General features: G+C 42.4%; 1 protein-coding gene across 3 annotated transcripts; it reads right to left on the bottom strand.

The window, feature by feature from the left end:
• Positions 1–5597: 5597 nt before the first annotated feature.
• On the bottom strand, positions 5598–19478 carry LOC103723094 (obg-like ATPase 1). 3 transcript variants are annotated; one of them, XM_039123101.1, is made up of 13 exons: positions 19073–19279; positions 18062–18229; positions 17362–17485; positions 15607–15698; positions 14223–14321; positions 12956–13069; positions 11719–11783; positions 11241–11357; positions 9189–9264; positions 8696–8788; positions 6354–6404; positions 6104–6217; positions 5598–5892 (listed from the first exon to the last, which is right to left on the bottom strand). In XM_039123101.1, the coding sequence occupies exons 1-12, from the start codon at positions 19157–19159 to the stop codon at positions 6119–6121; spliced, it is 1185 nt and encodes a 394-aa protein (XP_038979029.1). In that variant the 5' UTR covers positions 19160–19279; the 3' UTR covers positions 5598–5892; positions 6104–6118. The 3 variants fall into 3 exon arrangements, with proteins under 3 accessions (XP_038979029.1, XP_038979030.1, XP_038979028.1); XM_039123102.1 differs by lacking the exon at positions 19073–19279 and adding an exon at positions 19311–19478 and having other exon boundaries at positions 5767–6010; XM_039123100.1 differs by having other exon boundaries at positions 5767–6010.
• Between the last annotated feature and the right edge of the window lie 31116 nt (positions 19479–50594).

The raw sequence follows: 50594 nt of genomic DNA, 5'->3' as shown, positions 1-50594 counted from the left end.
CCTCATTATAGTAAGGTAATTTCTAAATTCTACAGATATTTGGTAAACCAGCAATCTCTTCTTCACATTGACTGTATGGTAACCAAAGATGTTTTATAGAAATATGTTGAAAATCTAATTTCCAAGTAGAGCTTTGCCAAATAACAAGCTATATTTTCAGTCTTCAATCTTTTAGAACAAAAGAAGCAAATAGATCTTTGCCAAATAACAGGGTATATTTTCAGTCTTCAATCTTTTAGAACAAAACAAACTCACTCAAAATTTTACGTTTGACAGAAAAACGGTGAAAGAAGAGAATCCCTCAAAAGAAATTACAATCCAAAAAAAATCTCCCTCCAAAACCATCTCCAATTTGAAATCCAAAAATCTCTTCTTGCTCCACAACTTTGACTCTTTCCACACAAACAATCAAATAACCACCTTGCCTTCATATATTCAAGGTAGAAGAGAAACCTTTCCTTTTAAAATAATATAATCTTAATGCTACCACAAAAGATCTTATAAAATACCTACCAAAAGGAAAACATTTATCCCTAAATCAAGGAATAAGCTATTCTCACTCAAACAGAAAGTACTGATCTCCATCATAATTATCAAAGGCATAATGAATATGCATTTTCCAAGCTCTAAATAAAGAGGATTTGCACTCTAAATGATTGTAACCCTTTCCTAAATCCTAACTTCACTAAAAGTATTGGAAACGAGGAACATGAAATTGAGTCCTATAACTACTGGGAATATAAGTCTTCAGCCAATGTTTTACCAGAATGGGTGGCTAAAATTTGAAAGTACACTACAAATGCTTTCATGCAAGAGTCAATAAACAATCTCAAAATCTATTCAAATTCTAGTGAATTCAGTTTATTGAATCTAATGTGCTAGAGCAGGCTAATCTTGGTTGCTCAAGTGGGAGCTCAAAATGAAAAATGATGGCTGTCTTGCTGCCTGCTTAGATCAAATGGGCATTCCCTCACTACAGCCCCTGGTTGGCTCAGCCTTACATGCAGCAAATCTCTCAATCTGAACACACCACAACTAGTTTACATGGACCAAGCAGCAGCAATGATAGGAAGCTCTACTCTCTATGCTGTTTGATGCTGCAAGCCTCCTAACCATTACCTGATAATTTCTTGACCTTGGATATTTGCCCTGGTGGTCACACCAAGACACACCAACCATTAACCCCTTCTTTTTTTTTTTTTGATAACACAGATACCTTCGTACCATTCTTGTATAAGCCGTTACTGCTAACCAGGTCTGTTTTGGATAACTGATTCCCTCGCTTAGCCTGATTACTTCATGATGGGGTTCGAAAGAGTATGGCAAGCCAGGATTAGAAAACGCAGTCCCCTTGATAAAAGATTTCATTTCATGTTCCAGAGTAAATATCATCTCTCTTTCAACTATTAAGGGTGTGCTGAATGGAAAAAAGTAGCAATCTTCTAACAGAAGCAGGATGACTGATGGTAGCTCACCTCCATTGATGCTCGTCCAACCTCAAGTTTTAAACTTTGGAAATGAAATGCCAAACTTTCGAAAGCAGGCATTTGTTTGTGATTTTCCAATCTGATGTGGTATTAGCATGCACTCTAATAAGAGCACCAACCCGATAGAATCTTCTCCGACTCCTGATGAATAGCATCATCCCCTTAAATCAAACTTTAGCTCAGATGGTACAACCTTTTATCTCTTTGATGAGATGTTCATTTCCCGAACACCATTCCCGCATTTCAACCTCCATGAACTCTGTGCTCTCTCATACTGCAAGCACCGAGCTTGGTCTGCATGGAGGTCTAGGCATCGTGCGGTTCTGCAAGGATGGATATAGGGTAGCAGATGGGGTTAAAACCCCTGCGAGTCTTGGAAAAATTAAAAAAAGCATAATCTCCTAATGCCACATGTTTTGGGGAGGATACTAACAAGCTTGAGCTGCGTAAAACTACTCATTATTTACATGTTACATGTCAATAGCCAATATATGGTACGCAAATGAATAGGAAAGAGTTTAACAAACTGAAAATAAACATGTTCAAGAATACATTATGAAATCTTTTATCTCATTTACTCCCTGAAATCTTTTGTTTTTATTTATTTATTTATTTATTCTACGGCGGGCACAGCATGTAAAAAGGTTCATAAATAAATGCCTCTTTTTTTTAATAGCAGGATATAGGGAAATCATCAATTGGTGCAAACACACATAGGAACCCTGCTCCCCACAAATTTCTCAAAATTCGGATGTAAATGTCATTGATAAATAAAAATCTCCAACCTCTCTTCCTCTTATTTTTCTCCTCACCTTTGGGTAAAGATAATGTTTGCAACACCAATAGCAGGATCCAGCCATAGAGAAAATGCCCCGTGTTAGCAGCACAGTCACTCCTCCCACCGCATCATCCCCATCTGTGCATTTTGAAAAGCTCAGGGAGGAGAACAGGAGAGACCGAAGAGTCAAGTGAAGTTTAAGAAACTCCGAATGGCAACCTTTGCGATGTCCTTGGTAATGAAGCCTTCTCCATTCCTTGAGAGGGCATAGCCTAAGGGCCTCCCTACCCGGTCAGATCTTTTTCCCTCAAGGTTCAGGCCAGTGGTGGCCAGAAGATCAAGACTGCCACACCCTATGGTTAATATTCAACAGCAACTGACTCAAAGCTTCATCTAGTCTAGAATTAAACACAAATGGAGCTACATGCGTATCATAGATTATTACCACCATCACCACCACCATCAGAATGCATGCAGATTTATGTAACATGCATTCCAAGCAACATAGCATGGAAAACTGGACATTAATTTTCACGGCTTCCTCAGCATGAATTATCCAAGAACAGTTTTTAGAAAGAGCAATGAAAATAAGGGAAAAGAAAGTTCTAGCTTGTTTAGTGGATCACTGAACCCCAAAGAACTACCATCATTATTGCATCCCCTAAGGCCAACTTTCTTCCATGGCAATGTGGTTGTCAAAATGGTTGATTTTAACTCTCCATCCTTGTCAATCAACAAAACTAATCGACAACATATATTCATTATTTTATGGCATTTAACATAATTCTGTAGCCTAAAACCTCCTTTCGCAGAAACCAAATTCTATTCCTGTTCAAGCTATTTAGAGCTGAACATCTTATAGATGCATGGATCAAATTTTCTTTTCCAGTGATTAAAAATTAAACAATTTGTAGGGCCAGGAGGAGGGTTGAACCTGAGGAATGGCGTTGATGCATCCGAAAGGAAGCCTTAAGGTTGAATATTTTCTCCCTTCATGCCTTTCATAGTATATGGTTATTTGGAACCCATTTAAGGTGTCCTTGGGGTTTCAAGATACAATTACCACCTATTCTGCTAGAAGTTTCAATCTTTACTCTGTCGATATGGGGGAAGGGTAAATATGGTGCAAATGTTGATGGCTACAGGTACGAGTTCGGCAATTTCTTTGATTTCAGTTATCATTAGTTCATCCATTATTAATTTATTACCATCAATATTAGACAGTCTTCCCAAAGCAAGGGCGCAAAAACCACCTAATACACTGCAACAGGGCAGCAACAGAGTAGCAATTTCAAGAAACAGATATCCTCCCATCACCAATCAATGGTTTACCTCCTGATGGGTAAAGCAATCTTCAAATTCAAGGGGGCAAAAATAGGTATCTTTCTGAATGTACTTTACATAGGAAAACAAGGTAAAAAATGCAATCTCATTTGAACAGTAATTATGAAGTTACAAATGCAGTAGAACAGAATGAAACTGAGTGGTAAGCTATGGAATATAGTCAGGATAAGGTGGGCTAATGGTGGTGGTTATGGTATATCCTGTTAAAGAGCTGGCAGAAGCACATGATAAACTCATGAAAAAAGATTACCTAGAGCTTCATCATGATTAATGAAACCAGGGTTATGGGACTCTGAATATTAAACTTACATATAGCATCCTAAAGAAATAACCACGAATTGATCATGAAAATGCTGTGGCAGTAACAATTTATTTATCATGCGGAGATGATAATGTTATTATTTACTTGCAGCCCAATTTACACACCTGAAGAGTGGTCGCCAAGTGGTGATGTCCATGTCAGAGGTAAGACCAGAAAGCATAAACATATCATATCAAATATACATCTGTACAGAAGCATAATATCTAGTCATCAGAAACTTTAATTTTGATAATCACGTTTGATTTATTCAGGAACTATTGGGGCATTTGATATGGGCTGTAACCCTGGCAGCACTTATACTTGGTGGTGCTCTTCTTGTGCACAACACTGATGCTCTGGCCCTATAGGATGTTATCACAATAACAATGTAATCTAGCCTTATATTTCTCTCAAAAATATCTTGTTGATACTCCTCTATTGTTTTATTGCTAAAAACACATTACTATTTCTTGGAGAAACACATTAAGGATCTGATTTCTGATTGCTAAACTTAAAAGCTTCTCTGAGTGGTATAGAGTTCACCAGCATTGCATCAATCTAGGACTTCACAATGTCATTCTCAAACAAAACATATGAAATAACCACCGAGCTCAGCACAAGAACAAGATAGGATTGAAATTAGTCGAAGCTTAGTATTGCATACTCTGTTAAATTGGAACACAAACAAGAGGGCAGGAGCCGGAGGGGGAACAAAGACGAGAATGCTAACAACAACATGACTGACAGTATAAGAAGCAACGCAGATAAGGGCATGCTTGGTGTTGCTTGTGCTTTTAAGAAGTAATCATAAAAGAAGAAGCCAGAAGTGATGTTTCCTAGCTTCTCCTCAAAGTCACATGGACTCAGGTTTGTGTGTTGGATGCAGGTATATGCCTACCTCCCAGATCCTTTCAATATCTAAAGATTTCTTCTTATAGAGCCATGTCAAAGTGGCATATCAATGTCCGTTTCCAAGTATTGGGTGCAGATACCTTACATTGAAGGGTCCAGGAACATAGCTTCTTCTAAAAGCACTTTTTGGACCTTTTCCTCCTGTGGAAGCGCTTCTTTGACACTATCACCAACCTCTAATTTTTTCTAAAAGGTCCTTTTTGGCTTTGAAAGTTACAAAAGGACTTTGTTAAGCAACACCAAACATGCCCTAACAAAGCCCAGACTGCCTAGTTACAGCATAGGATCAGTCAGGACAGTACTTAGAATCTCAGTTTCGCCCATCTTCACAAGTTATAAGATCACACTGCATGGTATGTGCCCCTCAAAAACTCTCTGACTATTAGTTAGCCAGGCAAATAACAGATAAATAGGCAGTCTATAATAAAATTAAAAGGACTGAATCTAGGAATCTGATCTTTCAGCAAATGCAAGCAAGATGCTTGTGTAGCAGATAAAAAGAACCATATATATTGGATGGGTTTATCCCTCATTTGCCTATTGAATATTGCAGTTGTTATCATCTTGATTATTATGTCATTCATGAATATCAGTATATAACAAAGTAATCAGCAGATCAAAACCATGTATACATAATTCTGTGAAAGAGCCACCAACATTAGTTATGTGAACAATAAAAAGTATAAGCAGAATGCAATAGCATAAGCCTCTCCTCTTTAACACTAGAGCCAATAGGACAAGGTTAAAAGGTAACTAATTCGTAGTGCCATAAATATGTAGAAAACACAGGGCATTCAGAATTTTTTTTGAGTACATAATCAATTCTGTTTTGTTCAAAAAAAAAAAGAAAATATCCATGGGAGTGAAAACAGCTTGATTTATGAAAGCAGCTCAATTCAGGATGTGATTATGAAAAGAACAATGAAAGGGAAGAAAAGGTACCGTAATAGTGATCATAAGCATCCAGATATTTTCAATTATGGACTTGGTTATCAAAAATTTATTTAACAAGACAACAGAGATATAGTTCTCCGCATTGCATTGGTACTTGATATACATGGATCCGAAAGCTGCCAGACAAAATATTATATATGATATGAATCAGTGTCCTTACAATCTGTTTCTTGAAAAATTTTAATTTGCCTCAGGAAGTACAACTTCATTTGAAGATCCAAGTATATAAATCACCTACATTTAGTGATGCAGATAACATGAAAAAAGTGATCCAAATGCAAGACAGCAAAAACAAGAACTAAGCAGCACTTTAGAGAGGCCAATCACCTTCAAAAAGAGTTTTCACTTTTTTCCACCCCCAGAAACATTGAATTTGAAGAAAATAATATCCCCATCCTGAACAACATAGGTCTTCCCTTCTTGCCTGTACTTCCCAGCAGCCTGTAAGAATCAACAGAAAAGATAATGAAATATATTTTCATGATTATGAAGAATAAAATGTAGAGAATGAGAAGGGACCACTAACTACAGTGGATGTGACATGCAAAATAAAGTACAGGTTACTATAATTCTGTACCTTGACTGCAGCTTCACTGCCCAGTTCCTTTAGATCTTCAAACTTCATGACCTGAAGACAATACAGTTCCAAATAAAAAACCATTTCATGAAAAGCAAAAACTTATGACCTACTTATTTCTAAATATTTTGATTCAAGCAACATATAAGCTAAACATCTTATTCTATGTAACACAAATGAATTGTAACTGCATTGTACATTATTTAAATGTAAAGATACTTGCGCATATGCTCATTGACGAAGGGATTGACAGATGTTTGCTTCTGTTGCTTAAAATGTGAAGCAGAAAAAGGAACCAACACTTGGATATGGAGACAATATATCTAGGTTTGTAACAACAGATACACGAGATATTGGAAGCAAATATTGGTCAAAACATGTAGCAACCCATTATCTCATTAGCATAAATAATAAACGGAAGGTGGATGCAGAGCAAATACAGTACTATCATAGACAAAGGGCGGCATTACTCATACAAACTGTTGTATCATGTTTGGGTACTAATGTCAATTCCAAGCATGGTTTGCCGAACCGGACCGTACGGGCCAGTTCGGCCAGCCGGTTCGGCCAGGTACAGACCGATCTAGCCTGGAACCGGTACCCGGATAGTGTGGAAACCGGTTCCAGCTGTTTTCGGGCCGATCCTGACCAGTACACTCGTGTACCGACTGGTACCAGTGCGAATCGGCCAGTTCGCACTGGTACATTTTTTTCGGTGGGAAAGCGCGTGGCCGATTCCCCGCCCCGCGCGCGGCTGCGCCCTCGCGCGGTTCCCCTCGTTGTGAATCGTCACGCGGGCATTTCTCCCGCCCGTGCGAGGCAGCGCGCTCGCACCCGCGCAGGCTCATTAATGCCACTCTGTGGCATTTATCCCGCGCGCCCTTGCGCGGTTCCGCACAAAAGCCCGCGTGGTTCCCCACATTGTGAATTGTCGCGCGGGCGTTTTCCCTGCCTGCACGGTTCCCCAGCCCACGCAGGGCAGCACGCTCGCGGGCCCACACGGGCTCATTAATGCCACAGAGTGGCATTTAATGCCACTCTATGGCTTTTATCCCGCGCGTCCACACGCGAACGTGAAAACCAGAATATAAAAAAAAAAAAAAAAAAACGCCGAACCGGTTTGTATCGGAACCGTTACGGTACAAACCGAACCGTACCGGTCTGGTAGGCGACCGGTCCGCCTACCAGTACGGCAGACCTTGGTTCCAAATAGCATTTTCCAATATGAAACAATTAAATAGAAATAATTCATATTTGACACCTAAGTAATGAATATTTCAAAGGAACTGCATCATTGCTATCCGGATCAGGATCCAAAAAGCCCATAATTTCACTACATAACACTATAAAGACATAAACTAGAAGAATGAAAGACTGCAGAACCCAGAAAGCATCCATAGCTATATGATGACTAAAAGTTTCATATAAAAAAAGGCCTAGATTATCTTCAAAGCCCATCCAGAAAACGCATATGCAAAACTTACCCACTAATGACTTAGATAACTGTGCTAAGAACCTTACAAGCTAAATCCTATGCCAGTGATTTCCACCTTCATTTGATCATATTATCAACATCAAAGAATGAAAACAAAAGGCATAGTATTTCCTCCTCTAGTTGAAAGGACAGTTGAAATACAATGCTATAGATGGGATTTAGGCCCATGACAAGTGCATAATACAGAGTAAGCTAAATAGAGATTCATGGATGTTAAGAATCATCAGAAGCATCTAAATAAATAAGGACTAAAAATCAAAAATTTTAGAATCTTTGGTTAACCATAATGTTTTCAGATGATATCACAATTCTTCCATAAATAAGAAAAGAAATTGTAAGGAGTATCATGGTAGGTTAGATGATACTGTCCACACAGAGATCATATCCACATTCTTTAAGGCCTGTTTGGGTATTCCTGCCGGAATTGGGAAGAGAGAGGGGTCATGGGGGTAGGGAAGAAGGGAGGAGAGGGAGAGGATAAGTGATTGACGAAGATGAGGAAAGAAGACATCACAAATTGTTGTAAGGAAAAAAAAAAAGACCATGAAGCTCTTTTCCTTCCTCTTGCAGACTTTTTTTTTTTGTTGTTTGGGGGGGGGGGGGGGGGGAGGATTGGATGTTGGGTTAATATATGGCCATCTCAGATGACTGCCGACTCAATGTATCTAGCAGGAAATCCAGCCCAATCCTCCTGGATTACTCAAATAGGCCCGAATGTCTACACCACGCTGTGAAATCTAAGTGTGATCTCTAAAGTGCACCTCTCTAATAAGGTGATTTTCTAGTCAAAAATAAATAAATAAGTAAAGCTTATGTCTATGCAATCAGAGTAAGAAAGCAGACATACCTCAGCACATATAAAACCTTTTTCAAAATCAGAATGGATGGCACCTGCAGCTTGAGGGGCTTTTGTTTGCCGTCTGATCTGCCAACATTTCACCTATAGCAGCCAAAAATTCATCATAAGAGAGGCCATCCGGTTGATCACTAAATATCATTATGCTGTTCTAGTTTTGTAGCTGTCGTGCAAATCTTAGGGTAAGAGATGGCATCATTGGTAGTAAATATCACATTGAAAAGAAACTACGAATGTAGCATGCAAAATAATCACAAAAAAATCCTTTGCAGAAAGGGCATAGTTACAGGTAACGACTGCTATGAAAAATGAATTATCTCAAGTTGCATATAAATCAGCAGATGGTAAGAAGCCTTCTCCACAACCAGCAAGGTGTGATTAAAAATGCATGAGATGTTGACCAAAAACCTTAAAATCATGTACAGTAAACCATATGATCAATTGGGTCAAATATGGTGATATGCCTGTTGAGAAAAGGTAATACCTCATCTGGACCAGCAGTGAAAAAGTATATAAGGTTGATTGCAGCAAAACCAGTCTTTATGATTTTAGGGATGGCGCTGCAGCAACATAAAGCCCAATCATTTCAGAAATCTGCCTTTTAAACAAATACATGATCATTTATTCAGAATACATGTGCATGCAATTTAAGAACGCCGACTAGTATACCCAAGTCATTGCTTGTACAAAGTTGTCAAATAAGTCTAGCATTTTGGGGGTAAAAACATATGACACTGATGTTTTGTCAAGCATAATGTTTTTAACACCATCTTTTAGAACCTCCAAATCAGAAGTTTACAGTGACAGCATACAATATGAGCTGTGTTCCAAAATAAAATCATCTCCGAAATTCTTTGATTGGGTCAAATCATCAATGAAAAAAGCAAACAAGAGATAGTAACCTCCTATCAATTGTTTGACAATTTAATGGCATAACATCTCTTGTTTTCGTAGAAAAAATATTTTTAGCCAACAGGCCCTATATATTAGCTTTGCCAGAGTTTCTAGAGTCACCAAAATTATATTTTATGTAGATGTACTAATCACAAAACAAATTAGATGTACATAAAGAAAATAAAAAATTTAAGTAATATTAGTACCTATACTGAAATTTTTTTGTCATGTCAACGTTCACACTCTCAAAGCATCAAATTAGTTCAGTTTTGGAAAACCATATTTCTAGCAAATTATGAATCTTTTATCTTCATCTAATCCAAAGCATAAAAGTGATCAGGAAATTAAACTTATTATGTAGATATTCTGGTGCGTCTACACCCAGTGTATGCATGACTGAAGACACAAGGGAACTCACTACTTATAGCTGAAAATGTCCTGAGGCACTGAACAGCCAAAAATATCTATCAAAGATCAGTAAACGTAATGACAACGGTTTGGACACTAAAGCTAAAGATAATAAGTAATATTATTTACTTTTTAGTCAAGTGTTTACTAAGAAAGAACATTGTTTACAATTCTAGATAAAGAATTGGTGGGCTCGATACAATGCAGAAGGGACTCAGTGGAGCAGTTTAACTGGTAGATGCAGGGAAGTTCAAAGGAGTAATGATGCCAAGTACTTGGCAAAGTGTAGAGGAAACAGTGCAAAAAACAGAATAGGTGAAATTTTCGCACAGGCATCTTCCTGTTTGGTAACGGGTAATATTTGGCTGGCATAAGCAATATTCATGTATGGATGACGGTAACCAACATATCATTAATATTTCCTTTGATGTACCATTACAATATATAAATATGCTAGCTCAACAAAGTATATGAGAGGATTTCCAGATCAGTACTTATCTGTTGTTAGGCATACTGAATTCTGTTACCATATAAGAGTAAAAGATTCTACATGCATCCACAAGAAGAAAAAAAAATTACTAACAGGAAATTTACTACTCAATCGCATTGTTGCTTCCTCTGCCATATCCATATAGGCACACATTGGTGATATTCAACCACATCAGAATTCTTTTGTCTTAATTTAAGAAGATTACCTTTTTGCCAACAAAAAAATATTTTCAAATGATGATCCAAATTCTCATTCATAAGTCAAATCAAAAACTCCACGGCACAGAAGAGAACATGACTTATGTTTTTTAACCAAAGAGAAAGAAAAAAGAAGAAATATTTCCAAATGAAGATCTAAATTCTTCTTTATAAGTCAAATCTCAGCATAAAGAGAGCAAACATGGGAGCACAAACATCCTAGAAGTGACTTACGTGTTTTGACGGAAAGAGAGAGGAATAACATTTTGTGTATAACCAAGATGACTTTCAGAGAGCACAATGCAAATATAATGTAAAGGAATTATAATATACACATTTTATACTGATTTATCAGGTTAAGAAAAAGGCATGCATGGGAATATAAACCAATTAAAATTACACGGTAAGGGCATAAACCACTCAGTCCTGATCATTATGTCCAAGCTATGCAACATATTTCCTTATATGTTGGCATGGAACCCATGCATTTATTGGTCAGTAAACATTTAACAAAGATGAGACCAGAATGCAATTCATTAAAACTTGCCTCTGCACTTTGTTTTCCTCACAGTATTTAGCAGCTTCATCCTCTGGCATATCTACAAGATTCTTTTCCAAAAACACAGCTGAAGGAATAATAGTTTCACCACCATGATTTTGCACCCTGAAAATATGAGTAATAAAATATCAGATAAAAACTATTGATTTTTCTATGTGAAGTGAATGAAATAACCTAAATTTCCTTTTGTCTAAAACAAAAAATAAGGGCACAAGACTAAACTGCCAGTTTTATCACAACAGCTATGACATGAATAAGCAAGGAACTGTCCAAAAGTTCATGAGATAAGGGTTATTAATTTAGTAAATCCTCCATATCTGAAACACTGATTCCTTACAAATTATGTTGCAAAAGAAAAATGTAGGCCAAACATAAAGGGTAACTAGGGTGGAAGAGCATTAAATTCATCTCAAGCCATGGCCCAGATGCTACCTGTACAATCCAACACTATTGGTGGGAGTTGTACCAAGCATGTATCTTGGGTAGAAACTTGTTCTTCTTTCTTTGGTAGTCCCTCTCATTCATATTCACCTGCAAACAAAATATAGCATTAAACAGAGCAGTAAAATATTGTTTTCATATAAATGAAAAAGTGCAAGATAAAGAATGAATGAAAGAAACAGGCAATAGTACAAATTTTGTCTATGACAAATGTTTAGTTGATATTAATTATAATACAGAGTTTTAAATAGATAAATTTTGAAAATGCTTGAAGAGGCTCTTTTACAGATGCAAGCAAATAACAGAAAGACTAAAGTTGCACTCAAACATAGCCATGGTTTTGAGAGCATCTATAGGTCCAAACAGGTTAGATAGGGCCCAATCATGCATCATCCTAGTCCAATTGGTTTTCAGGTCCCTCTTTTATCTTGTCAGGCTTCTTACCACCAATATAACATTTAATTAACAGCACTAAGTTATTTAATATACGGCCTACCAAGAATACATGTAGGAGATTTAGCATTATGCCAAAAAAGTTTGCTTCTTCACAAATATGATGTGAGATCATTAACAGCATGAACTATGCATGTACAACCCAGCCTGGCCAGTGCGTACCCAACTTTTCAGAAGCTCCCTAATGGGCAGGATCATGCTGTTCCCAAATGTATAAGCAAGATTTCAGTAGAATTTGATCAACAAACTGCTAATCAACAACCCTGAAGAAATGGCAATTGGTTTCTTTCCACTTGATTGAGGAACATGTATCCTTAAAGTGATTGCAAGATCAGACTTACATATTCCCAGCTTCACCAAGTACTTTATCATGATAATTTAGGCAAATGTTATTGATAGCACTCGTGGATTGCAGGAGCACAACTAAAAGTGCTTCAGTAGGTACAGGCAAAAACTCGCAAGTTGAATAGTCTCTTTATATGGAAGTGGTTACGCAGGATATGATTGTTCCATACATAATTGATGTTTCCTTGTATTTATCAACTAACAACTCAACTTTGTTTCTTCATGAAGCTAAAAATGGGCGTCCCAATGCACGAGGCTCCTATCATTGTGAGATCTAAGAAGGGTCAGATATACGTATCCTTACCCCTACATGCAGAGAGGTTGTTTCGATATTTCCGTGTTTCATGAAGTTAAGAAGCATAAAGTCAATCTCTTACTCATATTATTAAAATTACTTTGGAAGCTAACAATTGCATGAGTTAGATATTTATAAAATGTTAAATTTAGGGAAACAAAACTCATACCAAATAGACAACAGGTTTGGCAGTAAGTAATTGGAAAGTATTCAGGATCTCAACATCAGCAGCTTTCCAATCACCTAAACGAACATCTTTCCCATCCTTTAGCCATGCTTTAACCTGCAACATGAGAAAGTAATGCCAGACTATAAAAGATTTTATTGCCTCAAACTACGCTATTTTACATGGATTCAAATTTTGTGTCGAGTATCGGTATGTGACTAAGTTTTGGGTCCTTTCAATATCCAAGAATTTCTTATTAATCCATGTCTAAGTGTCATACCAATGTCCATATTTAAGTGTCAAGTGAGGGTATTTCAGGCCAAAACAAAGCTCTGGATAATATAGGATAAAGGAAAAGCTACAAAGATAAACAAGCCAAACACTCTAACTGAAAATACAAAGAATCACTAATATAGAAAACTGGATAAAGCTTTCAAGTTTTTCACAATCCCACTGACAAACTGAGAAGAACATTACCTAGTTTCATTTTACGTAGATTAACAAAGATGCATAAACAGAAAGTGGATGTTTGTCCTTCTTTTTGGTCCATCGGAGAAGGATAAAAAAGGCATTTAAACAGCGCAATACGTTACGCAAAGAAGTCGTGCTACAACTGGCTGATGGAGTGTTATGTAATTGGAGTAGAATCTCAAATGATATCCATATGTAGGATATTACATGCAATTTCTAGGTCTAGTTAATGTACACTGATGATCCGAAGATCTTCAACCATTTTGGGCTCTCCGTTTTCTCCCATCCTCTATGACCTCTTTCCAATTATGCTAAACAGTACTATTATATTATAGTTAGAAATATGAAGCATTCTAGACTACTGTGTAGCATATAAAAGAGAACTTGGATGCCCTATATTAGTGCCATCCAAGGACATGATTTGGTCATTTCCATTGATGAACAGGTGAGCCATAATACACTCATTTACAAATAATTTTCAGGACATACAAGTCTATAAACACCATCTAGTTTATCCTAAAAGAATTATTACCACAATCTAATTCTCCCTCCTTCACTCATCTCCATAGCTAAAATCAATGTAAAGCCTGACTTAATAAAAGTGCATATATTAACCATCCTTTAAAATATACAGATGTCAAACTATAGAAATCATGAGTATAAAGCAACTATAACATGAAATATATTAAACAATATCAAATAAATGAATGAATTGCAAGTAACTTCATGCAAGAAGAACATAGTATGAAGAAATATATGAATCTGATTATATTTATTTACAGAAATATATTCTGCAAACCTTCTCACATAATTCATGTTCTATTTTTAGCTGCTTGTCATTGCTCCTTTTCATGCTCTTTTCAAGATCCTCCAACCTCCTATCCACGAATTCTATATCCTACAAAGAGCCAATGCAGTAGGTAAGAGGTTAAAAATGCTTACACTTCTAGTTTTCTAAAACAAAAGCTTCACTGTTATGAGGTGGTATCAATAACAAAACAAATTATGAACAAAAAAATATGACCTAGGAATCTGATATAAAATATAAATTATAGCACATAATTCTTGAAGCTAAAACTAAAACATAGCACAAACATGAACTTAAAAATTAAAAAATAGTAATAAATTAGAGTAAGAGAAGCATGGGGCTCTAAATATATGTTCTATGTGTTACCTTGTATTTGCTATATCTCGAATTATATTTAATGACAAATAGGTATGAAGCAAATAGACTACTTTTTCGTTATCAAGGTGATAAAGAAGCTGAGGAGATCACTGCAAGAGAAATATGAAATAAAAAACAGCAGCCATATAAAACAGCCATCCTTGATTTCTATATAAAGCTAAAAATGACCAAGGGATTCAAAGAATCTAACAAAGAACCCTGTCACACTAGGAAACATAAACAAAAATATTTTTTGCAACAACAAATTCAAAGCTGAAAGTAATCTAGACTCTAGATCTATGAGAAGAAAATACATAAAAGAGGCTTCAGTATGACATATGCTTTCAATATGCACATAATTTTAGTGCTAATTGCAATAGAGAATTAATGAAGACTTGCACAATATACATACCATCATCTTGCAAGGCCAATAAATGCTTCTTATAAAAAGCAACATATGAGATTTTAAAAATAAAGCATCCAGTATAAAGGATATAATACTGCATGCTTCCATGAACTTACATGGTGTTTAAGCTATTCCACCATTTAACCTAAGTTATTATAAACCAAGATAAAATCGTGCGGAATGAATTCCATAGAGACTCTCTTAAGAGACATAACATGAAAACACATCGTATTTATGCTTTAAACTCCATCTAAATAACTGCCTGGTACATGATAATAGTACATACAATGAAATGTATGAGCATCCTTACGATTTTATTTGAGAATACAAATGCTCCATTATAAATACAAGCTACACAAAAATAACAATGGCAAAGACCAAAAATGATGGATGACCTTTTCTAAAGGGCGAGGTGGGTACAGAAAGATGGCATGTATTGATAGCATGTACGCTAAATAATAGTTAGGTTGGGTCAAGGGGTGAATCTGAAGTTACCTGACAGGTCAAGAAAATGAAAGCACTTCAAATGCATCCAACAATGTGGATATACTTAATATATAACTAGCAAACTTACAGCAGACAACATCTCTTAAGGATAAAGATCAACAATACCTTAAGTCGTAGTTCCTCACTTATCGTCTCCAAATCCCTAACAGGATCCACAGAGTCATCAACATGAATTATTTCTGGATCTTCAAATGCTCCTGGCACATGACAAAAGTGTCCTCAGCTACTACCAACATATGAAAAATCAAAAAAGAAATTAAAAAGAAAAAGAATGAAGCCTCATAAACTCTTGTTGCTGTACATAATAAATGAAAATGTGGGACAATAATATAACGGCATCAATTTATTGTATGTAGTGACTAAAAGTATTGAATGATAAGCCTATGGAACTAATGAAAAGCCAAGATTACCTAGACATAAGAGACAAGTGTCTAGGTGAACCAAAGAATCTGACATCGCAACCTTCAAAAAACTTGATATGATCACCATGTAAGGGTTCTCATATTTGTATGAATGTTGCATCAGATGCACTACAGCTTAATAAACTTAACCCTACCCCTGATTGAGGCAATGTTAAATAGGAGATTTTCACTAGAGAAGTGTCAAGTACTTGGAAGGAAAGACAATCTAATCATGTTCGGCCACATAGATAATCAATGGTGCAGTCCAAGCGATCCAAGTACATGATCCTTCAAAACCCATTTGTAGAATATTGGGTCTCTTCAAGGTTTCCAGTAGGCGTACCGGTGACCTACCGGACCGGTACGGTTTCGGCTCATACCGGAACCAGCAGGTACGAACCGTTTTTTCCACATCCGCGCGCAGACGCGCGCGTCCCCATTAAATACCACATAGTGGCATTAAATGCCACTCTGTGGCATTAACGATCACGCGGGGCGGTTCCAGCGCAGGGACCGCGCGCCGGCGCGGTTCCCAATGCACAAGTGGGGAACCGTGCGCGGCCGCGCGGCCCCGCGCCCGAGCGAGCGCTCTTCCCCTCGCGTGGGGCGCTTTTCCCCGAGGGAACGTGTGGCCCTTTCAGCCACGCGCTTTGACACCACAGCGTCGCGCTGTGGTTTAAAAATCCACAGCGCGCGACGTTGTGGGTTAAAAAAAATACCGTACCGGTACAAACCGGCGCACAGCACCATGGGTAAAAAAAATCACCGTACCGGCGCGAACCGGTTGGTTCGCATCGGTACTAGCCGGTACACAACCGATACACATGTGTACCGGTCAGTTCCAGCCCGAGATGGCCTGGAACCGGATTCCACAAGTCCGGTGTACTGTTTACAGGCCAGACTGGTCCGGTACGGCCCGAACCGGACGGTACGGACTGGTTTGGCTTTCCATAGGTCTTTGAGTAAAGTACAAAAAATATACAATCTTTCTGGTCGTTTAACTGATCACACATAGTTAACATTGGCAAACATATAAACAACAGCCATAAATTATTCTTTGGCTTCAACAATTTTGCTGCACCAAGAATCTATCCAATGTGAGATCCCTAAATGGGAAATGACTTTTCGCAACTTTCAAGTCTTTTATCTTCCCTCCTTTCTTCTAATCCTAAATCCAGAAGCAGTCTGAGGCAGCACATGGCCATGTAATTAGGTCCTCCCTGCTTTATCCACTGAAAGGGGAATACTTACATGACGATTCAAAGAGTTGCTGATCGTTGCAAGTGAAAACATGCTATATTAGTAAAAACTAAAACAACAGTAGTTTACCTCAAGTAATCACATAATGCAAATTACTTCATGACTTGAGCAAATTGACACCAAAGTTGATTTTTCTACCCAATAGCACACAACAGAAAGAATCTCTTGTCCTAAAGGCAGCAAGACAAAGGAATCTTACTTAACACATGAAAGATGCCATCAACTGCACGTATGTGTGATAGGAAGTTGTTCCCCAGACCCTGCCCCTCATGAGCCCCTCTTACAAGTCCAGCAATGTCATGTATTTCCAAATAAGCTGCTACCTGAATGAAAGACCATCACATATGGCTGTTATATTATTTAGAAAAATATGGTTTGAACAAAAGGTCAATAGTAAATACTCTGAAATGGATATAACCCACATAGTCACTGCAACATGAAAAATGACATGGGTTTTAATAACTTTTAAGTTCTAAATGTGACTCCTAGAATACAATTCTTGTCAACAGCCAGCGACTACCCCAAAGGTTACACTGATAGTAAGTAGGAAAAAGATAGGATAGGAATGCAAGACTGTTGTAGCTTCACTGTAGTGGCACTACCATTAGATGACCATGGGGCATTTATGTCTGTCAAAGGACTCCTCGAGTTAAAAACCGTGTTGTATAACATTGCATAAAGCTAAACTTCATCAATGTATCAATCCCACAAATCTCTAAGTGCACTTCCTGACACCACTGTCTCTGGATAGTGCATTCAAAAGAAGAAACAAGAACAATGTTCAACTAGTTGCACGAAAATGTAACATAACATGATATCGAAAGAAAGCATATCAAAATATAAGGAGATTACTTATAGCAATAAAAAGAAAATTTAAGTCCAGAGAATTGGTCACAAACCTCGCTCTTTGGCTTATATAATTGACAGAGCCAATCAAACCTTTTATCAGGGATATTAATCCGTGCCTCATTTGGTTCTATGGTACAGAAAGGGAAGTTCTCTGCTGGGATTGAAAGCTTTGTTAGTGTGTTGAAAAGGATTGATTTCCCAACATTAGGTAACCCTACCTGTGAATCAAAATAATGACATATACCACTAATTAGTTAAGTACAATAATTTCCGATTCAAGGTTTACATCAGAAACTAATAATAAGATAAAATTAGAGAAGCCAAAGAATAGAAAGCATTTTGAAATTCTTTATAACAGAAGGTATCAAGAAATGAGAAAACAGAACACCTTAAGACATATTTATTGATCAGCAGAAAGGATAACTTTGCCAATGGAGATAAAATTATATGTTTCAGATCCATTCTTATGGTCTGCAGCATTTCATTTTGTCTAAAAATTGTAGATTTAACTATTATAAAGTGCAAAAATGGGCATGAAATACAGATTCCTAGTCGTCCAAAAACAACATAGAAACAGCTATCTGCTGCTAACAGAATTTGGCTAAAATCTTTAACCGATCCAACTTGACATGATTTCGAGCAAAAATAAATAGTAAAAAGAAATCATCTGAGCAACAGCAGTGCAACTGAATCATACTGCAGCAAAGTGTATATACGAAGTGGAATTTGAAAAAAAAAATTAATCATGGAGTAAGTAACACGTAATATAAGCAGATATTTGTGCAGTTGAAATTAAAACCGAAGAATGAAAATTTAAAAATGAAGCCCATGATACCTCCAAAATGTTATTTTTTTTAATAAAATCAACTAGAGCTACCAATATAGCATGCGATACGCTAATCGATAGAAGAAAATCAGAGCTTATAGCGATCAAAAGTAAATAAACTCCTTCCAAAATCAAAACAGGAACCATGGACTGCTCGGGACCACAAATGATGGAATTCAACTCGACAGCCAAATCTTAGAAAAATTTCAGGGGGAGGTGTGGATTCGAAGCTTACGATTCCAATCTTCAAATGGGACGAGAACCGACCCAGAATAGGCCGCTCGGGGGCAGCTTCCTTCGATTTGGAAGCCTTCGGAGGCATCTCGGATATCCCCCAAGGAGCTCCTCCGAGATTTTTCTAGGGTTTTGCCCAGAGGGTTTTTTCGCCCTCCTCTAGTATTTCGCCCCAAGGTTTCGCCTTCGGAAGCGTAAATGGAAAGAAAAAGAAAGGAAGCGCGGAATTTATAGCTGACCGTAGGTCTAGAATTGGATGCCCAATAGCCCGCTTGGTTCCCCTGGTTGGCGTTCCCTTTACTGCAAGAGTTGCGGCGAATCATAACGATGATTTCCAAGTTGAAGGAGATGGATGGTTGTGATTCTCGTTCAAGGATCGATGATAAAAGGTTTATTTGTTCACCTACAAAGTAGACAAAGAATTTTCTCTCAGGGAGACGAAGATGGATGTTTTTTTTCTTTTCTTTTTCTCTTTTCTTTTCTTTCTTCTTCTCCTTTTCTTTTTCTTTTTCCTTTTTTTTTTTTTTTTTTTTGCACGATAGATGGCTCATACTAGGGTGCAAATGGGTCAGGTTAGACCGGATCCTAAGTAACCCCGACCCGACTTTTTATTCAGATCCTAATTTTGGACCCAGATACGACCCAATAGAAAATCGGGTCGGGTCCATGTATACCCGGTCCCCACCCAAAAATTCAAGAGCTGGTGAAGCAGGTGCCCGGAGGAGAGACCGATGTCCATTCTACCGCTTCTCTCTCCCACTCCCCTCCCCCTAACCGAACACCCAGCAGCTTATTTATTTAACGGTGAAGTTTTGAGTCTAGACGATGGTGTCTGTGGGGTTGTCGAAGCTTTGCTAGACGGCGGAGCCGCCGCTATTCTTGAGGACAAGGTTGCCAGTCTTGCTGAGGAAAGCGGCTGTGATGCCCTTGCCGGAGGTGTTAGACTGCCAGATGACGGAACCGGAACGGTTAGTTAGGCGGAGGTCGCCATCGGAGCTGGGATGAAGTGAGGTGGCGAAGTCAACCATGGCGGGGGCGCTGTCGGCCCCGATGGCGGTCCACACACGGATGGCAACGGAATAAGTGATGGCCGCGAGGAAGAGGGAGGGGTTCTCGAGGTTAGAGACAAGGCCGAGGGAGAAAGTCCAATTCTCGGAGGTCCAGGAGGAGGAGTTGGAGGGGGTGAGAGTGGAGCCCACGGAGATGTCGGCGACACCGGCGAGGGGGAGGCGACGGAGGAAGAGCAGAGAGGAGAGCAAGAGAAGGCTGAGGGAAGGAGGGGAGGAGGACAAATCCCCATTTTCAGCTCTATTTTTCTCTCGCTCTCAGCTTCTCTTCTCACTGGGTGGAGAGTCGGAAGATGGGTTAGAAAATAGAAATAGAGAAAAGGGGAGTAGAGTTAGTTGTAGCGGAAAGATCTCCCAACACTTGCTGACACGCTGCGCTATGCATTTATTACATTACTTGTAACAAATGGTAACCATAAACATTGGCATTTATTACATTACATGTTCGAACTCGCGCGGAGCCGAAGAGTTATTATTTTTAGTAATATTTAAATATATTATATACAGGCTATTCGGGTTGGGTCGGGTCTGAATTTAGTAAATCCAGACCCGATCCGAAAATAGAATGAATCCAATTTTAGGACCTGACACAGCCCCACGGGTCCTCCAAAATGGGTCGGGTCGAGTCGGGTCACGGGTCAACCCGACGCATTTGCAACCTTAGCTCTTACACTTCTAATATTGATACATCCAAAAAGTCAAAAAAACAACACATGGCGGAGTGCTCTAGATAGCTCCCTCTTCCTGACCCATAGAGTCCTTTCGAATTGATCTACCATATACGAGGCCACCCAATCCCCATTAGCCTCTCTGTAGACGTGCCTTGCCTAGAACACCACATCGCCTCGTACCATAGCCCGAATGTTCCGGAGCACATGGTGGCGCCCATCCACACCACCGATGCCTCCCTAGATCTAGCCGATTACCATGGTCGGAATCACCCTCTAACCAAATTGCTCTGGTCCGTAGGGCGTGCCACGCATAACCCAGGCCAACTCACGCCGCTCTCAACTCCGCCTCCAAAACAAAGGTGTCAAAAATCTAGCACCCACCAGCAACAACCACCCTAGAATCTAGGCCTCTGATGATGAAGCCTGCACCACCTCTTCTGCCACCATCTAGCACACATTCGTCGAAATTGATCTTGAGGAAACTCAGGAGTGGGGGCTCCTATATGAAAAACACTGTATGAGGTGCTACAAGAGTAGAAGTAGAGCCTCGAGTGCCTCGAGCTATCAAAGGCCCCTCCAACGGAGCAGTACGGGTAATCTCAGTCGCCTGAGCCTAGGCCTGCTTTACGACGAACTTGGGTGAAGGGCTACTCTCTCCAAAGGTTCAAGCATTCCTAGCCAGCCAGATGTGGTAAGCTGTTTATACCACCCCGACAACCTCCTACCGAGTCTAAGGGGCGATGGCCCACTGCGTAAGCACCTGCAGGAAGGGGCCCATGTGCCACCGTGGCTCCGACGGGATGTCAACGAGACCCCACACCCTCCTAACTCGCTCGCACTAGAATAGCACATAGCCCACTGTCTTGTCCAACTAACACCTCGGGCACTGGGGCTGAGTATCCAGACCTTGCCCGCACAGCACTGATTTCGTACGGCAGTCGGCCCCAAGCCACCTTCTAGAGGAATTAGGCCACCTGCGGGTGGAGGCCGAACCTCCAGATCCAACCACAGTCCAGCCTTGGGTGCTGCTCGCTTCAAAGGGTGCGATCGATGTTTCCCACGCCGACTCTGGGACTGCCAAATGAACTCCAAACCCTCACATCTAGGACTCCCTGCACGAGATGCTCCCCAAATAGGTCGCCATTTCAGCCTGGATCCCACCCTGCCCCCTCCGAGTGATGGAGATTGCAAATTCGAAGTCTGCCCGAAGTCCGCCCACAGCCTCGACATTTACCACAGTCGGTCAGAGCCTCACCAGGATAGCATCCACCTAGGGGTCCTTCGAAGATGGATGTTCACAATTTTATAAAAAGAAAGAAATGAATACATTCATCTGCACAAAGTATGAACAAAACAATAATTTGCAATTATATATTATCAAAAACAAGGAAGAAACTTCATTCGCCAATATTATATTAATAATGTTAATATATATACAGAGAAAGAAAAAAACAAGAGAGGAGAGAGAGAGAGAAAGGCTTTATATCTCTGTTCCATTATATTCGACATATCTCAAGAGTTATATATACTGATGTCTAGACTCTATACAAAAAAAATAATAATATAAGCCGATGTAAAATCATGCTAATAAAGAAAAATATTGAGGACCGATATAGATTGTTGTTACATGATCCCTAAAATTACTCTAACAAGTTCATGCAGCAGACTGGGTCGCCTCCTTTGTAGCTCGGCACTCAGGTGATTTTCTGTGGACGTCTGTTGCAGACGTTCCCTCACAGTTGTACTCTTTACTTTCTTGTGATTTGGAGGGCTGTACTCAAATTCGAAATATATGATATGAGTAGCCGTTTTCACCAAAAAAAAAAAAATAATAATAATAATAATAATACAAGCTAATATAGGATCAGGATAATGAAGAAAAATATTGTGGGCTGATACAGGTTGTTACATGATCCATAAAATCACGCTAACACCCATCTCCCTCAAACTTAAGGTGATATTGCATATACCAACTTGAGTTTAGAAATTAGATCACAAAAGTATCTAAAAGCTGACATAACAAATTAAAAGTTAAAGTTGCAGCTCAAGAGCTGACGTGATAGACCAAGAACTGACATAGCAGTTTAAAAGCTAACGTAGTGATAGATTGGAGTTGACACAACAACTCAAAGGTTGAAGTGACGGATCAAGACTAATATAGCATCATATTGTCTGATGTGGCAATTAGGAGCTTTCATAATAACTCAGAAGATGATGTGTAGATCAGAAGCTAATGTAGCAGCTAGAAAACTGATATAGCAAATTGATGCATCAAGCTGATGTGACAGTATCAGACATAGAAAATTAGAAGCTAATATAGCAACTCAAAATCTGATGTGGCAGATTAAATGTTGATTAAGCACCTCAGAAGCCGATATGGTAGACTGATCTATCAGCTGATATAATAGTATAGAATCTGATATGCATACAGAAGCTGACATAGAAGCTCAAAAATTGATGTGATATATCAGGAAGCTGATGTAACAAACTAATATGTTGGCAATACTGACTGACTAATGTGACAAACTAACGTGTCACTGACATGGCTAATTGATGTGGATAGATTGACATGTATGGCAACATGGCTAGTTGACGTGTTGATGATGTGGCAAACTGATGTGGCCAATTGACATATTTGATGATGTAGACATTTGTGTCTTATTAGTGGTTGACGTGGCTTTCACATTGCGATGATGTGGCAAATAGCTAATAGGGCAATCTTAATAGCTTGACAGACGATGACGTGGAGGATGTCACGACTCGTCAACGATGATGTATCTTGTCTATGCTGATGTGGCAAAGTGATATGTTGGTTATTGTGACTGCTTTAGATGCAATGGCAATAAGAAGACTCACAAAAGGTGGCAGTTGTAGTAAGGATCAGTGCTCAAAGAGAAGGTAGCCAAGGGTTGATGATCCTCATAGATGGAGGCACCATGGAAAAAGAGGAAGATGTCTAGAATTGGTGGTGAAGAAGTTAAAGCAACAGTGAAATAGGAGATAGAGAGAAGGGGGCTGAGTGATGGTGAGGAGAGACGACGAAATATTTGAAGTTAAGGAGAAAGGTAGTGGAGAGGAGCTGCAAAGCCATCAAAAAACAAAGGATCTTTATGTGCTAATCTATCAAAAAACAAAAGATTTGGCATATCTATTAGGGAACATAGAATCTTTGGGTGTTGATTCACTAGAAAATAGAGGATCTATGGATCCACCAAAAAATAGAGGATCTTCAGGGTGATGATTCACCAAGAAATAGAGATCATATCTTCAAGGCTTCTAGACACGACAACAACAGCCACACAGAGGCAAAGAAGATAGTGGCAGCAAAATAGGTGATTATGGCCTTGATACCATATTAAAATATCTGCAGAAGAAGAAAAAAATCAAAGAGAGAGAGAGGACTTTATATCTCTCTTCTATCACTTTCGGTATATCTCAGAGGTTATATATACTAACTTCTAGACTTTATGCAAGAAAATAATATAGGTTGATATAAGATCACACTAATAAAAAAAATACTACAGGTTGATACATGTTATTATGTGATCTCTAAAATTACTCTAATAAGACCATGCTAACAAAAAAAATAATATAGGCTGATACAGATCATGCTACCAAAGAAAAATATTGCAGCTAATAATGGTTGTTATGTGATCTATAAAATCACACTAACACCCCTCCTCAAATTCAAGGTGGTACTGCAGTACCAACTTGAGTTAGGACACCATATCACAAAATATCCAAAAGTTGATATAGTAGATTAGAAGCTAAAGTAGCACTCAAAAGCTGGCATAATAGATTAGGAGCTGATGTAGTTGCTCAAAAACTGACGTGGTGGTAGATCAGGAGCTGGCATGGTAGCTCAAAGGTTGAAGTGACAAATCAAGAGTTGATATAGCACAGAGTCTGATTGACAATCAAAAGCTGTCATAGCAACTCAAAAGATGATGTGGCAGATTAAGAGCTGACATAGGCAGCTCTAAGCCAATATAGCAAGCTAATGTGTCAAGCTGATGTGATAGCATAGAATCTGGCACGACAAATTAGGAGCTGATATAGCAGCTCAGAACCTTATGTGGCAAATTAGGAGCTCATTAAGTAGCTCAGAAGCTGATATGGTAGATTGATATGTCAAGCTAATGTGATAGTATAGAATCTGGCATGGCAGAACAGGAGCTGATATATCATCTTAGGAACTAACGTGGCAAATCAGAAAGCTGACATAGCAAACTAATGTGTTTGGCAATACTGATATAGCTAACTGATGTGACAGACAAACGTATTTACTGACATGGCTAAGTGATGTGGTAAACTGGTGTGTCTGGCAACATGTCTAACTAACATGACAGACTGACATGTCTACCAACATAGCTGGTTAATTTGTCTGATGATATGGCAAACTGATGTGGCTGACTGACATATTTAATGATGTGGGCAGTTATGTCTGATTAGTGGCTAACGTGGCTTTCACACTATAGTGACATGGCAAAATGGCTGATGTGACAAGCTTGACAACTTAACAGATGATGATGTGGCAGGATATTATGACTGGTGAATGATGATATGTCATACATATACTAATGTGATTAAGAGATGTGTCTATTATTGTGGTTACTTTAGAAGATGTGGCAGTGAGAAGACATAGAAAGTGGAGGTCGCAGTGAGGGTTGGCGCTTGGAGATAAGGTAGCTGAAGGTCGATAATCCTCACAAATGAAGGCACCGTTGAAGAGGAGAAAGAGGCCTCAAACTAAGTGGTGAAGGGGTCGGAGGCAGCATGCAAAATCAAATATAGAGAGAAAGGGGCCGAGCGATGGTGAGAAGAGACAACGAAAGATCTAAAGTTGAGGAGAAAGACAGTAGATAGGAGCTACAAATCCATTAAAAAAACAAAGGATTTTTGGGAGTTAACCTATCGAAAATAGAGGAGCTGCAAATCTACTAAGGAACATAGGATCGTTACGTGTTGATTCACTAGGAAACAAAAGATATGCAGATCTGTTGCTGGGGGTTCAAACCGAGAACGATTGGCACAGCGGTGTGAACGGGGTTCCCTTGGAATTGCTTCGGTTGCGCTCCACCTTCCGCCGGGAAACCTGCAAGCAAGCCTCGCACCACCACCGGGGTAGTGGGGGGCCTCCGACGATCAAGTTAGGGAAGACCGAAGGAGAAGGAGAGGTAGCAGGTAAGATGATACTCTGAAAAATCTTGCTTACCCTCCTCCTTCCCCCCCAGCCGCATATATACCAGGCTGGGGGTTCTTTTGGGGATTGGTCATCGTGTGGCGCGATGGGGTTGCCACTGACATGGCCGTTACAGGGCGTCGTGGGGCAGCGCTGGGTACGGCTATGGCAGGGCGTAGTGGGAGTTCCGCTTTGTACGGCTGTTACAGGGGATCGTGAAACAGCGTCGGATACGGCCGTTGCAGGGAGTAGTGGAGCAGGGGGCCGCGGCGTGCCTCAGGGGAACAGTCTGTTGTTGTCAGAGATTGCCGACTCGGGGTCGGATTGCTGGATCAAGGGGCAGCCGACTCGGGGTCGGGTTGCGGAGCCGAAGATATCCGACCCGAGGTCGGATTGCTGGATCAAGGGGCAGCCGCAGTCTTCCCGGGCGCGCGTGCCGGTCACGTGGGGCATGGTGGCTAAGTTCCCCCGTAACAGTAGCCCCCCACTTCCGAGCCTGGAACCAGGAGGGGAACGGGTGAAGGGAGTGATGCTTCGAGATTGCCGCCATCTCCCGGAAAGGCGCGCGCGCTTCGAGCTCCCCGCCTTCTTTACGGCGTATGGCGGTTGTCGCTGATCTGGCGGTCTGCGGATTTCGGCGGACATCCTTCCTTAATGGTGTCGATTCGCCTTTGGGGCGCGAACGAACCTTCGGCAGCCAGGCGTCCTCTGGCGTCACCGAGGCGTCACCCGCCTTTCCGCCTATTTAGCCGGGGGCCCTCCCCCGTCCGCCTTTCTCTTCACAGGCATCCTCGAGTTTCTCCCTTGTGCTGCTGCCGTTGCCGTCGGACTGTTCGTTCGCTCCTCCTTTGGCGCTCTCGGAGCCGTTCTTCCTTCCCTTCCGGTGAGTTGCCCCACTCTGCAATTTAGGGCCCTCCGTACTTTCTCCTTTCGTATTAGTGTACCCCAGTCGTTCCGGTCCCTTCTCCCCTCTTGACCCCGTCCTGACCGTAGATTCACTGGCCGTTAGGGATGGACGAAGTAAGAGCAGACCGCATTCAGTCAGAGCTGGTCCCCGAAGACCTAGATAGGTTCGTGGCCCGGTACCACCTTCCCGAAACCTGCAACGTTACGCTCCCAGGGCCTGAGGAGAGGATGTCCCATCCTCCTCCAGGGAAGGTCGCCATCAATGAGGACATCCTTCGGGCTGGGTTCCGCCTTCCCCTCTCGGACTTAGTCATGCAGGTGCTTCGAGGTTTAAGAGTGGCGCCGACGCAACTGGTGCCGAACTCATGGCGTACCCTGACGGCCTTCCAGGTTCTCTGCCGCATGCACGAGGTTTCCGCCACCCTGAACGTCTTTTGGGAATGCTATGGCCTGAACGGCCACCCCCGGGACAGAGGGTGGTGGTGCTTTGCGGCGCGGCGAGGGTGCGGCCTCGTCAAGGAGGCTCCTTCCTCCATTCATGGCTGGAAGGAGCGTTTCTTTTTCATCGACGTAGATCCCTCTTGGGGAATCGGGACAACCTGGGAGACGCCGATGAAGTCCCCGATCGGCCTATCGAGGTTGTCGAGGGAGGAGTCCGATGGCGTCGCCGTCTTGAGGGGGTTGGTTGCCGAGGGCCGGCTCCCCCCGGTGGCTAGCCTTATTTCCGAGGATGCCTTGGTGAACGTCGGTCTGAGCTCGGTCCCACCGACCGTGAGCCCGCCACCACTTCTTCTTTTTTAGCTCTTTTCTCCTCTTTCCTTTCTTCTTTCCATCGGTTTCTTAGTTTCTAACCATCTCGTCCTTTTTGCAGAAATCGACGACGTCATGCAGTCGGACAAGGCAATGGCTGTTAGTAGGGCGTCCTTACTGGAAGCGGTCCGGAGGAAGAAACGGACTCCTCCGAGCGGGGGTCCCACCGGCGAAGAAGCCCCGCCAGCAGGCGACTCCGACGCCGACAGACGGGTCCGGGCCCATCGATCAGGGGGACGCCGCGGGCTCGGACCGACAGTTGACGCCGTATCAGCCCTCCAGTGATGAGACTATCATTTTTTCGGAGGTGTCATCCGAGCGCGCCCGGGGCGGCCGGGTCGGACGCAGTCGGTCCCCAGCCCGATCTTCGACTCGGTCGGCTTCGGATGATACGAGAAGGGGGGGCGCGCCGAGGCCTCGGCCGAGCGGGACCCTGTCGATCTCTGGCGCGGCCCCTGCCCCGCGCACGGTTGGCATGACTCTCTCCCAAGCGATGGGTAAGGGTAAGGCTGCAGAACCACCGTCCGGCTCCGGGGCGAAGTCGGGGTCGGCCTTCACTTTCGCCAGCGCCCGAAACCTCGTCGAGATGGTGCTGCTGGAGAGGGACCGTAGGCAGGTCCGGCAGATGAGCATCCCTGAAGTCGGAGCTGCCAGCTGCGTCTGTCTCATGTCGGTGAGTGTTCTTTTGGTCGCTTTCGTCGTTTATAGGCTCTGTTGATCCCCGTCTGACGCTCTCATTTTTCCTATCTCTTAGCTCGCCCAGTACATGATCCGCCTGGAGGAGAGCCACGAGGAACAGGCGAGGCTTCTAGCAAGGACCGAGAGCCGACTGAAAGCTGTAGAGGAGGGAGGCCAGGCTGCGGCGGGGAGGACAACCAGGGACCTCGAAACGAGGCTCCAGGTGGCCGAAGAGCGGGCACTCGGCTTCGCCGTCCTTGAGAGGCAACTGTTGGATGCTCAGGAGCAACTCAAGGTTGCCTCGGGTCTCGAAAGCGAGATCAGGAAGGCGGAGGAGCGGGCCGAAAAGCAGTCCCGGAAGGCTGCCGACTTCCGGGAGAGGTGGGAGAAGGCCCAGCAGTCGGCCGACAACGCCCGCAACCGAACCCGATCTCTTGAAGCCAAGCTGGCCGAATTGGAGTCGGCCTTGGAGGGGACGCGTGCGAGCAACCAGGAGCTTCATTCGCGCCTGGAGGAGGCTGAGGCTGCTCGCGTCGCTGCCGAGGCGAGGCACATGGAGGCTCGGCCGATCTGCAGAGGGTCTCCTCCGAGGCGGACGACCGGATTGTGGCGAAGGTCATGGAAGCGAAAGCTCAGATTACGGAGCGAGCGGAGGCTGCGCTGGCCGAGAAGAGCGCGGAGATCGGGCGTCAGGCGGTACAGGCCTATCGTCAGTCCGCCGAGTTCATCCGTGACATGTCGGACGCGGGGTCCGACTCCTTTGCCTTAGGCTTCGATGAAGGCCTGGCAAGGGTGTCCGCTAAATACCCCGGAATTGACCTGAGTGGGGTCTCCCTCCTCGACTCCCCTCCGATGCCATTGCCTGCCGATTCTCCAACCGTCTCCCCACCCTTCGTGGACGTGCTCGCCGTTCCCGACTCAGGGGTTCCTCCAAACTGACTCTCTGTACTTTTCTTTGTTCTTTTCTTTGTATGTTGGCGTTTTGCCACGTTGTATGGGTCTCGGCCCTGATGCAACGAAAGTTAATGCAAACAGAGTGTTTCCTCATTTCACTTTCGTCCTTCCTCTTCTTAACTCTTGGTAGCGTCTCGCCGACTCCTGACTCTTGAAGTTCTTCCGGCGCTAGGCCAGGCATCCGAGGGTTAGGCCTCAAGAAATTCTTCCGGCGCAAGGCCAGGCATCCGAGGATTAGGCCTCAGGAAATTCTCCCGGCGCTAGGCCAGGCATCCGGGGGTTAGGCCTCAGGAAATTCTTCCGGCGCTAGGCCAGGCATCCGAGGGTTAGGCCTCAGGAAATTCTTCCGGCGCTAGGCCAGGCATCCGAGGGTTTAGGCCTCAGGAAATTCTTCCGGCGCTAGGCCAGGCATCCGAGGGTTAGGCCTCAGGAAATTCTTCCGGCGCTAGGCCAGGCATCCGAGGGTTAGGCCTCAGGAAATTCTTTCGCTGGTCGGCCAAGGCTGGCGCAAGCCGAGGCGACCGGTCGGGGCTTCAGGCTAGTCTGCTCCCGGGATGATCATCGGGTTAGCCTGGCATCCGAGGGCCGAGCCTCGGAGAATTCCGCTCGTTGGTCGGCCAAGGCTGGCGCAAGCCGAGGCGACCGGTCGGGGCTTCAGGCTAGTCTGCTCCCGGGATGATCATCGGGTTAGCCTGGCATCCGAGGGCCGAGCCTCGGGGAATTCCGCTCGTTGGTCGGCCAAGGCTGGCGCAAGCCGAGGCGACCGGTCGGGGGCTTCAGGCTAGTCTGCTCCCGGGATGATCATCGGGTTAGCCTGGCATCCGAGGGCCGAGCCTCGGAGAATTCCGTTCGTTGGTCGGCCAAGGCTGGCGCAAGCCGAGGCGACCGGTCGGGGCTTCAGGCTAGTCTGCTCCCGGGATGATCATCGGATTAGCCTGGCATCCGAGGGCCGAGCCTCGGGAAATTCCGCTCGTTGGTCGGCCAAGGCTGGCGCAAGCCGAGGCGACCGGTCGGGGCTTCAGGCTAGTCTGCTCCCGGGATGATCATCGGGTTAGCCTGGCATCCGAGGGCCGAGCCTCGGGGAATTCCGCTCGTTGGTCGGCCAAGGCTGGCGCAAGCCGAGGCGACCGGTCGGGGCTTCAGGCTAGTCTGCTCCCGGGATGATCATCGGGTTAGCCTGGCATCCGAGGGCCGAGCCTCGGAGAATTCCGCTCGTTGGTCGGCCAAGGCTGGCGCAAGCCGAGGCGACCGGTCGGGGCTTCAGGCTAGTCTGCTCCCGGGATGATCATCGGGTTAGCCTGGCATCCGAGGGCCGAGCCTCGGGGAATTCCGCTCGTTGGTCGGCCAAGGCTGGCGCAAGCCGAGGCGACCGGTCGGGGCTTCAGGCTAGTCTGCTCCCGGGATGATCATCGGGTTAGCCTGGCATCCGAGGGCCGAGCTTCGGGGAATTCCGCTCGTTGGTCGGCCAAGGCTGGCGCAAGCCGAGGCGACCGGTCGGGGCTTCAGGCTAGTCTGCTCCCGGGATGATCATCGGGTTAGCCTGGCATCCGAGGGCCGAGCCTCGGGGAATTCCGCTCGTTGGTCGGCCAAGGCTGGCGCAAGCCGAGGCGACCGGTCGGGGCTTCAGGCTAGTCTGCTCCCGGGATGATCATCGGGTTAGCCTGGCATCCGAGGGCCGAGCCTCGGAGAATTCCGCTCGTTGGCCACGCGCCTGTCACTTGCCGCTCGACGGGGTTTCTCCATGGCCAGCTGCGATCGTGTTTCTCCCCCTCTCGAAGCGTCGCCTGGGGAACACTAGAAGGCCATTAAATGCTAATTGAGGCGTTACCTGGGAAATCGGACCGGCCAGTTGCTGCTTGCGAGGAGTGCCAGTTAAGCGGCCGCGATACGCGCGTTCTTCGAGGCGGATGCGGCCTGGGCGCGTGCGGAGATACGTGGGCCGCGGGATACACGCCGTCCGGAGTGTCCTGTACGAAGAATGCAATTAAGGAGAATGATGCCTAGGAGATCGTGGGGGGATAAACCTCGAGAGCCGGAACGGCTCCGGATTCGATGTGCCCGCATTTATTGGAGCCACCCGCATCGGATCGACCGGGGGGCCACAGTTTGGCTATAAATATAAGCGCAGGTGCGGTGGAGCCTGCCAAGCCGGAGCTGTTCAGGTTGCCATGGATCGTGGACCTCCTCTCCGGCGCGTGGCTGGGAAATCCCAGCCGGAGGAACGGGAGGCGCGCCCCTCGCGACTTCCACCAACTAGCCGTTTCATCTGGGATCAACGGGAGGATTCTCCCCGGTGGAACTCCGCTCTAGGCGTTTCATCCGGGATCACGCCTCCTCGCGCTCTTCTCCCTTATATTCCTTTCCTCCCCTTCTCCTGGGGAGGACCGGAATATCCCTTGGAGGTGGCGTTCCTCTAGAAGCAGTGTGAACTTCTTCTTCGTCCGCGCCGGCTCTTCGTCTTTTGCGTGAGGCGTCGATGGCGCCTCCGGGGGGAAGCACCCACGGCCAGTGGGATTGCAGCTGCTTCGGGCGGAGGGTTCGGGATCCCAGATCTTCAGCTCCACGGAGTCCCCACCTCTTCCTTAGTTTCTTTACTCCCCAATCCCCCTCTGGGAATTCTTTGTAATCACACGAACATGCCATTGTAACCAGGAATTATTGAAATGAAAAGAACTATATATTTTTTGAGCTGTCTTTCTGGCTATGTCTTTCTACTGGTAATATACCCGCAGGTTAGCGGAATTCCAGCTCCTTGGAATTTCTCGACCATCTAGTGCCTCCAACTGGTAGGAGCCAGGTCGATTTACCCAGCGAACCCTATACGGGCCTTCCCAATTTGGCGCCAGCTTCCCACCTTCCGCGGGCTGAGATGCTTTGGCCCGCCTTAGCACCAGATCTCCGATTCTGAAAAGTTTTGGTCGGACCTTGGAGTTATAATACCGGGCCACCCTCCGCTGATACATCGCCATCCGGACCTGCGCCATTTCCCTCGCTTCTTCCAAGAGGTCCAGGTTCCCTCGGAGCTGCTCCGAATTAGCCTCGGGTCGGTGCGCGGGCACCCGGGGCGAGGGGAGTCCGAGCTCCACGGGGACGACCGCTTCCGTGCCATAGGTTAGGCCGAAAGGCGTCTCCCTGGTAGGGGTCCGATGCGTGGTCCGATACGCCCAAAGGATGTTCTCGAGTTCTTCGACCCAAGCTTGCCTCGTCCGACCGATTCGCGCCTTAATTCCTTGGAGGATTGTCCGATTTGTCACTTCGGCCTCACCGTTGGTTTGGGGATGCGACACAGATGTGAACCGATGCTCGATCCCGAACTTCTCGCAGAAGTCACGGAAATGCTTGTTGTCGAACTGTCGACCATTATCCGAGATGAGGACCCGGGGTACCCCAAATCGGACAATGATGTTTTTCTTTACGAACTTCCGGACTTGCGCCTCCGTGATAGTGGCCAGCGGCTCCGCCTCCACCCACTTGGTGAAGTAGTCGATTGCAACAATCAAGAATTTCCGCTGGGCGGAAGCGACGGGGAACGGTCCGAGGATATCCATTCCCCACTGTGAGAAGGGCCAGGGTGCGGTGATTGGTGCCAAGGGGACAGAAGGGACTCTCTAGATGTTGGCGTGGCGCTGGCAGGCGTCGCATTTCCGTACGTGATCCTTTGAGTCCTCCAACAAGGTAGGCCAATAATAGCCTTGCCTCATGATCTTGTGCGCCAAGGACCTAGCCCCCGAGTGCGATCCGCAGACGCCCTCGTGGACTTCGCCGAGGATGTAGGCCGCCTCCAAGGGGCGGAGGCACCTTAAGAGGGGGGCGGTGAACGAGGTCCGATACAGCCTCCCTTCATAGAGTACGTAGTGGGCGGACTTCCTGACAAGTTGCCGAGCTTGATCTTCGTCTTCAGGGAGGATCCCTTCGGCGAGGTAGGCGACGAGCGGGTCCATCCAAGACGGCTCCGGATCAATCGCCATCACCGCCCCAGCCTCGCCGATGCTCGGGGCATCCAGGGTCTCCAGGTAGATTGCCCTCGACAGGTTGCGCGCCTCTGCGCCCACCAAGCGGGACAACCTGTCGGCCCTGGCATTTTCGCTTCTGGGGACCTGCTGGAGGTCGACGCTGCCGAGGTCGGGAATGAGTGCTTGTACCTTCCGGACGTAGTTCTGCATGGTCGGACTCCGGGCCTCGAACTCCCCACGGACCTGCCCGACCACCAGCTGGGAGTCGGTGAAGACCTTCAAACGCCGGATGCCGAGCTTCCCGGCGAGTTTGAGTCCCGCGACTAGGGCCTCGTACTCCGCCTCGTTGTTGGTCACTGGACCCGAGGTCGGATTGCTGGATCAAGGGGCAGCCGCAGTCTTCCCGGGCGCGCGTGCCGGTCACGTGGGGCATGGTGGCTAAGTTCCCCCGTAACAGCAACCAAGCTCCATGTCGGCTCCTCCCCGGCGATCCCGCGTCCGTGAAGGAAACCCGAGCCTCCCAAATCGGCAGCCATCAAGGAGCCACCTCACGGATCACGTCCAAACCTCGGATCCCGCCATCATCCCGCCCGGATTCTTCCGCATCCAAGCATCCGTGCCAGCTCGGCCGTGATCCAAGCCGGATGATCCCACGGCAACTCGTCCCAGCTTCTCAGCCATGCGCCCATTCCGGATTCCCAGCGAGCCCGTGATCCTTCTTCCGCATTCAACGCCCAGCTCCTTCCCAAATCAAGCGTCCACACATCAACCTCCCGTGATCCCAGCAGCGCCCAAAGAAGGAACTCCGCGCCTCCCTTCCGCATCAGGCGTCCGGCGATCTCGCGTCCGTGGCCAAAGAGGGAAGCCGTCCGAAGCACGCCCACCATTTCCTCGTCCATCCCAGCATCCCAGACGACCCATGATTCCATTTCAAGTGCATCCGCGGCTATAAGAGGGGAAGGAGGAAGAGGAAGAAGGTGTGCTCGGTTGGAGGAGAGTCCAAGGAGAAAGAGAGCTCGGCTTGGTGCGGGATTGGGGCCAAGAAACAGAGGATTGGGGGAGAAGAAGCAGTCGGAAAGTAGTGCTCTGTTTTCAGATTTGAAAACAGAGCATTACGTTTCTTTTGTTTATTTTTATTGTTTTATTTGTTTTTTTAGAGGTTATATTTTTAATTTGTGTTTAGTGATTCTGTTCTGAGTATCATGTTGTTCTTATTTTAAGTTTAATTGAGAGCAATATACTTTTTTTTTAGTAAGAGTTTTATCTCGAGACATGTTGTTTTGGGGTTTTTGGTTTTAGTTTAATAGAGAGTTTTATTTATGCTAAAGCTTTAATTTCTATTGTGTTTAATTTCTGTTGTTTTTAAGCTCTGTTCTTCAACTTTTGGAATTTTTCTTTTTATGCAATACATTAAATCTTCCTCTATGCAATTTGTGTTCGCTTCAATCCTTTTAGTTTCATCCATTTTAATTTATGCAAAAACTTTTCTTTTCCATTAAATATATAAATGTTTTTTTTGAATCTAAGTACATGTCTTCTAGTTAATTTTAATTAAAAATCATTCTCCGGTAGACTAGAGAATCTATCAACATCCCCGACGTAATGTTTTACTTTTGTTATTCAAAAATCGCTTTTGAATCCCAGTGAACGTTTTTATTTTTAAGCAACTCCAATCGCCTCCCTGTGGATCGACCTCTTACAACCACTATTCTTCGAGTAAACCAGGTAAGAGTATAATTAAATTAAACTGTTGTCCGTCGGTTCTAACAACGATATGTCTAGCATATTTTTAAGTAGGCAGGAACAGGACGAACAGAATTTTGGCGCCGTTGCCGGAGAGGCAAATCGAGAAGCAAGAACGATCACGAAGATCAAATTAAATTTTGGATGCCCGGAGTGAACGCACTCCGGTAGTAAGTTTTTATTTTTATTAATTTTTCTTATTTTGATTATTTTAGTTAGTAATTTCGTAGTTATTAAATTCTGAAATTTAAAATTCGTAATTAAAGTTTTCTAAAAAAAGAAAAAAAAAATAAAATTTTTTTTTTTTTTAAAATTTTTTTTTCAAGAATTCAAAAATTTAAATTCAAAATTCGAATTGTGTGATTCAAAATTTGAAATTTAAATTTAAAAAAAAAAGTAAAAAAATTAATTAATTAAATTTAAAAAAATATTATTTTTGCTAGTAATTGATAGGGTGCAATCCCCCGAGGTGATCATACCTCTATTGGGACACCTCACGGAGTAATCTCCAGAGCTTATTCAACGGGCATTCGGAGATTGACTGACGCATAAGGATTAGTTTTAGTTTACATTCAAGTTATTCCTATATTAAAAATTAAAAAAAACAACATAAAATTAAAATTAAAAATTAAGAAAAATAAAAAAAAATAAAAAAAAAATTTGCTTGCTCATTTAATCAGTACAACCTAATGACATTGCATAAACTTTAAAAAAAAAATATTGATTATTTGCTGCATTTAGTATTAAGCATTTGCATAAAGTAATTAAGGGCAAAACCCATTAAAAAGATAAGGTCGGGAAGTCATTACCTGTCCTTAGCCCAAAAATCACCACCTTGCATACTTATCCTAAGCCAAATTAAATTAAAATCAAATTAGACGTCGGCCTTAGGGTTTTCGAGCTCAATTAGGCTCTTGGAAAGAAGCGGCTGAAAGCCACTCCAGTGAGGATTTAGTAATTGGTGATGTCTAGGAAAGTTTTACAACAGTGAGAACTGTTACGGGTATTGCGGTATCGGTGTATCCCTTCTGGCACCACTGCACACCCCGGGACTTTTCTGGTCACTGGTTACTGGATCACTTAACTGGTAAGCTCAAGCTTAATCTGAAAGGGAGATTAGGAGCTGTCTAATCTAGAGAGAATTTCAGGAACTTTTTTAACCTGATAAGTCTCTATGCAACTAGATTTAAGAACCTACTGTTAGATGTATGCCCTAGAAGCCAATTTGGCTGACACATTGTTGATTCTAGGGACATAATTTTGTACTTGACTATTTATTATTGAATAAATAAAAGGCATCCTTTCATTCATATTGTTTATGTGTCTATGAATCGTCCAAGAAATTAATAAGATGATGATACATATTCTCAAGAGTTGAGAATTTGAGTCATGTATCATTGGTGATTAATTTCTAAATGCTCCTGATCAATGGATCATCACGAGGACGGTGATCGATCCGATCAGTGCACAGATCACTCTCCTTCTGATGGACGAGACTTGAGTCCACAGTGTAGGGACACTGAAGTGATAGTGCAGGTGCTTGTTAGAGAACAAGGGTACTGAGCGTGACCAAGACAAGAAGTCACTTGGATGTCTATCCACTCGTCAGTGACTTGCTTGATGTTGCAGTAGTGTGACTAGTCTTTTGACCTGCGGTGCTTCGGCTACTCACAGTGAGGTTATTGTAGTTTGACTGCACACATACATGGTCTCTAGCCATATGGGTCCATGCAGTATAGATTGGCTGCAGTAAGTTCACTGTAGGAGTAGGGTATGCACCTATAAGGAATCTATCGACCTTGATAGAAGAGGAGTGATCCTATGTGATTTGTTAGACTGAGTTCTAAGACCTTGGCCAGGGCAGTAATATAAAGTGGAAAAAGAGTTTTCCATTAGCGAACTCAAGTCGAATAAATCTTGACATATGACAGACGATGGGGTTTGACGAGTTGTCCATGACCTCCGTCCTGTAGGGATCCACGATAGTAGGACTGTATCACACGTTAACTGCACCTAGAGGTTCATCTTTCTATTCTACTGGGTAGCCACTACATGCTGCTAGGTGTCACTGGTGGATGGTGGGACTCATAGGGATTATCTTGATGATCGATAAACCCTAATGAGTTGAGTTGGAATCGTTCCAACCCATTGAAAGGAGTTTTCAATGATATTGAGATAGAGATCACAATATATCTCACTACCAGTCAGAGTAGAACCTATGGGGTCACACACACTAGAAGTATTGACCGATCCGATGGTTGAAATCGTGATTAGGAATCACAAGTAATCAATTTGATTGATAAGAAGTTGAAGAAGGAAAGGGAATTAATTAATTGGACTTGAAACAAGAATCCTACTTTGGGTAGGATTCCTAGAGTCCTAATTGGATTAGGACTGGGAATCCTAGTTGGAGTAGGACTGGGATTCCTACTTGGAATAGGATTCCTACAATCCTAATGAGATTAGGAACTTTGAATTAAAATTGGATTCCTACTTGGAGTAGGATTCCTAGAAATCCTAATTGGATTAGGACTTCGAATTCAAATAAAGTCCTAATTGGATGAGGACTAAAATTAAACAAATCCTAATTGGATTAGGATTCCTTAAGTCTAAATTAATTATTAATCTAATGAATCAACATGACTCCTAATTGGATTAGGATTGAAGAGTTCAATTAAGTCATGATTCATTCAAGTCCTAATTGGATTAGGACTAGCGTAGATTGAACCCAAATTTGGCTAATCCTAATTAGATTAGGATTAAACCATGAGAGAGGCACCTAATCCTTTTTGGAAGAGGATTGGGTTAACCAAGTAAGAGGGGCATCAGCCCCTCTTCACTTAGTTGGTGCGACATGAAGAGAGAAGGGGGGCCGGCGCCCCCTCTTGGAAAGTAGTCAAGGGCTCCTAACTTGTAGGAGCCCTTCATCCTTATTAAAGGAGGACTAGGGCCGGCGCCCTAGATGGACCTTTCTTCTCTTCATCACGTGGCCACCCCCTCTCCATCTCTCCTTGGTTCAGCCGCCATCAGCAAAGGGAAAAGAAGAGGAGGCGTCTCCCTCCTCTTGGTCTTCTTCCTTGGCTCCAACGCATGGAAAAAGAAGAAGGCTGCAGGGGCTTTTGATCTTCTTCCCATCTTCATCCTTCTTCTTCCTCCTCTCAAGCACAATCAAGGGTTGATTGAAAGAGAGGAGATCAGCCATCAAAAGCTATCTCTGCAAGGGAGCTAGCACCCCGGTGAGATAGAGAGCTTGGATCGGATCCTGCTTCGTGTGGATACCCATAGAGGCCGGACGTTTGAACGGCTTCAAGCGAACCCTCTTCCAAAACCACGAATTCAGATTTGCGGTGATCATCTACCCGCGCAAGGTGAAGATTTGATCTTCCTAATAGTTTTTAAAAGTTTTAATTCTTACCTAATTACGAAAGGTCTAGAAACAACGTTCATGCGCTGAACGTCGAACCCGTGCATGCCGATTCCGCTGCCATCTGATTTTTGTTTTGAAATATCAGCGGCATGGGCGGGTTCCCAACACCTACTAAACCTCACTTAGCTCTAAGACTAATAGGGTCAAATTGTTGTGTGGTGTTGATTGTGGTCATCTTGGTCTAGCCCTTCTTCTTATCTTTTAGGATTTCGTTTAAAAAAAAAAGATTGAGTCTAATTAAGTTGTGGAAAATGTATGCATGGTAGAAGGTCATTAAGGGATAAGTTAACCCCATTTGATCCTGAGATTGACAGAACTTTTCATCATAATCTGCGAACTGTAAACCAACCGTCGATCTCTACAATGGGTGAACATATTAGAATCCTGAATGAATTATTCGCACCCGCATCTGCTAGTCCCCCTACTTGCATAGTATTACCAATCAATAATGCAGCCCAATTCGAGATTCGGGCTGCAACAATAAACATGTTACCCAAGTTTCATGGGTTCGAGAGTGAACAACCCTACATTCATCTGAACAAATTTTTGACAATCTGTCAAACGTTTAGAAACCAAAACTTAGATGAAGAGGGTGTTAAATTAAGGTTGTTTCCCATGACTTTAGAGGATCGTGCTGCTGCATGGCTGTATTCCCTTGCTTCAAATTCCATCACATCATGGGAACAACTATCTAAGAAGTTCATGGCTAAGTTCTATCCTATGGTAAAGACTGAAAAAATTAAGGATGCCATAAGAACTTTTAGAGGCAAATCTGAGGAGGAATTTTTCCAACTTTGGGAAAGATTCCATGACTTGTTGGTCAAATGCCCACACCATGGGCTTGATAAGGCTGATCTGGTCCACTTCTTTTATAAAGGACTACCTCCAGCACATAGAAACATGATTGAGTCCATGCACAAGGGTAGGTTCATGAACCAAACCCCGGATCAAGCCTATGAATTTCTTGTTGACTTAGCTGAAAATGCCCAAAATTGGAGTAGCTATGGTGAGGAAGTAAATAGAGATGAGTTCGGGTCTAGAAAACCAGGTAATTATGAAATGAAAGCAGACCCAGAACTCAAAAATGTCATGTCCAATCTGGTGACTGGAATGAACAACTTAAGTAAAAAGTTTGATGCTTTCACTGTTTCCACTAGTTCGAGTTCATACAAAGAGTCAAATCCCGTCATGAAAGTGGATCACGAGTCATATAGTTTGTGTGTTTTGTGTAACAGTCCTGAGCATCTAGTGGAGTGCTGCCCTAATCTGCCCACCGTAAAGGCCGAGCAAGCAAATGCTCTAAATTCATATAGTGCCTTTAAGAAGCCCACTCCCAACTCGTTCAGCCCAGTTTATCACCCTGATAATAGGTTCCACCCAAATTTCTCATACAAGCAAAATGAACCTATTCAGCATCAAGGTGGTCCACCAGGTTTTCAGAACAACTTCCCCAGGATAGGTCCATCACAAATGAACCAACCATTGGTTCCATCTGTACCTCCTTATAATGCCTCTATCCCACAGCAACCTTCACAATTAGAAACCATGATGGCTAATATGATGAAACAACAACAAGATTTTATCAAGCAACAACAACAGACCAATACAGCCCAAGCCCAGACTAACCAATTCCATGCGCAAGCGATTGCAAAACTTGAGGTTAGTCTAAGCCAAATAGCTAACCTTTTAGGGGATAGGAAGAAAGGTGAACTACCTAGTCAACCAGTGCCTAACCCTAGTAGACAACAAAATCAAGGTCAGTATCAAATCAATTCTAATGGAAATCCGACCTATGAAGTCCAGGCAATTACCACTTTAAGGTCTGGCAAGCAAGTGGACAATAAAGTTCAACTTTCTGAACATGAAAAAGAAAATAAAACTGAATCCGATAAGAACCCTATTCAGAAGAGGGGTCAAGAACAGGACAAACCGGAAAAAAGGAAAGAACCCATAGAAACATACAAACCCAAGGTTCCCTTTCCCAGTAGACTTCAGGACTCCAAGAAACAATCTAACTTTGATGAAATCATGGAAGTCTTTAAAACTGTTCAAATAAATATACCTTTTCTCGATGCCATAAGACAAATTTCCTCCTATACAAAATTCTTGAAAGACCTCACCACGGTCAAAAGAAAAACAAGTATTCCTAGGCAAGCCGTTATGGCTGCACAAGCCTCATCTCTCATTCAACAACAGATTGCCCCGAAATTCAAAGACCCTGGTTGCCCAACTATTGAAATAAAAATAGGAGAGATGATCATCCAAAGAGCTCTATTAGATTTAGGAGCCAGTGTAAACCTACTTCCCTACTATGTGTACCAAAAATTAGGTTTGGGGGAATTAAAGCCTACAAATATTACCCTTTCCTTAGCAGATAGGACAGTGAAGTACCCCAAGGGGATTGTAGAGGATGTAATAGTGAAAGTAAATGAGTTTTACTATCCTGTGGACTTCGTTATCCTTGAGACTGAACCTGCAATACATCCAGACAGTCACACACCTATAATTTTAGGTAGACCTTTCTTAGCCACAGCAAATGCTGTGATCAACTGTCGAAATGGGATGCTGAAGTTATCTTTTAGTAACATGAAAGTCGAGCTTAATGTCTTCAACATAAGTAAACAACCACCAAACGACAAAGAAATCAATGAAGTTGACATGATTGAAAGTCTGGTTCAGGAGACTTTCTTACAAACTTATAATAAGGACCCTTTAGAAGCTTACCTTGCCCATTCCGAGGAAAGGGTCAAGCATACGCCTCTTAGTTCTGTTCCCCTTATGAGCATAGATCGTCATCAGCCGACTGTTCTTAATCGGACTCTTCCAAAACCATTCTTCGATAATGGTTGAAAAAAAAAAGGAGATTTACATTTTGTCTGGCTGAAGACATAAAACTTAGCGCTCTTTGGGAGGCAACCCAACATGTAAGTTTTTTTTATTAAAAAAAAATCATCAATAAATTACTAACATGCAGGTTTGGAGGATTTTGCCCCAATTTTCAATTTATCCACCCATATCAGGTAACCTCTCCTCTGTCCTCTTACTGCTTTAAATTTTCTTTAACATTGAGGACAATGTTAGATGTAGGTTTGGGGGTATTTTTAAGCATTAGAATTTTATAAAAATAAAAAAAAAAGTTTTTAGTTAAAATAAAAAAAAATATACAACACACAAGGTATATAAAATCTAAGAGCCCAATGACTAGTTGGAAGTAGTGCAAAGTGAGTTCTTTTTATTAAGTTCCTTTTAGTGAGTTGTAAGCTAATTAGTGCTTTGAATTTCACAACACATCTGGCCTGCATTTTCTAAGGTATAGGTTCGACATTGTGTTGAGAATATGGTAGCAACCTCGAATCCTGATGAACCATCTTTTTCTGATTCAAAAAAAAAAAAAATGGTGGATTTAGTCAGGTACATCGAAAAGGGCTACCTACTGTCAAAGGTCAGCGGGCTTGTGATGAGGAACCCGAGCATAGGTCCGTAGGGGAGTCTTGATGCCCGACACCTCATGCCAACTGGTGTGAGAATTGTCGACTAATTGCTCGCTACATGGAGGAATCATCACAGGAGTAAAAGTGCACAATATATACATTATCATTTCTCTTTAATGCAAAAAAAAAAAACACAAAAAAAAATGAAAAAAAAATGAAAAAAAAAAATGTATACTGGCCTTAAGAAAGACAATAGTGTGAAAGCCGTCGTTGTAAAAATTCGAGTAAACTGGAATATTACAGATAAAGCCCATGAGGTATTAAAGTAAACATCCACAGCTCTCGAAATTCTGCAGAAAAGATGATTTTGAATCAGCAAATAGGTCTTGTCCGACCAATTCTTGAAAACTACTAATATTAGCGATATTTTGGAGATCCAAAACCTTAGCTTGTGCATGGTCCAAACTTCACTGAGCACTCAAGTATAAATAAGTCTTACAACTTCCTAACGGAAAACCTAATAACTTCAACTTAAATTGCATACTAACCTAGAAATTGGGCTACTTAGTAATTAAAACCTTGTGTGCTTTTGAAATTCTTATCAGTTATGTACTTGAAAATTAGACTTTCATTTCATAAAACAAATTTTATTTTGGGATTGAAGTTTGTGGGTAACTTCACTGCAAATCCTCACGAGACAACACTCGTCCACTAGGGTAACCTAGGGGTTTAAAGGCTTGTTGCACGTGCTAAGTGCAATCGTAATGCTCTACGAAAATGAGTATTTATCTTACTATTTTTTTAATAATAAATTACACTTTTGCACTCTTATTTTATCATTTTCGCACTAAATTGCTAGAGACTAGCAATAAGCTAGTTGGGGGGTGTGATGAGAGCACAAAAGTGCGACCTATATGTCACCTAAATTAGTATTATTGCTAACCGATAATGATAAATTCACTGGATTAATATTATATTTGGGTGTGGAGTGATTGATTAAAACCCTATTTGATTTTGATGAGCTCAAAGCATTTGAGTATATTTCTTGTTTACTAATGAATTCAATTAAGTGTTTCAGTGAAAATCTTGTCTAAGTGTCTCAAGACTTGGTTCATAATTTTTGGATAAGTTAAGAAGTCAGCTTGAACCAAAGTCTGAGACTCGAGTCGACTCCAGAGTATCACGAGTCGACTCCAAGCGTATCAAGTTCACTGGCACGAGCTCGAGTCGACTCAGGATCAGTACGAGTCGACTCCGACTGAGAACAGACAGACGAACAGAAAGCTTCAACTCAGAACCTGTCAACGAGTCGACTCCCGAAGTGTGCGAGTCGACTCCGATGTTCACCGAGTCGACTCCAGGGTAGTAAGAGTCGACTCCAAGAAGAATACAAAGAAAAAGTCAGAGAGCAGTTTTCGGATCTGAGATTCGAGTCGACTCCAGTGGAACGCGAGTCGACTCCGATGGTTGGCAGGTCGACTCCAAAGACAGCAAGAGTCGACTCTCAGCAGTACACAAAGAAAAAGTCAGAGGGCAGATTCTGGACTCTGAGATTCGAGTCGACTCCCGCATTACGCGAGTCGACTCCGAGACTCCGCGACCACAAAGAAGACAGAAGACCAAGTTACTGCCTCTGAGATTCGAGTCGACTCCCAGACAGCTAGAGTCGACTCCAAGGCAGCTTCACATCAAAAGGGCAGAAGACCAAGTTTCGGAAACTGAGAGCCGAGTCGACTCCGAGGAAGCTCGAGTCGACTCCAAGACTGGACGAGCCAAAAGACAGAAGATAGGGAGTTCGGGCTCTGAGCGCCGAGTCGACTCCCAGGACAGTCGAGTCGACTCGAGTGGACCAAATTCAAAAATACGTCCACGGACTTCATGGGATGAGCCGACTCCGAGAAAGCCAAGTCAGCTCCAGAAGTTGGCGAGTCGACTCTGGGTCAAGACGAGTCGACTCCCAGTCGCGAAGGCAACTTTAATTCAAATCTGGAACAGTTGCAGAGTCGACTCCGGAAAAGTATGAGTCGACTCCCGCTACAGACGAGTCGACTCCTGATCGCGCGAGTCGACTCCAACCCACCAACGGACACATTGTCAGACTGTACAGAGTGTGCAGAATGGGCAGAAAAAGCTCTCTAACGGCTAGTTTCCGTGGGGGTTGGTTTAAATAGCCACAGAGGACTGTAGCAAGGCAGAGAACAACCATTCCACTCCAAGTAATCAAGCTTTCAATCTCTGCAACTTGTTCTTCAACGAAAAAGAGGGAAGAGCAGCATTAACTGCATCCACCTACTTCTTCCCAACATTGAAAGAGCCTTCTCCTGCATTCAAGTCGACTACACATTCAAGAGGAGACCCGAAGTTCAAGAAGCCCTTCCTCTTCTCCAACTTAAAAGCGTTTGAGGTCTCTTAACTTCGTTATTGTTCATATTGCCATTTATCTGCTTTTGAGAAGCTGTATTTTTCTGTTTGTCTCTTTTATCTACACCTTTGTCTTTGCTTGGTTCAATCGGGGCATTGAATCAAGAGTATTGAGGTTGGTTGGTGAGCCGAGTGTAAAACCAACGTGTAAGGGTTCGATTGTGATCCCGGGAAAACAATCGGGGTTGGTTCTAGTCGGTGAGCCTGGGAAAACCGACCGAGTTCGTTGTGAGCTCGTAAAACAACAAGTTTGGTTGTGAGCTTGAAAAACAACCGGCTGTAATCCAAGGGGTTATAGTGAATTCCCAAGAGAGACTTTGGGAGTGGACGTAGGAGCAAGGGTTAGCTCCGAACCACTATAAAAGCTTTGTGTTTGTGATTGCTTGTCTCTTACCATTACTCTCATTTCATACACATCACAGCAACTAATTAATCATCTTGTAAAAAGCATTAATTAGTCACCCACAAACGCTTTAATAGTTAAAATTATTTTAAAACCCAATTCACCCCCCCTCTTGGGTTGTCTATCTGGGCAACAAGTGGTATCAGAGCCTAAACTCTTCCACCCAAGAGTAAAAGATCAAAATGACAACCCCATTTGGATCTTTCCACATTGAGGGTCAGTCCACCCAAAGACCCCCATTCTTTAATGGATCCGACTACTCATATTGGAAGGCTAGGATGAGAATATTCATCCAAGCCCAAGACTATGAGATGTGGACCATTGTAGTAAATGGGCCATACATCCCATCCATATATGTAGAGGGTGTCACGGTACCCAAACTAGAAAAGGATTGGGATGAACATGACATGAGGAAGGCACAACTAAACTCTAAAGCTATGAATGTGCTTTATTGTGCCTTAGATAGAAATGAATTTAATAGGGTCTCTACTTGCAATTCTGCAAAAGAGATTTGGGACAGACTTGAAGTGACCCATGAGGGCACGAATCAAGTCAAAGAATCCAAAATAAATATTTTGGTTCATAAATATGAACTATTTAAAATGGATTCTAATGAAACAATTACATGCATGTTTACTAGGTTTACTGACATTGTCAATGGCCTAAAAAGCCTTGGCAAGAACTATACTAACAGTGAGCTTGTCAGAAAAATCCTTCGGTGTCTACCAAGGTCATGGGAAGCTAAAGTGACCGCAATCCAAGAAGCCAAGGACCTGAACAAATTACCACTTGAGGAGCTTCTTGGATCCCTAATGACGCACGAGCTAACCATGAAACAACACAACGAGGAAGAGTCCTCCCATAAGAAAAGGGTAATAGCTCTAAAATCTACTTCATCTAACAAGGACTTATCTTGCAGTAGCAGCAGTGAAGAAGAAGAACATGAGGATGATGATGGTGAGGCACTTCTTGTGCGCAAATTCAGAAAATTCATCAACCACAAGAAGTCCTATCATCAAAGGAGAGGCCCCTCAAATTCCTACCGCAAGGACAAAGGTAAGGAAAGGAAAAATGAGGGGATTGGCTGTTACGAGTGCAAGAAGCCGGGTCACATAAGAGCTGAGTGCCCTTTACTGAAGAAGGGGAGCAAGTACAAGAAGAAGAAGGCTCTTGTCACGACACTATCCGACTCAGACTCATCATCCTCTTCATCGGATGAGGAACAAGAGGAAAAGGCCAATTTCTGCTTCATGGCCAATGGAAATGAGGTAACGCTCGAATCGCCTTTAGATTTTACTTTTGATGAGCTTTATGATGCCTTTAATGAACTAATGATTGAATATAAGGCTATAAATGTTAAAAACAGAGAATTAAAAGTAACTAACCAAACTTATATCCGTAAGTATGATTCATTAGTTAAGGATAAGGATTTAATCACCAAAGAAAATATAGACCTTAAGACAAGCAACCAACTTTTAACTCAAAAGACTAATACCTTAACTAAGGATAATGAAAAACTAACTAAGGAACTCTCAGAACTTAAAAACCATAAACAAATCTTAAACAAGGATCTCACAAAAGAACTAAATGATTTAAAGGCAGAAAATCAAACACTAACCAAAGAACTTAACAAATACAAATCCTTAGTTGAAAAATTTACATATAGCTCAGAAAAATTGAATATGATACTAAATAGTCAACGAGCAGTATTTAATAAAGCGGGTTTAGGATATCAACCAAGAAATAAACAAAAACTTCTTAGTAACTTCTTTGTTAAAGCTGGGGAAAGTAAAACTAAGAAAATAACCTGCTTTTGTTGTGGAACTATAGGTCATAAAGCAAATGTGTGTAATTTTAGGAAAGGTAAAACAAAAAGAAAAATTAAAAGGGTATGGGTTCCAAAAGGAACCAACTTGACTAACCATGAAGGACCCAAGAAAACTTGGATACCTAAGATGACATGATTTGCTTGTGTAGGAGTGTCTTGCAGCCAAGGTCAACAAAAACTGCTGGTATTTGGATAGTGGCTGCTCAAGACACATGACGGGTGATAAGGATCAATTTTTCACCCTTGAAGCTAAGAAGGGAGGTGCTGTGACTTTTGGAGACAACAACCAAGGTCACATCATTGGTATTGGTAAAGTTCAAATCACTCCTTCTACTTTTATTGATAATGTTAGATATGTTGATGGTCTTAAGCATAACTTGTTAAGCATTAGTCAATTATGTGATAAAGGGTATGATGTTATGTTTAAACCATCACTATGCATTATAACAAACCCTAATGACAATAGTTTAGTCTTTAAAGGAATTAGACATGGAAATGTATATGTTGTAGACCTTGAAGATCTTGCAAAACATAACCAATGTTTAGTTGTTAATGAAACTAAAGATAATGATGCTAGTTGGTTATGGCACCGTAAGTTAGGTCATGCAAGCATGGACACAATAACTAAACTAGTTAAAAGAGATTCCGTGATAGGTTTGCCAAAATTAAAATTTGAAAAGAACAAAATATGTGAAGCATGTCAATTTGGCAAACAATCTAGGAACTCATTTAAATCCATAAAATGTGTCTCTACCTCTAGACCTCTAGAATTATTACACATGGACCTATTCGGACCAACTAGAACAACAAGCCTAGGTGGAAATAAATATGGTCTAGTTATTGTAGATGATTATTCTAGGTACACTTGGGTTATGTTCTTAGCACATAAAGATCAAGCTTTTTCAGTATTTAAAAAGTTTCATAAGGAAGTAACCAATGCTAGAGATACTTCAGTAAAGCCATTAGAAGTGACCATGGTACCGAATTTGAAAATCAGTTATTCAATGAGTTTTGTAGTAAAAAGGGAATAACTCATAATTTTTCTGCACCTAGGACACCACAACAAAATGGAGTTGTGGAGAGGAAAAATAGAACTCTAGAGGAAATGGCTAGAACTATGTTATGTGAAAGTAACCTCCCTAAGTACTTTTGGGGAGAAGCCATTAATACTTCTTGTCATATATTAAATAGAGTTTTATTAAGACCCATTATAAAGAAAACACCTTATGAACTTTGGAAAAACAGAAAACCAAAGGTAAACTACTTTCATATTTTTGGATGTAGGTGTTTTGTTCATAATAATGGGAAAGATAATCTAGGTAAATTTGACTCTAAATCTGATGAGGGCATATTCTTAGGTTACTCTACAACTAGTAAAGCCTATAGAGTCTTTAATAAAAAAACCCTAGTTATAGAAGAATCTATACATGTTGTATTTGATGATTCTAGTGACATCTCCTCTAGTAAGAAAGTTAACTTTGATGATGATGCTGAAATTCTTGAAGAAAAGATAGATGAAATGACATTACAAGATGATAATCAAAAATTGATTGAAGGAGCATCATCAAGCCAAGAGGCTATTGTGGATCATGGGCTAACTAAAGCTTCGAGGTATGCTCACGGGCATCCTAAGGAACTAATTCTAGATGACCCATCTCAACCGGTTAGGACTAGAGCATCCCTTAGGAATTTAAATAACCATCTAGCTTTTGTCTCACACTTTGAGCCCAAACATATAGAAGAAGCCGAAAATGATGTAAATTGGATAAATGCAATGCAAGAAGAATTAAACCAATTTACTAGAAACAAAGTGTGGAATCTAGTTGAAAGACCTTCTGAATATCCAATTATAGGTACAAAATGGATTTATAAAAATAAACTAGATGAAAATGGAATCGTAATAAGGAATAAGGCTAGACTAGTAGCAAAGGGGTATAATCAAGAAGAAAGTATAGATTTTGATGAAACCTTTGCTCCTGTAGCTAGACTTGAGGCTATTAGATTATTATTAGCATATGCATGCTCTAAGGACTTCAAACTATTTCAAATGGATGTAAAAAGTGCATTTTTAAATGGGTATATTAGTGAGGAGGTATATATAGAACAACCTCCTGGTTTTGAAAATCATCAATACCCTAATCATGTTTATAAATTGAACAAAGCACTTTATGGTTTGAAACAAGCACCTAGAGCATGGTATGAGAGACTTAGCAAATTCCTATTAGAACATGAGTTCTCTAGGGGTAATGTAGATACAACTCTATTTCTGAAAAAGAAAAACCAAGATATGCTGTTAGTACAGATTTATGTTGATGATATTATTTTCGCTGCTACTAACAATCGTCTCTGCGAAGAATTTGCTAACTTGATGCAGAGTGAATTTGAGATGAGCATGATGGGAGAGCTGACTTACTTCCTTGGACTCCAAATCAAACAATCTGAAGGAGGCATCTTCATCAATCAAGCCAAATATATCAAGGAGATGCTCAAGAAGTTTGATATGGAGGGAAACAAATCAATCAGCACCCCCATGAGTTCATCATACAAATTAGACCAAGATGAATCAGGTAAATCTGTAGATCAGAAACTGTATCGAGGTATGATAGGATCCTTATTGTATCTTACTGCAAGTAGACCTGATATTATGTTTTGTGTTTGCATGTGTGCTAGATATCAGGCTAATCCTAAAGAATCACATCTAGTTGCAGTTAAGAGAATTTTTAAATATTTAATAGGAACTAAGAATATAGGGCTATGGTACTCTAAAGAATCTAGCCTAAACTTAATAGGATGCACAGATTCAGACTTTGCTGGATGTAAGCTTGATAGAAAAAGTACCAGCGGGTCGTGTCAATTTCTAGGAGAAAATCTTATCTCATGGTTTAGCAAGAAACAAAACTCGGTTGCATTATCTACTGCTGAAGCTGAATATGTTGCAGCCGGAAGTTGTTGTGCTCAAATCTTGTGGATTAAACAACAACTAGAAGATTATGGCATTAAACAAGATAAAATTCCCATTAATTGTGATAATACAAGTGCCATTAATCCAACTAAAAATCCAATTCAGCATTCAAGAACTAAACATATTGAGATAAGACATCACTTCATAAGAGATCATGTATTGAATGGTGATGTGACACTCCAATTTGTTTGTACTGATGATCAATTAGCAGACATTTTTACAAAACCCCTAAGTGAAGAGAGGTTTAGTGTGCTTAGGAGGGGATTAGGAGTGATTGATCCATCCTAGTGGTAGTTTCCACTAGATTCGTTGATTTTGATGATTAGATTGTGGTTAAAATAGAGTTTCTTTTCAATGTTCATCAAATCAGATCATAATTTAGTGATTTTTCCTCATTCGGCACGAACATAGCATGATTTTTAGGTGCGTGCCAAAGTTAGAGACGACTCGAGTAAGTTTCAGAGTCGGCTCCTAAGGGGGAGTCGACTCGCGCATTTGCGGGAGTCGACTCGCAAAGATGGCAGCAGAGGGGGAGTCGACTCGCATATAGTCGGGAGTCGACTCGAGGTCTACAGGCGCATAAGAAGAGTCGACTCGCGCATATTCTGGAGTCGACTCGAGGTCGAGTCGACTCGCGACTCAGTGGAGTCGACTCGCAGTCGGGATCCGACTTTTTAACCCTAGCTTTGTCGTTTCGAAAACACTTTCTTTCTCAGCCGCCACTGTTCACAAGCCCTAGAGCCGACTTTTAGTTTAATAGAGAGTTTTATTTATGCTAAAACTTTAATTTCTGTTGTGTTTAATTTCTGTTGTTTTTAAGCTCTGTTCTTTAACTTTTGGAATTTTTCTTTTTATGCAATACATTAAATCTTCCTCTATGCAATTTGTGTTCGCTTCAATCCTTTTAGTTTCATCCATTTTAATTTATGCAAAAAACTTTTCTTTTCCATTAAATATATAAATGTTTTTTTTGAATCTAAGTACATGTCTTCTAGTTAATTTTAATTAAAAATCATTCTCCGGTAGACTAGAGAATCTATCAACATCCCCGACGTAATGTTTTACTTTTGTTATTCAAAAATCGCTT

The sequence above is a fragment of the Phoenix dactylifera genome, unplaced genomic scaffold (genome assembly GCF_009389715.1).
Source record: "Phoenix dactylifera cultivar Barhee BC4 unplaced genomic scaffold, palm_55x_up_171113_PBpolish2nd_filt_p 002069F, whole genome shotgun sequence".
Taxonomy (NCBI): Eukaryota; Viridiplantae; Streptophyta; class Magnoliopsida; order Arecales; family Arecaceae; genus Phoenix; species Phoenix dactylifera.
This window is presented reverse-complemented; position numbering and strand designations above follow the sequence as displayed.

Excerpts from the sequence above, each read along its gene's own strand:
- LOC103723094 (XM_039123101.1), bottom strand. The coding sequence starts at position 19,159 with ATGCCTCCGAAGGCTTCCAAATCGAAGGAAGCTGCCCCCGAGCGGCCT. Across the intron at positions 11,358-11,718 it reads CTACCCAAGATACATGCTTG|GGTGCAAAATCATGGTGGTG; the intron begins GTACAACTCCCA and ends TCATATTTTCAG. Across the intron at positions 9,265-11,240 it reads GAGGAAAACAAAGTGCAGAG|CGCCATCCCTAAAATCATAA; the intron begins GCAAGTTTTAAT and ends ATGTTGCTGCAG.